This window comes from Azolla caroliniana, unplaced genomic scaffold, assembly GCF_043228905.1.
Source record: "Azolla caroliniana isolate FFs.n. ecotype wild unplaced genomic scaffold, voAzoCaro1.0.p SCAF_8, whole genome shotgun sequence".
In the NCBI taxonomy this organism is placed as follows: domain Eukaryota; kingdom Viridiplantae; phylum Streptophyta; class Polypodiopsida; order Salviniales; family Salviniaceae; genus Azolla; species Azolla caroliniana.
The window spans coordinates 3,282,420-3,354,015 of NW_028230443.1; the positions used below are offsets into that span (position 1 = coordinate 3,282,420).

General features: G+C 39.2%; 5 protein-coding genes across 6 annotated transcripts; 4 read left to right on the plus strand and 1 right to left on the minus strand.

Annotated features, from left to right (window-relative positions):
• Positions 1 to 8,169: 8,169 nt before the first annotated feature.
• On the plus strand, positions 8,170 to 17,726 carry LOC147860804 (histone-lysine N-methyltransferase TRX1-like). Its single transcript, XM_087323868.1, has 25 exons — positions 8,170 to 9,732; positions 9,842 to 10,370; positions 11,147 to 11,198; positions 11,288 to 11,362; positions 11,482 to 11,704; positions 12,464 to 12,584; positions 12,744 to 12,848; positions 12,938 to 13,236; positions 13,321 to 13,418; positions 13,516 to 13,668; positions 13,789 to 13,941; positions 14,020 to 14,067; positions 14,147 to 14,264; positions 14,497 to 14,562; positions 14,648 to 14,709; positions 14,897 to 14,953; positions 15,026 to 15,094; positions 15,451 to 15,646; positions 15,734 to 16,066; positions 16,153 to 16,214; positions 16,300 to 16,377; positions 16,460 to 16,555; positions 16,635 to 16,738; positions 17,073 to 17,386; positions 17,470 to 17,726. Exons 1-24 carry the CDS (start codon positions 8,202 to 8,204, stop codon positions 17,221 to 17,223), a joined length of 4,779 nt encoding a protein of 1,592 aa, XP_087179994.1. The 5' UTR covers positions 8,170 to 8,201; the 3' UTR covers positions 17,224 to 17,386; positions 17,470 to 17,726.
• A 1,132-nt stretch (positions 17,727 to 18,858) lies between these two features.
• Positions 18,859 to 21,539, plus strand: LOC147860805 (uncharacterized). The gene is made up of 5 exons (XM_087323869.1): positions 18,859 to 19,014; positions 19,104 to 19,176; positions 20,211 to 20,275; positions 20,608 to 20,714; positions 21,008 to 21,539. Exons 1-5 carry the CDS (start codon positions 18,931 to 18,933, stop codon positions 21,168 to 21,170), a joined length of 492 nt encoding a protein of 163 aa, XP_087179995.1. The 5' UTR covers positions 18,859 to 18,930; the 3' UTR covers positions 21,171 to 21,539.
• Positions 21,540 to 26,586: 5,047 nt separating this feature from the next.
• On the plus strand, positions 26,587 to 30,273 carry LOC147860806 (dnaJ protein homolog 2-like). Its single transcript, XM_087323393.1, has 7 exons — positions 26,587 to 26,849; positions 27,677 to 27,842; positions 28,077 to 28,218; positions 28,316 to 28,449; positions 28,529 to 28,671; positions 28,758 to 28,956; positions 29,732 to 30,273. Exons 1-7 carry the CDS (start codon positions 26,700 to 26,702, stop codon positions 30,058 to 30,060), a joined length of 1,263 nt encoding a protein of 420 aa, XP_087179519.1. The 5' UTR covers positions 26,587 to 26,699; the 3' UTR covers positions 30,061 to 30,273.
• Positions 30,274 to 36,542: 6,269 nt separating this feature from the next.
• Positions 36,543 to 44,362, plus strand: LOC147860807 (uncharacterized). Of its 2 annotated transcripts, XM_087323531.1 has the most exons (8): positions 36,543 to 36,749; positions 39,263 to 39,347; positions 39,437 to 39,478; positions 40,303 to 40,471; positions 42,574 to 42,626; positions 42,774 to 42,983; positions 43,671 to 43,717; positions 43,937 to 44,362. In XM_087323531.1, exons 1-8 carry the CDS (start codon positions 36,568 to 36,570, stop codon positions 43,998 to 44,000), a joined length of 852 nt encoding a protein of 283 aa, XP_087179657.1. In that variant the 5' UTR covers positions 36,543 to 36,567; the 3' UTR covers positions 44,001 to 44,362. The 2 variants fall into 2 exon arrangements, with proteins under 2 accessions (XP_087179657.1, XP_087179658.1); XM_087323532.1 differs by lacking the exon at positions 39,437 to 39,478.
• A 5,154-nt stretch (positions 44,363 to 49,516) lies between these two features.
• On the minus strand, positions 49,517 to 53,119 carry LOC147860808 (uncharacterized). Its single transcript, XM_087323873.1, has 2 exons — positions 53,000 to 53,119; positions 49,517 to 51,521 (listed from the first exon to the last, which is right to left on the minus strand). Exons 1-2 carry the CDS (start codon positions 53,117 to 53,119, stop codon positions 50,289 to 50,291), a joined length of 1,353 nt encoding a protein of 450 aa, XP_087179999.1. The 3' UTR covers positions 49,517 to 50,288.
• Between the last annotated feature and the right edge of the window lie 18,477 nt (positions 53,120 to 71,596).

Here is a 71,596-nt window from a genome sequence, read left to right on the forward strand (position 1 = left end):
GAGACCATGGTATCGCCCTCTTATTTCACAAAAGCAATGGATGACAAACAAGGTGTTCTTCAGATTACACTCCATGACGACACAAACAACAAATTCTTTCTTCAAAAGTGTGCATGCATATCTCCCTACCTCCATCTCTAACTAACGTGAAGAGGTCCACAACTAATAGGGTAGATGTTTTCTCATATAAGAGGGCTTGATGATGAATCCATCTTCCGATGTGTGAATAATAGTGGGCCATCGTCCTACCAAGAGATGTTATTGGGCCAATCCATGTTCTTTGAGTGTCCAATTTGATAGTATCAATTTGGATCATTCTAATTTTTCCGCTTTGATCATGTTTCGTTGGAGACAATCAAAGTTATATTGGAAAGGGGATAGTGCATTTATGCTTATGCCATGGGACTCGAACCATTGTTGCGTTTTACCATACTGACAATGATTATATCCGTGTTCAGCCGAGTTATTGCGATGACATAAGTGGCAGCCTTGAGTACCTTCATTTAGGCAGATCCCAAGTTGGGATACCAATCACTGATTGGAAAAATGCCTCAAAGAAGGTGATAGATAGGTTAGGATGATCTCTCAAATACATGGTTAAGAAGGAGGTCTGAACATTGGTACTCCATAAAGAAGAGCTGTGTTGATAATGCCAAGTATCATAGAGCATATGATGGCATGAAGATTGCTTTTACTCTTAGGCTATGTGTGAAGGGATGGATGCAACTTTGGAAACAGGGAATCTCTCTCATGGCACCACAGATTTCAGCCTCTTGCTGGCATGTGGTTAATACAGATAGAATTTTTGAGACTGCATATGCTTTGATTTGTTGAGTGGCATCCTATTAGCAAAAAAGGATGTCAATAAATCCCTATAAAGTAAGGTTTTGGTGTCTTCTCATGAGATGCCCAAGATTCCTTTCAGTCTTAGTTGAGGATGATAGCACATCTTCTCAGAAGGAAATACAGTTTACCACGTCATGACATATTTATCTGGAAGCAATTGGAGGGCATCCAACTTTTACACCCTCTGCTTCCACATATAAATTGGGGCACACCACTTAGAAGACCTATGCCCATCTCAAATGGTCCTTTGCAGTTAGCCTCATGACAAATATAGGCTTTGGTCAGAGAATGTCTCACCCTATTTTCATTATGGGGTTGTGCCTTTCATCTCACATCATGCTTAATGGAGGAGTTACTTTTTCTATCTGCTTATCTTGATCAGTGAGACAATGATGGAGCATTAACTGGCTAGTGATGGTCAGTTGGTTGGTTTCGCCTTTATGTTGAGATGATTCATTTATGTTCTTTTATTCCCGGAAGGAATATTTTCAAGAAAGCTATGATGGTTTGGCATGTATGCATCATAGCTCATTAAGTGGATATTTTGGAAAAATAACAGATAAATTCATGCATTGAAATCTTGGCATGGTCTATATAACAGTTTTACATACATATAATCTCCATGATCTCAAAAGTGGCCCAATTCAATGATCGCATTCCGTTGTATCCTTGAGTTCTTTGGAAGAAAATAGGATATACATTTCATGACTTGGGTGGCTTGGAATCATGTATTCACGCCTAAGTTGATGGGGTGGTTTTCCTGTTTTGGGAAGAGGATAAACATATTGGTACAAGACACTTTCTACTCTTGCAAGCTATGTACCACAATCTCACATGGATGAAAATCATAGATTTTTTTGTATTGGAAAAGAATGGATCTGACATCAAGGAATTACCATTTGTGAGTCTTGGTGGCATGTGCATAAACAATGAACCAGTCATGATTTCCGCATCTGTCACGGCACACCAAATGGTCACTTTGCTGTAGCATATGTTGCACTTTGTCAAATTGTCATGATATGGTAAATTGAATGAAAAATAATCTCTTACAACCAAAGGTTTTGGTAGTGTTGCGCCTGTTTCGTCAGGATGCTCTTAAGAATCAGTTTTATTATCATGCCCCATCAGGACTTTAGTTCAGTTAAGGATGCATTTCTTTCCTCTTAGAGGAAGTTGACGTCATTTTGTCCAATCTGGAACCATTATCATGTTCCCAAGATTTTGGCCCTTATTTGGAGAGAGTTGGTTTGAGGCAATTGATTCCGAGTGGCATCCTAGGGCTTATCCATGTACTCTCAACACACCTAGGTAATATATTATGAGCCATCCTCAATACAGAAAAAAATCAGGCAATATTGATGTAGTAAAGGATAATGAGAAGGGAGAAACACAAGAAAACTCTCGGTAAGAAAAAGGAGGAAGTGGGAAATGTTGAAATTGGGTTCGGTATGCAAAACAAACCTCTTGAGCTAAAAGAATTTCATAATGTGAAGGTAAACTTGAGCAAGAATAAGAGGGCCAACTGAAAACAGCTACAACTTGATATTCTCCTCTGTAGACGCTATCTCAGAACATCAATTGATTCAAGTTTTTTATATAGACTCTATAGAACTTGAATTGATTAATGTTTTTAATATTACCTCTATAGACTCTATCTCAGAGCTTGAATTGATTCAAGGTTTTATATTCTCCTCTATAGACTCTATCTCAAAACTTGAATATATTCAAGTTTTTGAATTTCATAATGTGAAGGTAAGCTTGAGCAAGAATAAGAGAGCCAACTCAGAACAGCTATAACTTGATGTTCTCCTTCATAGACTCTATCTCAGAACTTGGAGTGATTCAAGTTTTCGAAAACAACTAGCGTGAAAGGGTGCAAGAAAACACAAATACAGAATGAACAATTGATGTTGACATATAGCCAGAAAGAAAAGCTAGAAAGTTTTGATAGATGAAGCTTTATTAGCAAAGATTTTGAAGCTGATATGCAACTTTGAAGAATGGTTTTTGACATCTCCACCATCTATATATGAAGCCAATATGTAGCTTTGAAACATGGATTTTGAGCCCTGTATTTCTAGCCCAAAGCCATTGGTATATAATGCACCAACCTTACACATTCTATGGACAGATATTGAATATCTCAATATATACTAAATAATGAATTGGAAAGTGATGTAGCGTAAAGTTTATTTTGGTAATCATGATCATAAACCACCAAAAGGACCTGTATTCTCCATGTAGCCCAACCTCCATTTGGATCAAAAAATTAAATGAGAGAGGATGCACTTTGAATTGTGAAATTTCAATCTTATTCCTGAGTTTCCCAGCTGAGTTTTTTGTACTTGTTATCATTATCCAGTGAAACATTTTGATTCCATTAGATCTGAAATTTAACGTTACTGGAATCTAGACAAATTTTCACCTTGTTTTATCTCAGAGACCTCAAAGATGTTACCTAGCCAGATGCTTATTTAATATCCATATATAAGAAGATTGAGGCTTATCTATATGCGTGAATGTGTCTAATGTTGCAAAACTTGGGTTTCATTCTGTAAATTGTAACCTTTTTCCTGACTTTCCCTTTAATGTTTGAAAAACAATTCAGATTTAATGAGTAAAAAGCATGGAAGGGTGGTGGTAAACATAATAAAATTTGATTATGTGAAGCAAACATAAATAGTTAGATACATACGCATGGCATTTCAATTGTGGATAATCAGAACATTTCCATAGAAAAAAGGTGATAAATATAAATGTAAATGTATGGCTCCGTGAAATAAAAAGAGAGTTTGCTATATACTAATTGAAAAAATTCCAAAAACCATACTAAAGAGAGAATGATACATGCCCAAAGAAAATATAGTTGAAATAATTTCATCGATGTTTTGCACTTCCAAAAGGAAATTTGGGTTGTGTAGGAGTTTAGGTGCTCTGTTATCGTTAAAAAACAATCTTAAACCTATCATGGTACTTGTACTAAAGTTGAGGATTCATGATGCTATTTAGGTGAAAGGAGGACTTGGAATGACAGCATCTCATTGGGCGGGTTGCATTTTTTGAATCGATGGGCTTTGGTGAACCATGTACCAGATTGAAAAAGCATTATAAATACACCATCTTGTAAGTGTATTTTTCAGCTAAATTAAAGTCTCATCATTTAAAAACTTTAGTAACTAGTAACTAATTAGATTATCAGATCATGTGATGGTTGCATAGAAAACAATGTTGCATCCCCATTGAGAATGAAGAAATACGTCTAAAGAGCAAATAGCACGTTCCTTTTGGTATTGTAGGCAAATTTTTATTTGTGAACACGTGGTCATCAAACAGCTAGTTGCATTTAGTACACTACACGATATGGAAAGGATATACAATGCAAATTATGGGTCGGCTGTTGTCAAGATTGAGCATCTTCGATTAGATGTAGTGTCAAACGAGTGATTACAAATTCCTCTGCTTTTAATGAACCACATAAAGCCTCATTTCATCTGGGTCTAGACAAAAATGCAAAAGAAATAATGCTATATTAATGATATCCTATGTTCAGCAATTCCCCAAGGTAATCCTTGTTTTGTGAGAATTTTGGATCTTGGATAGTCAAAATTCCTAACTATTCTCTGATGTTCAAGTTGGCATTCTCATAGATTGTGGCATCAGGCTATTTACTTAGGTGCAGCAACATAGGAACCCACCTTGTATTTAACTGAGGTTAGTGTGAGAGGCATGAATTATAAGGACATCAATTATGCATACAATGCTAACCAGGGCTAGGTAGGCGATTTCTTCTTGAAGAGCTGTCTCTATATGATTTCACAATATTTACCTCTTCCATAGAAGGTGCTATGCTCATGTGAAATGTTAATGTTGAGAAGCTATCCAAAGTACTAGATGCAAATAAGCTATTACAAAGATCAGAAACTAAAGCATTTGAGAAACAAAAAAGACAAAGAATGAGAGCTGTTTTTTTTTTCTGATTCGTCAAAAAACTGACTGTGTAATCAAGGCAATCAAGGCATACCTTGTGCAGCCAATGTATTTCATGCATTCCCATCTGTATATATATGTATCTATTCAGCCACCTTCATACCATCTCTTAATTGGGCACGAGCTGAAACAATCCCACGTTAAAGGGTGTCTTTCCCCCCTTTTGTCTAGTTTCATTTTTTGGGTAGGACGAACATATGTGAATTAGGGGAAATCTTGCAGATCCATCGTATTTGCCTTTCTCAAAATCCCACATTCATGCATGTTATCCAACTTTCCTGAATCATCAGAGCATTTCCCCCATGGATCAAAAAGTTAGTTGGCAAGCCTATTGAAATAGCAGCTTAAATATATAGCCATTGATGATACATACTATATGTGACATCTTCCACAAATATATGTCAAAAACCAAGCTTCCAACGAATATTAATCTCCTTAATTGGCTAGGATTTGTAGGTGTCGGTTTTCTATACAAAGAAGTTATAGCGTGATTGCTAACATATCATTTTTGAAACGATCATTTTAGACATTTCAGTTTTTCGTTTGTTTAATCTCAGGTAGAAATAGTGTCCATCAGCTATTCAGGGAGCATCTCACTTGACCCATCATTTAAAGAGGCATGAGATTGAGAAAATTCAAAAGATGTTTTTAAGGAGGCAATTAGGAGTTAAATGCACTACCTCTTACCAGGTTATGCTCTTGGAAACAGGTGTCCGGCCCATAGAAATATTGGCACTTCAAAGAGTATATAGATACATTACAAAGGTCAAGAATACGTTGAATCATTTGATTACCACATATTGCTTGGAAGGTTGGATGTAAGCTACAAAAGAATCATAAAAGTAAAATTCTCTCATCCGGTTGGGCTGTTGACATAAGAAAATGGTTTAGAAGATGGGTGTGTGGATGATCTTTTAGAGCTTTCAAGTGATACTATGTAGTATTTAATTATTGAGGAAAGGCTGGTGGAATCATTAAGGATGAAGTGGGAAGATGCTAAGAGGACAAAGCTAGAATACTACATTGCAAATGTCAACCTTGAATGTCGGTCTCAATATAAAGCAAGAATGCCTATTGATCGTATCAAACCTTATCTCATTACCAATATGAGTTGTAATGCTCGTAGAGCCCTTACACTACTTCGCACTAGATCTCACAAGTTAGGTATTGAAGTTGCACCATGGTATCAAAATGTAACGAATTTGAAGGCTTGTAAAGTATGCAATGAAGGCACGGTAGAGGATGAATGTCACTTGCTCTTCACATGCTCGGCATATAGTACAATTCGTTCAAGATATGGTAGCATACTAAGAGGGAGTGATAACTCTAAGTGTCATACTTAAGACACCACCTAGAAGGTTGAGCTAATATGTGTATGCTTTATTCACGCATAGAGGCTTTGTTCTTCAATGTACGAATACCCCTTTTTAGGAAGGAGACACATATCAAGAAAACATGCATACTTTGGTCCCATAGGTCAAAATTGTCCTCTTTATGGATGATAAAAATTCTAATTCTAATTCTAATTCTTAGGTGGTTTTGGATGAGCATAAGATTCATCTCGTGGTGATGTATAGCTTCCTATATGTATCTCCCTTGGCATCAATATTTGAGTGTTGTTTTTTGCCCAGTTTAGTTTTTAACCCTAGTTACTTTGATTGGGCACTCCAAAGAAGACTCCATGGAAACCCCATTGAAAAAACCGCACGGATGATAATGGGTCTTTTAGAGTATTGTACATTAGTCTACCATACTCTAGAATCCCCCTTGCGATCCTCTCACTCTACTTATACTATATTCCCACTAAATTGTTGATCATATTTTAACAGTTGAATAAAAGTGCATAATGTAGTAAGTATACAGTCCTTTGGCTGATAGGAATGAAAAATATAGCAATAGAGAGTTCGTACAGTTGTAGGTCAATAAGCAATGTTGTCTCATAAAGACCAAAAGGTCATCCATTGGACCCTTACAACGTATAATGATATCTAGTAAAGAGAACACATACCGAGATTTGAATCGAGGTGTATGGGTTAGCGAAAGCATGGCTTACTAAAAAAACAGCACAATGGCAAACAAGAGTGCTGACCCTAGTTTGTACCCATGTTGGAGATCTTTCAAAAGTAGTCGTATCTCCCATTTGTTTCATTTAAAAACAACAAAATGGCAAACATAGTGTTATTTCAATTTGACTCCACACACCCTCCAATAGCACAATTGGCAGATCTGTGCTTCTGTATCTTTGTGTGCGCATCTACGTTATGTCAAATTCTAACTGATGTAATGAGGTATTGAGCTACCCTATCACACTCTGGAGTGCATGAGAGAGAAAAGGAGATAAAGGATAGAGACATAGTTCACATGGTCGAGTTTGGTAACTACATTTGGACCTTCATGTAAGCTACTTAGATTTTGTTTACAAGAGTTATCAGTCTTTGCACGATGGAACATGTTGATGCATCTTTAATGCTTCTACTTTGGCTTGTTTCATTGTCTTAGATATGGGGCCCATAACTAAGAAACAGAACGCTTTTCTTCTTTACCCTTGCGAATAATACACTCGCCAATCGCAAGGCTCTTTACTTGCAGAAGTTCTTCCTTCCTTGCAATCATTTTGGGATGTCGACGCCCAGGAGGTCACTTTCCATCATGTGATTTGGGAGCATATTCATTACACGAGTTCCCACACTCATGACATTGCTTAACTTGATTGGCATGTGTGGTGTCTTCATAATGCTATCGTGACATGTGACCTTATCCTTAGTGATATACATACATACATACACACACACATACATACATACACACACACATACATACATACATACATACATACATACATACATACATACATACATACATACATATAGATATCGATACGATACCTATGGTTGAGTCGAGCTGAATTGTGCGGCACGATAGATTAGATATCCAGACAAGTGGAGTTTGTGTGATTGTCATGATATTGCAATGGGGACGATGTTAGAGTGTCAATTGCCATCCGAAGCGCGATGCGGAGTCATCATTGGTGATGCGGGCATGTGATCCGAAGTCGAGATCGGGGTAAGAGAGAGACGTGGTCCGATAACAAACTCTCGGATCGATGAGGGGAGGAGCCATTCATTCATTTCCGGAAGGAAGATGGCCGAGAAAATCGATCAGCCGAGAGAGAGCAGGGGAGGAGGTAAGAGGGACATAGCCAAGAAAAAAGAACATAGACATATATGTATGTACATACATACTATACTGTATATGTACATACAGTGTATGGAAGAAGAGGCAGGGGAAAAACAGAGAGAAATGATAGGAAGAGATGGAGCAGAAGAAGAAATATATTACCTGAAAGAAGAAGAGAAAAGCTGCAGGAAATGAACACAAAACCCCGAACTGAAAGTGCTCTGCCTCTACCTCTGCTTTCTTCTTCTTCTTCTTCTTCTTCAAAGGAAGCTTCTGTTCTTCTCCCACCGCCATCGCTGCTCCTTCCCTCTCCTCCTCCTCCTCCTCTTCTCTCTAGCATGAAGTATGTCCCTGTTTCTCAGCTGTATACTACTAGCCCCCCCCCTCCCCCGGCTTCACCCCGCTTCTGTTCCCGCCATCGCATACCCGCTTCTCAACCCCTTCTCTCCTCAGCTCAGATAGAAGAGGAAGCGCAGGGAGAAGACGACGACGACGACGAAGGATCAAACAGAGGAGGAGGAGGAGTAGGAGGAGGAGAAGACGACTATGCTAGTTCTCTGGCGGGAGCTTCTCGGGTAGAATGTCGAAATAACGCCACCAAAAGGTGTTCGCAGAGACGGAAGAAAGATCTGACAGAGATCCGAGGTAGAGGTAGGTTTCTTCAGGCTCAGAAGAAAAACAAGTATACCAATAAGAAGGATACGATGGTGATGAAGAAGAAGATCAAGGAAATGCCCAGAAGTGCGAGAGACAAAGATATCCATGGTGGATCCGCTGAAGATCAGCAGATAGAGGTAAGCCTCGATTCTTCGTCAATCGATCTCTCTTTGCCCCAGAAAGGAATGGCCATGGATAGGCAGCTCCTATCAGACGCAGAGAATTCAGAGGTTTTGGCTCGAACTCGAACTCGAACTCGAACTCAGGAAGAAGAAGAAGAAGAGGGGGAAGAAATAAGTAATCAACGAGACTTTTCAACTCAGAAAGAGAAGGACGCGGAGGGAAATTCTGAGGTTTCAACTCGGACTAGGGACAAAGAAGGAGAAGAAACCATAAAGCATAGAGCGAAAAAGAAGAATGTTGATGGGTTCTTCTCAGGATCAGGGAGTTTTGAGGTTTTGGCTCAGTCTGTAGTTCAAGGAGGAATAAACAATCAAAGAGGCGCTTTTTCGCATGAACCTAAGAGTTTTGATAAGTTCCTATCCAAAGCAGAGAATTCTGAAGTTTCAGCACGAATTGGAGAGGAAGGAGTTGAAGCCATAAATCAAAGAGGTTTTTCAGCTGAGAAAGAGAAGAATGTTAATGGTGTTCTATCCAAAGAAGGGAATTCTGAAGTTTTGATTCGAATTCCAGATAAGAAATGCGAAGTGGTAAGCAATCAAAGAGATTCTTTAGCTCAGATATCAGGGAATTCTGAGGTTTCATCTCAAACTCTTGAAGGAGTAAGAAATCAAAAAGGCCTTTTCACTCAGAAAGAGGATAATGTCACTGGGTTCCTATTGGAAACTGAGAACTCTAAGCTTTCGGCTCGAAGTATTGAAGAAGAAGCAGAAGGCAGAACGAATCAAAGTTACCCTCTGCATCATTGTAAGAGAGCAACTCGTGCTGATGCAAAATCTGATATGAATGTAAACCAGCAAACAGTTCTTGTATATGACACACATGAGGATGCCCCTACAGAATGTTCCAGACCATTGAGCTCACCACCAAAAGACTCCAATGAAGGTAGTTTCTTTGCTCTCTTAGATAATCATCATAAGTTATTATATTATTGTGATATCTTTATGTTAAAATGAATATAATGAAGACCATAGGGTTTCCCATTACTCTCCAGGTAATAATCATTTACTATCACGTCACTGTGATATCCGTTGTGTTGGAAATGGATCTATTGAAGATCATGAAAGGTATCCTGTTGGAGAAATAGAACATTTCTACAAGAGGCGGTGCAAGCAGGCACGGATACAGGGAGTGGAGAGTCCTAGTACATTAACTACATTTGAAAGTAGAAATCAGATATTTTCTTCAACTGCATTTGAAGACACTAATACGGATGAAAACATGAAAGATGCTTGTGCAGATGAGAATAAACTGAATTTCCCATTGAAATCAGAGACCAAAAAAACTAGTGGGTCAACAAAAAACTCCTCAAGGTGGTCTAGAGAGCTTATGAATCTGATCACACATGGGTGCCTTATAAACGAGAAGAGTGGAGATGGAGTTGATCCTTCTTTTCCAAAGAGAAATAAGAGGAAGCTGCAGAAAGAGGATCATTGTATCTCTCGAAAGCGTCCTCGGCTCGACTCTGTTTCTACCCATGATGCAAAGATATCATATAAAGAAGGTCAACCTAAGTGGAGGAAGTATGTTTCCATTTTAACTGCCTACAATCTCATACATTTTTATATTCAGTTTTGAGACATACATGTGTAAAACTTTGTACATCGTAAAGTTGAAAGATAAATCAAGAGATCATTTTAAACTTCCAGACTGACAAGGCTAGTCTGACACAGGGTTCAAGTTTCGTTTGTCTACTTTTATTTTGTTAAAGTAGGTTTTACCTTAAAGTTTTTCAGCACAGATTCCTGAGAGAAGCCTCAATAGAATTTCTGTAAGCAGCCAAATGCAAGGAAAAGACAAAATGTTGCTTGGTCCTTGTCTGCCATCTCTCAGTCGTGTTACAAGCATTTTGAGCAGCCTATAGTGTATCAACAGCAGTGCAGAATATCTGGTCCAGTATGATTAGCGTAGTAAAAAAACAATGGCCATTGTTTTCCATCCCTTCTGATGCTTACTGTCTCGTCTCTTCTTTAAAATATTATTATTATAATAATTATAAATTGTATATATATTCTTTCTAGGATCTTGCACACATGGATTACTGCATGAGGAAATAGGATATAAATCCTTTCTGGCATCTGGAAGTATTCTTTCTGTAATTAAGATTCACACTTAGAGATCTTGGAAAATTTTACTGAACCTAGAATGTTGACTATCAGAACACTGCCACATGTGCTAGATATATAGTAGTGGTAATAACAAAAAAGATATTTTATGTCTCACTACTTTCAGATCTACTTTATTCTCGTCTCTCTACAGACGTGCTTATGCCATGTTTAACTCTTGTTGTTTTGTGCAGTGTAAATACTGTTTCTGCAGAGCCAACTGTGTTGATTGGTTGTAAATGCAAGGTTCAGCTCTCATTATTTTGGCTTTTGTTGTGATGTACTTTGATTGTTGGTTGCACTGTACATTCAAATTTTATTCATTATTAATGCAGGTATATTGGCCAGATGACAAGGATTGGTATACAGGTGTCATTAGTAAATATGATGCAGAGACCGGAAGGCATCGCGTACGATTCATTTTACTTGTTTACTTTAATTCTTGTATTCTCTATTTATTTTTGGAGTAAATTTTTTTCCGAAAGAAGTTATGACATAAGAAATGCTGCTAATATAAGTGCATGTGCAGGTTGATTATGAGGATGGGGAGCACGAAGAACTCATTCTCGCAAAAGAGCTGGTGAGACTTCATCTGACTGAAGAGGAAATGGCAGGGAGAAATTTGCTGTCTAGTGGTGAGACAGAGGAAAGTAAGAACCGGGAGTACCAGGAAATGACTGCATTGGCAACTGTATTTGAGGATTATCAAGAAGAATTTGGGCATGGTGAAATTGTATGGGCAAAAATTAAAGGTATTACCAATTTGATTCGTTGTCTCTTGTTTCTCATCAATTTTAAATAGGGTTGGAGAGCACGTGTCATATTTAACCTTATTGGAAATAGTGCTCATGTAAGTTACCTATTCAACATTTCTGCCATTTCTTCTTCATTCATCTTCTTTCAGAATATCTCATCTATGTATACATGTTAACCTTCTTTTTTGTGATTTTTGCACTCCCGTTTTTTCTTTACCTTGCCTTCTGAATATGTATAGGTACTAGGTGGGCGCTGTGTTAAGATGTATAGAAGTGACTATATCCACTGCTAGTTCACAAAATCGAGTAAAAGAATGGTTCATGTTCTTCTGAGCCAAATCCGATTGTTTCCTGCACATGAATAGTTCTGCTTTTATATCTAGGATGTGGATTTTGCTTCAAACTCATGATAATCAATCAATCATAGGATCCAATAGATCAATAAGACTTGAGAGAGAATCAGACCTATGTACATACGCATGCACACATACATACACACACGTACGTCCACACATATAGACATTAATTGCAAGTATAGTTTAAAAGAAAGGCTTGTATATCTAGAAAATGTAGGGGCCTCGAAGGTTTCCAGAGGTACAAGCATAAAATCAATTTAGTTCCTATGTCATGTAGAAGTGGATTCAGGCATATATGTCGAATTATGGGCTGCTTTATTGTGATGTAGATGCTTGGGAGATCCCTGAAAAGCATTTTCAAATAATTTCTGATTTGCATATGGATTTTCTGTTAAGGTAGGTCATCCTATGTGGCCTGCCTTTGTGATGGACGAGGAACATGCAAATGCATGTGGATTGGATCCGCCTATCCGAGAATGCAGTCTTCCATTACAATTCTTTGGCAGTTATGATTATGCGAGGTGAGATGCATCATCTAGGAAGAACTTCTTTTGCTAATTTCATATTAATTAAGATGCTCCGAGTGTTGTATATTGATATCCTTATGAATGTTATATTTCATTGTTGAAGCACAATTAAAATACTAATTGCATTAGTAATCACTGTTGCATGACTTGAAGAATAAGCTCCAAGAATGCTATTTCTTTTTCGGAAGGCTTATTACGCAAGCTATATTCAAAATGTAAGAAAGTGGCTTTTGACCAAGCACTCAAGGAATCAGAAAGGTAAGATTTTGAGTGAACTAAGGGAAACATAACTCACTTCTGTTTTTATGACATATGAGTCTCATTAATGATGCATTTTGTTCTACCAGGTACATGAAGGAGGGTAAACTTCCAGATATGATGTCATCGTTGCAAGAGGAAGTGAATAACTCTATTCAAAATGAGAAACAGGATGAAACAAGTGAAGAAGATGAGAACTTCATTGGTGATGAGCAGAGCTATAAAGTAAAAAAAGGTGTTCATAACCTTGTTACATTTCCGATTGACTTGGGAGATCTTAAGGTTTTGAACTTGGGGAAAATTGTGAGAGACTCGGAAAATTTCCACACCGAGAATCAGATCTGGACTGAAGGCTATACTGCTGTTCGTAGGTTTCCTTCAATTAAGGGTGAGTTTTAGATCTCATAAAATTCCATGCGAGTATATCTTATTGCCTCTTTCTTAGAATTGGATAAGGAACTATTGTATGCAGACCCGGGCAAACTAGCCAACTATGAAATGGAGGTAACCAAGGATCCTAATGACAGGACAAGGCCACTGTTCTTTATAACTTTCGATGATAATGAGCTGGTAATGACTTGTGATTATTATTATTTTAGAAATAAATCTAGCCAATGTCTTCTATTTCTGACCTCTGCTCTGATATTTTTATAAATTTGGATTGCAGGTGGAAGGATCCACTCCATCTAGTTGCTGGAGAATCATATATCAAAAACTAGACAAAATCAGGGAAAGATTGGGATTGCATCCTGACAGGAAACGACATCCAGGAGAATTTATGTTTGGGTTTACCAATCCACAGATATCAAAACTCATTCAGGCATTTATCTTGCTATTGTTCTTTTTAATGAACCAGATAGTTTGGTTGATGAAGCACATCATCAATAGCCATTTCAAGATGTCTTGAGCATGTGGTGATTATTCTCCTGTGATAATGCAGGCATTGCCTTATGCAAGAGCATGCTTCAAATTCACTGGATGGTTTGACAAAAAGCCCACAGATTACTTGGAACAACTAATGCCAGCAGGTTATAAACCTATCGAAGTAGATTGGAAGCATGCTGATAGGTGCGGGGTTTGTGGTCTTGACGAGGTAAAGCTTCTTCACATACCAAGTCAACGGTTTCCTCCAGCATAGGTTGTTTTATCATACATTTTTGGTATGTTTCAGGAATACACGAATAACCTCTTCTTGCAGTGTGATAAATGCCGGATTCTGGTGATTTATTATTCTGTTTTTAAGAATTTGTATATACTCTTATCAAGATATTGTTCAATAATAGAGTGAAAATTTACAGGTTCATATGCACTGTTATGGGGAATCTGAACCACCAAATGGGCATTTATGGTTGTGCCAACTTTGTCGTCCAGGAGCTCCAGCAAAGAGTCCTCTATGTTGTCTTTGTCCGGTCCAAGGTTTGTAAAGTAGGGAATTGTTTTGCTACATTATGGTTTAATTCCTGCCAGATTCACATGCAATTTGAACATGTGCAAATACTTCCTATCATTGGATGCATCAAACTCTAGGTTTATGCTTGCCAGCCCTTTATGCGTAGTCCTGTTTTCCACAATAATATAGCCAAATCAAGTTTTAAGACTATAGTAATCCTATGGTATGTAATTGCGCTAAGGTACTTGACTGTGACAGGAGGAGCCATGAAGAGGACAACTGATGGCCGTTGGGCACACCTTACTTGTGCCATGTGGATTCCAGGTATATCGATCTTCATCTGAGATTTTTTTTATTTTTTTTTGCTACTCAGCATCCTGCTCATTTGGGTTTTCTTCTTAAACTTCAGAGACATGTTTTGTGGATGTTAAACAAATGGAACCCATTGATGGGCTAAAATCAATCAATAAGGTAAAATGTGTATTTAGTAACGTTATGTGCTACTATTAGATATTGATTTGTGTTGCATGATCATGGGTTTGTATGCAGTAAGTTGGAGCAATAGAAGGGATTGATTATAACTTCAATCAGATTTTGGTTGCTGCATTTGCATTTATATTTTCTCATCTTCCTTTGTCTGTCTGTGTCTACTCTTCAGGAAAGGTGGAAACTGACATGCAATATTTGCAAGGTACCTTATGGAGTCTGTATACAGGTCAGTTTCGAATGCTTCTTTTTTCAATTATTAATGGTTTCCTTATTCTCATCTCTTTAATATCATTTGCAGTGTTCTGAGCCAACTTGCTATGCTGCATTTCATGTGCTTTGTGCCAGGTCATCTGGCTTTGTTCTTGAGGTATAAATAACATCTCAGTGCTAGTTCAAATATTATTATATGGCACTTAATCAATCTTTATGTTGAGTTTTGAGTCTGCAGTCGTTATAACAATTGTGCTATCCAATTTGATGGCCCCTTCTTGATATTCTTGTACAGAGTGATTGGTCTCATATGCATCTATATGTCAAATCTTTATAGTCTTGTTATGCTTAGCAGCATACCGAAGAGCATAGCTATCATCTCTACTTTTATAGGATAACGTGGCTCATGACCTCTTGATTGTATTATGTCTCTATTTTGTGGGTTTCAACCTTTATTGACATAACCTATCATAATATAATTGTATTACCAAAAAGCTGAGAATACACATACAGGTTTTGGAGGATCCATCTCATAAGCACAGGGCTAATCATGAGGAAGTCGACCATCCTGTTCAGCTCTTATCATATTGTAGGAAGCATCGGCAACCCAAAGTAGACAGGGAGCAACTGATCTCTACTATGAAACAGGATATTGATGGTGGTTATGACTATTGCCCGCCTAAAAACATTTCTGGCTGTGCTCGAACAGGTAAATACTTGAACCGCTGGCAAGAAAAATCAGGCATTAATTTCAGTGGGAAGTTTAAATTATAATGTGTTCTGCTGGATGTGATAGAACCCTACAATGGTGCCACAAGGCGGGGTCGCCAAGAACCCGAGGTGAGAGCAGCTGCATCTGCAAAGAGATTGTATGTTGAAAAAATGCCATACAAAGTAGGTGGGTTCTCTAGATGGGCTCAGAGTGATTCAGATATTTCCCGGAAGTTTTCTCAATATGCCTTTCAAGCAAGACAGTTGCAAACAAGAAGAACATTGTTAAATGAGGGGGATCCCAAAGTTGTGATACCTAGAATAAAGAAAAATGAACCTGAGGATTCCTTGAGTGTTTATTCTGTAGCTGACAAGTACCATCACATGTGTTCCTCAATGAAGCATAGGCTAACTTTTGGTGAGTTGTTTTGCCATCAAGAAAACGTTGTGCAAAGAGTTTCTGCAATCATCTAGTGATTAACTTTTTGATTTTCCATTTTCAAGGAAAATCAGCAATCCATGGATGGGGAGTTTTCACAAAGCAAAACCATCGAGCAGGAGATATGGTATGGCCTCACACAAATAAATACTTTGTACACACTGTTTTTTAACATAAACTGATCTTTCCATTTGCTTTGATCATTTTAATAGGTCATAGAATATGCTGGTGAAATGGTTCGACCCATAGTAGCTGATTTACGAGAAAGATATATTTACAACACATTGGTGGTAGGATCTAGGTTCATATTGCTTTTTCACTGTTCTAAAAGCTATTCAACTTATTACTTGAAGAAAAACTGTGTTAATTCAGGGTGCAGGCACATATATGTTTCGAATAGATGATGAACATGTTGTCGATGCTACACGTGGGGGGAGCATTGCACATTTGATCAACCATTCTTGTGAAGTATGTTGTCATCATCTGTCTTCATGGCTAAAAGTTTTCTAATATATAGAGCTTACCTGATATATATGTGTTTTGGAAGCCAAATTGTTTCTCGAGGGTTGTGACAATCGACAGTGAAGAACATATCATCATATTTGCAAAAAGAGACATAGAAGAAGGAGAGGAGCTAAGTTATGACTACAGGTCCGTATCTTATGTTCTCATCTATCTTTCCTTGTATATCCTGTGTTTTGTAATTGCATCTGGATGCAATTTCTATTCTATTGTGCAATGTTAAGCTTCGTGATATGAGGAATAGTTATCATATGAGCAGAGTTTTGTTTTTTCTTTTTCTTGTGCACTTCTATATCTGGCCCTATTGATTATGCAAAATAATGTGAGCTAATGGTGCATTTATTGTTTATGTATGTAGAGTTCATTTTGTATAAAATCTGTGTAAAATATGCATCCATCTGTGTAAATTTTGTTGCCAAGAAATTCTCTTTGTTGCTTGTCTTAACTCTTCTTCATCAAACAGATTTACATCGAAGGGTGAACAGTTGGAATGTTTTTGTGGTTTCCCATCATGTCGAGGTTTTGTGAATGTTGACACTGCTGATGAGGATCAAGGAAAGATTCGGGTACCTTGCAATGAAATCGTTGCATGGATTCCCCCAACCTGCATATAACAGCTGAATGGTTCAGCAGAAGTGGTGTAAGATCTGCTTGTATTTGGTTTTGGAATATATACATGCTAAAACTATGTGATATCTTGTGCATTCTGGTCCCTTTTTCCTAAATGGCAAAGTAGGGGAACTAAGTGCTTGTACCCACGATCATATTTCAGCTCAGGTAGTCCAGAAAAATAATTTGATTGTAGAGTTCATATAAATTTTATTATGTAATACATTCTTAACCATTTGTCTCATTTACAGGAACTAAACGGTTCGTCTAAACAGCTGTATTTTGTCTGTACTCTATCAGTTGGCTTCTACCGCTGGCTACATTGAAATATATACATATCTTTTTGGCAATCCGCTTACATAGATAAGCAAGCTGTGTAAATTTCGGTAATGCCATATGCAAGATGCAATCAAAGTTGGCAGAGAGAGATCATCATCCTGCTTTGTTGTAAAGTTTTTTATTGGAGGATTTCTTCAACACGAGCCGTACACAAGTTGTCATCTATATCCACAGTTATGCATGTCTTTGTGCAAACATGATAAGAAATGTTTGGCAATGGGTTGTTAAGATTTATCTCCCATAAATGGATTGTATCAATTTGGTGTATCAACTTGTGGTCATTCAATGGATGTAAATATGAATTTCTTTCTTTGTATTGGATTTGCACAATTGTTTCATAGGATCAAATTGAGAGGAGAATTTTCCTTTACATATATGGGCCATAATATAAATATGGCATTTCAATCAATGTGCTAGCAGGGGTAAACTTGTGGACAGTAGAAACTGTTGTGGTTGTTGAATGAAGGCAGAGATGAGGCATGGATAGCATCGTTGCAGCCCTATTTCACCTAGATTCAATATATGTGCGCTTAATTGATTCAGAAGCCTAGGCTATTTGTACCAACAATTATGGAGAAGAAAAGTCGGCTGAATCAAAGGTTATTCATACTGACATTCCTTGGTATATGGGGCATCGCAAACGATGGCATGGGAATTTTTGGGAGTAACAATTGACTGCATTCATAACTAATGAGGATCAGAGGAACTTTTAAAATAAATACTTTGGAGTGAAGTAGATACCATCCATAAACAAATAGGTGCACTCAATACAGTATGGTACACTTAACCATGAGGTCACCCACTTGATACAAAAACATGAAAGTTTAACACAGCATATTCTGCCAGCAAACTTTTCGAGAGCAGTTATGGATACAAGAAGTGGGGATTCAATGTTCATATATTGTTTAGGAATTACAACACTAGATATTCACTCATGCATTAGGTTGAACAAATGTATATCTCGTAGTGCTATGCAATTGTTGAGGGCTTTTGCTTCACATTTAAAGCAATCGAATGATGATGAGTTTGGTACGACAACCTAATGCGTACGCCGTGCAACTTATGATGTACCAAACGGACAACCTCATGATTGTCGAATCGGTGTCACCGAGTGTGTATGCCTTTCGGTGGCATAATGATGGATCAAAACGAGGAAGTCTCGATGAGTTTAATACGACGAGCAACACTGCATCGATACTACGCAGCGGATCTGATGAGAGTCTGGGTCCCGACGGATTTGATGGAAGCAATGCAATCGAGATGCCGCAGCAGGGGATCCCCTGCCATGTATTATTGATCTTCACAACTGATGACTTAAACCATGAGACCTTAGATCATGTTGAATTGACCGATCTCTCTTCCCTTCGGAGGGAATGCATCGCACCATCGCAGAGCGGGTGAAGTCTAGATTCACACAGAGCATCAGCGCTGTCTCAGACACCTACATCTCCATTAAGGTTCTTCTTCTTCTCCTCTTTGCTTATGTTTTCTGATTTGTTGATGCCGAATGAAAGTTCTTCCCTTCTTCTTCTTTTCGTCCTCACAGGACGTCTTTGAGAGACATAAAGTCGTCTTAACAATTGCTGCATCTGTAGCTTCTGCAGGCGCTGCTTGGACAGGTATTTACAATTCAGAGTAATTTCTTCTTGGATCAGTGTGTAAATTCAATGAATTCTGTGATGTTCCTGGTGCAAGGTGACTTGAGCACATCCAATAGATCTGCCATATACATAACATCGAGATCATAAGCCCATTGAAATGGCGCAGACCTCAAATATTAGTGTAGAAATAAATTGTTTGATATTTATTTATTTATCTATCTATATATATGTGAATATGCAGAATTTATTTGTTTATTTCGATTTGGAAACCAAGCAGGACCTAAGGGCCAACAAAAAGAAGCATTTCATGTCTTCTGTGAGAGATGAAAAATGATACTGATGCTCAAGAATTTCCATAATAAGCATTTGCAAATTGTAGTTTGGAGTCCACATTATGGCTGCAGGAAAACGGTGTGTAGGTATAGATCATGGTGCTTGGAGGTCACATATGATCAATGATACCAAAGGAAACATTTTCATGCAGTATTTGTCTGGAGCTGTTCTAAGGCACACCTCAATGCTCAAGAATTGCTTGTTGGTATTGTAATTGAGCGTCCACATTGTAATTTGTGATATGGAGAGAGAAAAATGTGTAAGGATGGATAGGTGATGGATTACGATTTGGAGAAAGCAAGTTTGAATGTGATGGAAAGCTGATTGTTACCTTTCTTGACTTAGATAGTGTTTCTGAAAGTCTCTCAAATTTACATCGTCCAACTTGGAGTTACAATGTAGAGAAGGTCAATAGTTTGTATTTCGAGGGAAGATCTTTCAGTTAGTTGACGAGTAAGTTGGAATTGGGTACAATTAAATTTTGTAGAAACTATAAGGCCGAAGGAAAAGATAACCATTGATGATCTCTTATTTTTCTTTCAAAGGCAGTCACTTGTTACAAACCTGGTGCCTTCTCCACTATTTATTTGGCTTAAAGAAGCTTTGACCACAAATGTTGAATGTATTTTGCGTTGTGCTTTTAAAGTAGAGGGCTAAGTCATGGAAGATGGAATGTGATCTTTAAAATTAACATTTCAATTGTGTATTGAGTTGTACAGGATATGCAGCACGACAATTGCACCAAAAGAAGGTGGAGGCACGGTTGGACACGATAGAACATGTGGTAAATATATGTGCACCCTGCCCCTCTCTCTTTCTTGTCTATCTACTTTGATGTGATTATAGATCTGGCTTTGTTTGGATGGAAACATGAATTCAAATCATCGCTCATGTGGTTATCTTGTTTTGGATAGCATAGGCCTGTTTACAGGCTCCCTTTGTAGGGATGTAACATCAACTTAAGATCATGTTGTATGTTCCTAACTTTTCTGGGTAGCATAGGCCATCTTAACCTCCTTAGTGGCTAATATAGTTTTTCATTCATCAATTCGTTCTCACCCTTCATATTCACGTATGGAGCTGAGCAAGTGTCTTTCTTATCTTCACTTTGTGCAGATGACAAATGTTCATAATCTTGAGGAAAGACAAGTTAAGGAATTGACAAATACTGGTGTGAGTATGACATCTTGTGCCGTGACTGCAGGCACAACATTTCTGATTGGGTAAAACTATGAACTTTGCATTCACAAATATGCCATAAAATAAAGAAGTGGAGTTGTGTATAACCTTTCCCATAGGGATCCTGTAAGCTGTGCATGAGTTTTGTCAGTGTTCAGGGCTTTTTTCTTCATTAATTGGCAGAATTTCTTATTCATACATGAATGTAATAGGAAACAATGAGAAAATACCACAACGATATAGGAATTTTCCACATACTTTCTATATTTCTATCATATTTGAATGGTCACACCTCTCTGTAAACTGTTGTGCATTATTTTCATGGATTGTCCTTCAGGTATGGATTAGGCTTTCGTGGAGGTCGACATCGCACACTGAAAAGAATTGAAAGACAACAGCAGAAATTATTAGCACCGAAAACATCAGCCTTATGGGGGTTACGAAATCGATTGAAGCTTATGAATCGAGAGAAAATTCCAGAAGCTTCGAAGCCCAGTTAGACTTCTTCGGCTGTTAATGTGGGGTATTTTTGGAGGTCGTATCCAACATAGCTGATCTCACAACTATTATTTGAGCAACGCCAATTCTCAATGGGAGGGGAGCTACATACAAATTACAGCTTTCCTTAGAACTGGTGATCATGCTCCATTCTATGAATGTGTGTATCATATGTGTTATAGTGGCACTAATATATATTTCACAAAGTCACGTGTAATGGATGTGTCAATTAGTAAGAAAACAGGAAAGTATGTGCTAAAGCACAAGGTGGAAGCATTGCCTTCATACATTGCATACAAGATTCATGATGTCTTCAATTATTTTTTAATAAGCGATTTCTTATGATGTTTCCATGGCCGATCTTTTCTTTCTCTCCATTGTTTTTCTTTTGCATATTTTGAATCTCAGATTGGATGTTAAGTATAAAAGTTTCATGTTGGAACATTGCAAGTAGTATAAATTAGCATCCCAATACTATTCTTGGTGCAGGTTGTGATCTCTTGCTTCTTCCTACTGCTTGTGTGTTTCACTGCTCTCTTAATGGAACTTCGAGGTGTGTATGCATGTGTTGTGGTTCCCATGCTCAAAAAACTTGTGAAAGGAGCATGCTAGGAAACGGCAACAGTTTGATTTCAGCTTAACCGGTTTGTCCTTGTCCAAACCAAACCGATTAAGCCTTAACCAGTTTGGGAGTTTTCAAACTTGAACTGATCTGATCCGAAAACCAGTTTAGCCAAACCGAATAAGCCTTAACTGGTTTGGATTAAACCGGTTCAGTTCAGCTTGAGCAATCCCAAACCGAGCTCAAATTAGATAAGAAACTCAAGCTAAACGAAGCCGAACCAAACCGTCAAACAATTAAACAACTCGGTTCAGGCTTGAGTTGAGCTGTTGTTGCCTCTTAAGAGCATGCGACACATGTTACCTATGCATTTTAATGGGAAACATGGGAGTAAACTGAAGGTGGCCAACCATTATTTTGAGCTAGATTGAATCATTGACGACCTCCTGCTTCACTCCTTCTCATACATTGTATCAAGATATGTCTTGCATGTTCATTGAGGAATTCTTGCATGCATTGTTTATATAATTATTAGTATCATATTATGTGTTCCCTTGTGGGATTAGCACCCATCAAAAAGCCTTAAGGCATATGTATCATGTGATTGATATTCAAATCATCTCTCTATTATTGGAGAAGTAGAACTTGAAATTTGTTGGGCATGTAGGCCACATCCACTTGGATTATGATGCTCAACAACCTCTCCACTAAAAACCAAATCTATCATTTGATAACACGAGAGCATATTTCCTTGCTTTTGAGAGTCTCCATCATGAATTAACCAATATTAAAGATCTTCAAAATATACTATCTCATCTCATTTAAGCACGACTAGAATATTGTTAGGACAAAGTCAAAATCATTTCTTTTGTTGATAATAATAATGAGAAATTATTCTAAGAGGTATCCCCTATGGAACACAAGACCATCTAATCTTTGGCACGAGACATCACCAACTCAGCTCCATGTCTCTCTCTCATGCTCAAGTTTCACCTCCTTCACTACTTGATGAATCCTTTGTAGCTTCTTCATATAATGACCTATGGAAATGGATATTATAAAGAATTGAGCAAGTGAAAGGTTTTAAGGTTTTAAGGTTTTAGTGTTTTAGTTAACATTGTTGCACCAAAGTACCAACCTTAGAGATTTATGATTGGAACATAACTTTTTTATTTATATATAGCTCAAATCAACCCTTGCAAGTTGGGGGACAATGATCACATTAGGCCTAAGTGCAACATATGCACGGGTTTATATCTTGCTAGTTTCACAAATTTATTATATGCTAATGCACTTGGGTCTATATCACGATTTGGTCTTAGCCACTTGGGCTCAAATCTTATTGTCTAAATTGGCTTTCTAGAGGTTATATCATCTTTTAATGTTCTTCCCAAATTTACTTCTTACTTGATTAGGTTGGTGTGAAGAAACGTATTATTGTTTGCCCTTTTGTCAGCAAGAGTAGGTGTCGATCACTCTCAAACGAAGCTTTAATCCTACTCTTTGACTTAATCACATTCATGAGATTAAATGGTTGCTTGGTTATGAGAGAGTTCAGTATAATCCAAGCACTCGTTTGAAGAGAAACAATACAAGAAATCACCAACACCACTAAGCTTCCAATAGTTTGTGATGTTATATGCAAGCCTTTAGTATAAGTCACAATTGGGAGGCTATATAGGCTACCTTATTTTGTCTATTATACTACATCTTCAAGGATCTTTGATGCATCCTTGAACCACAAAATAGGAGGTGAGATGTTTATGGGATACTTAAGATACACTTCTATGGAATTTATGGGTTAAAGACATGATGTTCGAGTTTTTGTTGAATAACCTAACTAGGTTGCCTCCCCATGTCTATTATAACAAGTTATTGGAATGGACAATGAGGGTGGTAAAGATGAGATGATTGAGGGTCAATTTGTATCTCCCTAGTGAGTCTCTTGTTATCCTCTCGTAATGTTGGTGAAATGTGTTCATGAGTATGTCACTTCTCTCACTCTCTCTTTCTCTGTTTTATATTGTTGCTTCGTAGACTTCAAGAAAGCTTTTGATATGGTATTTTGTGGGCATCTTTGGAGGCAAATGGAAGAACTCGAGGTGCTAAGTGAATATATTCTTGCAATTTCCCGAGTCTATGAGAAGGTTATATGTTGTATGCATATATGCATATATGCTTGATAGACTTTCGGATTTTTTCAATAACATGATTGGTGTTAAGCAAGTATTCCCACTCTCACCAACTCTATTTGGTCTATAAATTGATGAATTGAAAGAAATGGTTACTAAGTTTGTAATGGAAGAAGGCATTGAAGACGTTGTCATTAGGAATGTAGCCATCATGCTTTTATTATGTGTGGATTGGAATTTTTTTGCATGCAAGTGTCCATACTCTAAAACAAATTTTATGTTTGTGAAGAGCCAAAAAAAGATAAACTATGCACTATGCACAATAATTCGTCACTTAAATGTTTGGAAAGCTTCAAATATCTTAACCTTGAAGTTTCTTCAAATCATGGATGAAATGAATGTGGGATCCACCACTTAGAGGCAATAAAGTGAGAATATTATGCATTTGAGAACACATGCAATCATGGAGAAATTTAAGTGTTGGGTCCTCATGAAATACCTTTTCGACACTTTGGTGATACCGGTGCTTCTCTATAGGGTAGAAGTATGGGGTGGTCGCATCCATAAATCTATTTGGAAAGAGTTTGAAATTTTCCAAAAGTATATTCTTACAAAGTTTCTACAAGTTAAGAAACAAACGCCATATAACCTCCGCTTACTTGAAACGAGATTGCTTCCCATCGAGATAATGACCATGGAAAGGGTTATTGAATAAGTGCTTAAAGTTCTAAAAAGTCCCTCACATCAACTTCCTATAATTGCATGGGAAGCAAGCAAAAAGATTCAAAAAACACATAAAACCAAAAATTTGTGTTCCGATTGAACGTAAGATATGGAAAAATGGTTTGGTAGATGGGATGATGCAACACACTTGCTTCATGATGCACCACTAGATTCCTTTGTAAACGAGCCTTTTTGCAACGCCAATGTATCATGGCATGTGAAAAATGTGGATTGTCATGCTTCATGCATTATTATACTACACATATTGCACCCAACTACAAAACCATATTCTTCACCAAACAGGAAAACTGTGCATATCAACATGTTAGAGACCACTCTATTATTTGCCATGTGATTCATTGTTTCTGTGCGACTTAGTTCAAACATATTGCAATGTGACACTAGGCATTGAGGCACACACGATGAGAGTGGTTGACTTTGCCATGTGATTCATTGTTTCCACGCTCCTTAGCTCAAACACATTGCAATGTGAGACAGGGCATTGGGGCACACTTTGCCCGAAAGAAGTAGTGGAGTCTTAGTATCACGCTTTGATAAAATGCTCTACCTTTGATCATATTCGACTATGCTTTCCATACATCTTCGACCAAACCCATCTCTTACACGAACTTCCCTCACAATCACAATGTGTATTATCGACTGCAACATTCATTGGTAAAGTTCTGAAACATCGAGATTCATTACTCACTTTCACATGTATTACTTGAAACGTAATATCGTTGATCTCATAGGTCATATTTGGCCTCCCGAAGACGATAATTGAATCTATCTATCCATCCATCCCTATCTCTTGCACACACACATATTGATGAACAAACCAACCTTAGCGGTGAGTTATTTATTATTTAGAACGAAATCACATTGTTTATATTTCATTTGTTCTTACATCAACATACATACGTGTAGACATTCAAATCAACACACACACACACACACACGTACGTACATGAATACATACATACATACATAACAAGACATCCATACATCCATACATACATAGATACGTAGATGCATAGATAGATAGATACGTACATACATACATACATACATAGCAAGACATACATACATACATACATAGCAAGACATCCATACATCCATACATCCATACATAACAAGACGTACATACATAGATACGATGACATATGTACACTCACTCAATGAAGGAAAGTGAGCGGGTTTTCATCACCATCATCATCATTAACAATCAAAATAAAAATCATTAACAATCGACATAAACATACACACTCAAGCAAGGAAAGTGAGCGGGTTTTCATCATCATCATTAACAATCAACATAAACATCATTAACAATAAAAATAAACATACAATCACTGAAGCAAGGAAAGTGAGAGCGGGTTTTCATCATCATCATCATTATCATTAACAGTCAACATAAACATTGTCTTCATGTTATGATCGGACGGACAATGATATGAATATCATCATCTTCATTTGATGAGAAGCCCGGCGGCCCAGAGGAGGAGGAGGCACGCATGGTTAAAACTTAATGTTAGAGTTGGTTCATGGAAGCTTCTAGAAGTCCATGGGCGGCCAAATAACGACCTAGCTCACCTCAATTGGACGGTGGCGATTGCGCCGATCCTGCAGATTTAGGGCAACGATCGGACGGTCTACATCTCATCTCTCTCATCTCTGTCTGTCTGTCTGTTTCTTTCTTTCATTCCTTCCTTCCGCCATAGCTCGCTCTCGCTCTCCCTCTGCAGACACGCGAGAAGCGAGAGGCGCATCCCGCTATCTCTTACCTCCAGCTTCCCCACCCCGGTAGGCTTCTGGATCCAGAAGAAAAGCTTGCGCTTTCTCTCTCTCTCTCTCTTGCGGACATCTCAACTGTTTGATCTTTGCTTCCAACTATACGGCCTTCAGTTATACATTGAAAAGAAAGCAAGATAAGGCTTCAACTGTTTGATCTTTTCTTCAACTGTTTGATCTTTGCTTCACAACAGAGAAGCCCGCTCCGTTCCCTAGGGATCCGAAGTCTTTGATTGAGATTCTCGCTATTTCTTCTGTTTCATCCTATTCTGAGACGGATCTTCCTCTCCGAGATCTTGCGTGTCTTATTTAGAACTTACACCATGTTTGGCCGAGCTCCGAAGAAGAGTGATAACACCAGATACTACGATGTTCTGGGTGTTGCGAAGAGTGCCTCGGCTGATGAGCTCAAGAAAGCTTACCGAAAAGCAGCCATCAAGAACCATCCAGACAAAGGAGGCGATCCTGAGAAGGTTTCGTTATATATTTAGTTTTTTGTTTGATGGAAATTTATTCTGGAATTTTCCTGGTCCTTTTGAAATTTCCGATCTTCTTGTATGGAACCTTACACCTCTCGTATACAATTCTATATCATTCTGATGAGAATGTGGATCATTCAGATTAAATATATACCTTTTTAAGTTTTTGATATTTGGATGAAGTTTTTTTGTTTTTCTTTTGTGTTACTGTACTAATCTCGTAAAGTCCATCGTTTTATCCTTCCTTCCTTCCTTTCTGACGAGTATTTAGCACATTATCTGTCTGCGTTTTTTGTTAGTGTCCTGCCAATATTTTTTAGTAAAAATGATGTTTTCATTTTCTTCCATATTGAATCTTGTGTGTTTTCGATTGTTTTTCAATGATAGAGACTTATCTGTCTGTAAATGAAGCTTAAGCTTTTATGCTATTTAGATCTTTCAAATGAATGTGAAGTGAATTTCTATTAATCCATTTCATGTTTGGGTTTGTCTGCCTCTGTCGGTAAAACTCATATCGTGCATATTCTTTCAATCCGCCAGGTCAACATCTGTTCAGCATATTGTCTCAGGGTTCTGTCTATCAGTGAATGCATGCTGTGTGTATCTCTTTGAATTTTTTCATTTTAAGATATGCTTGAAGAACACGAAATCTTGAAGGTTCAAAAGTCTTTCTATTAGCATCTTTACTTAGGGTTCTGTCTGTCAGTGAATGCATGCTGTGTGTATCTCTTTGAATTTTTTAATTTTAAGATATGCTTGAAGAACACGAAATCTGGAAAATTGTATCAGCAAAGTGAGTATTTTTCGTCTTTATGTTTCAGTTTAAAGAGTTAGCACAAGCATATGAAGTCTTGAGCGATCCTGAGAAAAGGGAAATTTATGATCAATATGGCGAAGACGCTCTCAAGGAAGGAATGGGTGGTGGTGGTGGTGGTCACAACCCATTTGACATTTTTGAGTCCTTCTTTGGTGGAAGTCCCTTTGGAGGTTTGTTTCTTTTATCTCCTTGTATATTTTAAAACTACTAGTAACTTATTGGTGAATATCAGAGGATTTCTGTTTTTTCTTGTAAGAAGTTGATTAACTGGGGATTGGGAAAAGGCTGCCTGCAACGATGGTCGCTATGAAAATATATCTTGTTTCTTTTACCTATGTGATCCTTTTTTATTCTGTGGCAATCTTTCTCATCGTTTTGTGATTTCGGTTTGTTATTGCTGATAGGAGGTAGCAGCCGTGGCAGTAGAAGACAGAGGCGTGGTGAGGATGTTGTGCATCCGTTGAAGGTGTCCCTTGAAGACTTATATAATGGAACCTCGAAGAAGCTGTCGTTGGCTAGGAAAGTCCTCTGTGCAAAGTGTAAAGGGTATGCATTCATCTCTTGTTTCCTCACCCATCTTTTTTCTAGTTGTGTATCTTTATTTATCCTAAATTTGTGTTGTTTTCTCTTCATTCTGTGACAGAACTGGCTCCAAATCAGGAGCTTCAATGAAGTGTGCTGGTTGCCAAGGGTCTGGCGTGAAGGTTTCTGTCAGGCAACTTGGTCCTGGAATGATACAACAGGTGCAACATGCATGTCCTCAATGTAAAGGTTCAGGTATGTTATAAGAATATTGTTAATGGCAAAGTTGTATTAGTTGTTCCTATACTAACCTCCAATGTATGCATCAATATAGGAGAGACTATTAGCGAGAAAGATAAATGTCCCAATTGTAAAGGTGAGAAGATAGTTCAAGATAAGAAAGTATTGGAAGTACATGTAGAAAAGGGTATGCAAAATGGACAGAAGATTACATTCCCTGGTGAAGCTGATGAAGCGGTAATACATCTAGCTATAACATTAAATGTAAAGCATCTTGCGTTATCAAGGAAGGAGTAAGTTTGATGGCATTTATCTTCTTGCAGCCTGATACTGTGACTGGTGATATAGTATTCGTGCTACAGCTCAAGGAACATGCAAGGTTTAAAAGAAAGGGTGATGATCTGTTTGTAGAGCATGCCTTGAACCTTACAGAGGCTCTGTGTGGCTTCCAATTTGTTCTGCAGCATCTTGATGGACGACAGTTATTGATTAAATCAAACGCTGGAGAGATTGTGAAACCAGGTTTGTAATCTTTGCCTTTAATGAAGTTTGATCAAATATTGCTTCTAATCACTGTGTGATCTTATTTTGTTAATAGTACTAAAGAAATTAACTGTGTGTCTGATCTGTAACATTAATGCAACCATATAAATTGCTCATATCTCTTGTGCTTTGTAGAATTATTTATTAATTTTATGATGTATTTTGTTCTTATTAGAATAGAGGAGTACCCGCTCTTGTTTCTTTGGACCTGATTTGTTGTGACCTTAGCATTTACTCTGGTGTTGGTCTAGTATTACTTCTATGCTCTTCGTGAATTAATTTGTTAACATTACTATAAAACGACCATGTTCGTGAATTTATTTGTTCATGTATATTGTGGTTGATAGCATTATTTAACAATGCTACAATGTATCTGAGAAGTACTTGCACTTGTATTTCTTTGAACCATGTGAAGGTGCTTGTTTTTTGTTTAGCAGGCTGGTTGTTTTAATGCCATCTATTATCTGATCCTTTAAATTGTGATGTGTTCTTGCCCTTTATGGGCGAACTTATAGCTCATGCAACCCCACAAATAAAGAAATTTGAGCTATTCTTGCGAGTTTCCACAATTTTTAGCTTTTTTTGGTGAACGTTACTTGTTATTTTGTAATACCATATTTTGTTGTAAAATTGGTTAATCATTCATCAAAAGCATTATGCATAAAAATAGTTGAAAGCTTTGTAAACCTTACAAATTAACCATTTCTATTTGTAATTGTTCTCTACGGAAGATGATTCATTTTTTATATTGCAGATCAATTCAAGGCCATTAATGATGAAGGCATGCCTATGTATCAGAGACCATTTATGAAGGGCAAGCTTTATGTTCACTTCTCTGTAGAATTTCCAGAATCTGGCTCTCTCTCTGCAGACCAGTGTCACGCCTTAGAAGCAATTCTACCTGCTAGGCCAGTCAATGGGCTGACAGATATGGAGCTGGATGAATGTGAAGAGACGATCTTGCAAGATGTGAATATGGAAGACGAGATGAGAAGAAAGCAACAAGCTGCACAAGAAGCATATGAAGAAGATGATGAAGCAGGTGGTGGTGGTGGTCCACGTGTGCAGTGTGCTCAACAGTAGAATGAATTATTGTTCTTGTTATCATCGTTCTTCTCTAGTCATTATCGTGAGTTCATACATTACTGCAAATCTTTATAACAGGTCTGATGCCTTTGATATCTATGTAGCAATATGTCTGATTTTGGCTCCACTGCGATTTTGTTCTCGTTGTGTATTGATGCCATAAAACAATGTCGTCTAATTATACTTAATACGAACTAAATTTTATTTTGATGGCAAGTTGCCAAGTTCTTTTATTCGGGTGTATATTTGAATTTTTGTTCAGGCAACTTTCTTGAAGACCTCATTTCCTAGAGGATAACCAAAAATATTAAGAGGTGGATGTAATGTTGCATCTGATTAGCTTGGTAAACCTAAGATCTTGGTAATTAAATTTTGCAAGGGTTATGCTCTGGTCGGAAAATACAAACTGAAATAAATAGTTCATAAGGATTTGTGCGTATGCTTTTTGTAAAGTCTTCTTGTGAGATAATAAATATACTAACTTGAATTTTCTTTTATGAATCTTGTGTGGGAGACTTGAATGAATATGAGTTCTTTGATGTAGCTTCATGAGAACCGTTTTCAAACTTAGTAATGAGTTTTTTTCAATCCTCCAAAGTCACTTTTCTTCATGCAAAGAGCTGTTTTTATGGTAGTCTGTAGATCATTAAGATTTTGGTTGGAACCCCAACTATGTTGAATTCTTTGAACAATGAGCTTCTTGTCTCAACTCCACAAAAGACTATCAAAATGTGTTGCGTTGTTTCCGTAAAATGAATATTCCGTCTATGATTGATGTACATACTAGCATAAAAACAGCTCTTTCCTTCATGCAAAGAGCTGTTTTTATGCTGTTTTATAGATCTTTCAGATTTTGGGTGGAACCCCAACTCTGTTAAATTCTTTGAACGTGAGGAGCCAGTTCTTTGAACTCCACAAACAACTATCAAAATGTTTTGCTTTGTTTCCATAAAGTTAATATTTGGTTGCTAGTAATGAAATCCATCAATTTCATGTAAATTACCATTTTGAAATTCTTAGAAATATATGGTCGTGCAATATGTAATGATAAGCATGCCATTTTGTGTGATTGTTCTTAGGACTTGATGGATACTAGTTACTAGTTAAGTTTGCAACCAGGCAAACCATGAATTCAGGTTTGAAGGTAAGTGAATTTATTATTAGGGTTATTTGTATGAATCGATTTTGCATATGATGCTTCGTAGTTGTATTTCTTAATGTTATAATGGAAATTAAAAAACCAACTCTTGATTCTACCTAAGCAACTAAGTAATTATAAATGTAAAAGTTTGTGAAGTTCAACTCAATATTTGCAAAGTTTCATTTGTTAAGTTAGCATTTCTAATATGTTGTCTAGTTTATATTTGTATTCGAAGTGTAACTCTTTCATAATGTTTTTCATAGAGAACACATGCAAACTAGAACCATAGCAATACTAAAACATATTCCCATAATAGTCTTTCCATCCTGTGAAGTATTTTTGCCTCATCGAAGGATTTTGTAAGGATCTTTTCGAAGAGAGTGATAACGGACTGAAGATGCATAGATTTTATTATTGCTTTCAGAGGTCGAATACAATCGATATGATAAAAAATATAACATTTTTATGTTGCAAACTAGAAATCACATTGTGACCGTGAGATTTTTGTGCAAGGATTGGGTTTGGTTGAAGATGTGTAAACAAGAGTCATGATTGGTGGGTTCCCGTTAGGTTCAACCTTGTTGTGTTAAGTCCCACAACGGGTGCAACCATGTGTTTAACTGTCACTACAGAAAAAAAGCCAAATATCTCTTGTATATTAAAGATCAAACAAATGTTGTCTATCGAGCATCTTGGTTTTTTAAGTCTATGGTGTTCAACCACCCCCATAGAAATAGAGATTGGAGAAGGGAGCATCCCCCATAGAAATAGAAAAATTCAAAAGATCGCTTGATTGTACATCCAACCATTTTGTACCATGAATCATAGCAATTAGTAGTGAAGAAAGGCTTCATCTTCAGGATGGACCCATCTAATGTTAATAACTCGACCTCTTCCACCAATTGGAACTTTCAAGCAAGGACTAGCATCATTCTATTGGAAGACAATACACGTAGGTTCATTAAATGCCCTATAGCTGATATAATTTGGAAGTACTTGTAATAGATTCGGTAAACTGTAAGTATTATCCCTTTTATTTGAGGCCTTAATAATTGGCTTAGTCTGTTCAATATGGTCTAAATCTTGTTCCATTTTTTAAGATATTGGAGATTGCAGCACAACTTGGAATATGCATAATGTTTTCATGTTGGATGATAGATATAGGGTGAAAGCCTATGTTAAGGAAGTTGAAAAGCATCCTCATGCAGAATTTTTGGATGTTGATGCATGTGGGGATCATTTCCTCAAATGCATATTCAGGTTTTCTAATGGCCTTACAAGATATCCCTCTACCTACATACGTAGACAAAGCTAAGAAGTTGTAATAGTGGGGTTTCATACAATTAATATAAATTATGCTTCTTTTACCATATATATATATATATATGGATTTTTATCGTCCACAGAAGATCCATTGCGATCCATAATTATTCTTAGTGTAACCATATGATTGACCTTGGTATGTTTTGGTGTATAGTCTACTTGAACAAGTGCTTATTGTGATGATGTTCAACCCATGAGGTAATATTTTGCTACATGATAGTGCTATATAACTTGGCCAAGTAAAGTGTATCTTTACATAGTGTTACTTCAACCCACATATATCCTTTGCAAGTAAAGTGTATCTTTACATATTGTTACTTCAACCCACATATATCTTTTGCGCTATGTAATTTTCCGAGCCCTCACTATAAACATAGGTTATTCCTTCATGCCCGATATTTCTTTTGGTGCAAAGCCTTATAGATTTTATGATGTAGCTATCAGTATTACATTTATGCTTACCTTCATGTTCTCAAGTTCTCAACCATTATAGTATATATATATATATATATATATATATTGTGAGCTATGTCACTTAATCTGAAGCCTTTATTCCATGGATATCCTCTACAATTCTAAATCATGATTTTCAAACTTGAGGCAATCCCATAGGTTATCACTTGCTATGCATTTTGAGTTCCTTTCATAGTTTAATAGGTTTGGCTTCTTCATTCTTGCTCCGTTGTGGTTCGATCTTACATTACATGTACGTTGGAAAGTTATTCACAAGACCTTTATATGACGATGCCAAAAGGTAGAGACGTGATGTTATCAGTGAGCAAGGACATGGTGATTAGAACATCTGAAGTATCTTGAAGCTATGTAGGTACATGTTGGTGGGGTAGGTTGGATGGATTATAGTCTATGGGAACATGTAAGATGTATGGCAAATGCTATTTGAATGTGAATGCAGATGCAACAATTGAGTGTGATAAATGTGATGTATGTAATTGTAGTAAATGTTGACTCTAAGGATGTTTTGAAAATGAGAGTGAATAGATGATGTATTCTAATGGTAAGATACCATTAATTTCATGGGTTAAACAATGGGGAGAGCCTAGAGGTGTACTACAAGAGGACAGTGTAGAAGATGTCGTTGTTGGTCCTAGTGGGTACTATGAAGTGATTTTGACTATAAGGATGTTTTGGTACCCCTTTTTCAATTTTATGATATTATGGAGTGATTGTGCATTTCAATGTTAAGATGCTATTAATTTCTTGGATTAAACAATGGGTGAGAGGTATAATGTGAGAAGCTTGTTTGTTGGTCCCCATTATTAGAATGAGGTGATTTTGTGAACACTTATTTTAAAGATTTTCGGTAGTTTATAAAAGAATTCTATTTCATATTGTACATTTGAATATGGTAGTGGAATTTCAAGAAATCCTTACTTCGGAGTGTATAGTATGGGTAGAAGTACAATGCAATCAATTGTTCCCGTGACAAGTGGTGCATCATAAAGATTGGAATCCCACCTCATGTCATTCTACCCACCTTTGACTCACGAGTAAGCAAAAAAGAAGGGTGGATCTTCATTAGCGAACAAGTGAAAGCTTTGCCAATTGTCCCCATAGAAATAACATCTAATTATGATCCAATGATATGAATTATGCTCCACAGGGTTTTTCTCTCATTTGGAATTTGCAAAGAATGGAGGCTCAATATCATTATATAACATGTATACTTTGGAATATGAATAAGGGACGGTCGATCTAGTTAAAGGTATGCCCTCGTATGCTTTAGCCATGTTATAACCTTCTCTTGGGGTTCTTTTGTAGGTCATTGTTTTACTATTTCATGGCCAAAATGTCCTAAGAAGTGCAATGGAGAAGGATACACATGAGGGAACCTAGTAGCATATGAACACCGATGGCATACAATTTGAGATTACAATTAGTAATTGACCATTCATTGAATTCAAACACAAGTGCAAAATGATCTATGGTATCCCTAGTCATTCAAAGAAAGTTGTCACTATGCATAAAATATATTATGTCCCACCTACAACAAATATATCTATAATAAGAAGGGGTTTGAGCCATGAATCCATTTACTCACAATTGACCCTAAGTATGTAGCTCGAAGAGTATACATGATAGATTGCATTGATGTCGTCTAATCACCATCACAAGAAGCATGGAAATCTTCCATCAATAATCCCCATATGCCAACTCTAAGTTTGTAACAATAATATTCTTTCATTTGCCACATATACTCCTACTATCCATAATAGTTTATCATTACACAAATTCTCAATAACAATTTGTTGACCCAAAACATCCCTTGTGATTGAGATAAATTCTTTACAAACAAACCTTCTTGATTTATCCCTTCATAAAACAAAGCATAGCCCTAATCACAAATCATGGAACCAACATTTTTATGTTCCTTATATTCAATTGCACATAAAACCATTCCAATCAATTCGAATTACATTTCTCCACAACTCCCGCATTTTAAACTTAGAACAAATCCCACGCACATTCCAACTGGTCGCTTTCATTCCTTATGACTTTGTTTTGATTTGAGGTTCACACAGTTGTTAAAAAAACAAGTATTTTATACTTTGAATACACTTTAGAATGCTTTGAAGTATATTGCATTCTAGAATAGCCATTTAAAAATGTTTCAAGTATTTTACATATTAAACGTTTCCAAAAAAAATTTAAAATATTTTTAAAAATAAAAACTTTAAATTTTATGAAGTATTTAGTGTATTCTATGTAATTAACATATTTTACCTCTAGAATACGTATCACAAGTTTTTAGAAAAACAATATATCTCACAAATTAATATCTATAGTTTGAACTTTGTATTAACTTTGTAACATCTCGTTGTGTAAGGAGTTTTCGTTTTGTGAGCTTCTATCATCTCAAAAACCTCCATATTTTGAGCACTTATGACCTCACATGTATTCTTCTCGGTTCTTGTTTTTAGGACATTTGGCCATGCAATAGCAAAACAATGATCCACACAAGAACCCCAATGTAGCTTATAAAGTGTGACTTGAATGAAGCATATGAATATGACATGCGTTTAACCAGATTAGCCTTTCCCCTTATTCCATGTTATATAACAATATTAGGCAATGGCATAAGAGGTGACACTACAATCTTGGCGATGACGCTCTCTAACGAAGTTTGCATCAACTCCGCACATGATGAAATGGACGATGTGTTCACATCTATCCATACTAGACACTCGTGGGTAAGGATATCTCGGAAACATGCGGAGAAGATCCTCTAATAGAAGGGAAACGGTGCTAGAATTCTTTTTTTTTGTGTGTGTATAGAAAGAGGTGTTTTAGTTTTGGGGGGAAGGAAGGTGAAGATTTTTTCCGTTGAAAGTTCAACAGATTCGATGCCATTTGAGAGTGCAGAGAAGAGATGCCAATGTGCAGAGTAGATCGATGGCAATATTGAGGGGGGTGTGTGGTATGGACAAGGTTTTGTATGCTTCCCAGGAGGTGGCGACGGGAGTGTATAGGATAAGAGACAGACGAGGTTCGGGTACGAAGGCAAAAGCCCACGCTCAATCGGACCGCGGAGGACCATATCAAATGGAAGAGCTGACATTTGTAAACCCTAAACCCTAAACCCACCCTAGAAGAAGCGGAAGGTTCCCGTGGGCACCCCCCCCCCCCCCCCCCACCAAGCGGATCACCGCCCACTATGCTCCCGTTGAGCGGCCGGACAAATGTCGGACAAATACATAAATTATAGGAACACTACTCTGTTCCCACAGAATCAATACATAATTTAATACATACTACTACTCTGTTCCCACAGAATCAATACATAAATAATACTCTACTCTGTTCCCATAGAATCAACAAAATACTCTGTTTCTACTCCTCACCACTACCAGTAAAGACTCAGAATCAGAATCATCAGGATCAGGATCAGGATCAGAATCATAATCATAATCAGAAGAATCAGAATCAGAATCAGCATCAGAAGAAGAAGGAGGAGGAGGAGGAGGAGGAGGAGGAGGAGAGAGACAGGTCGTAGTTGGGGGGCGGGGCGGGGCGTTTTATCCATGGATGGGAGCTTTAGTAGCCCCTCTTCACCCGCAGGACCCAGGCTATGGCGACCTGCTGCGCAGAGGAGCGTGAGGAACTCGTGGTCCTCCCTCTCCAAGCAAATCGTGGCCTGGAACTCTTCTTCTTCCTGCGCTCTCTCCTCGGCCACTTCCTTGGTCAATTCTATCCTCTCTGAAAGGTTAGTTGTTCATTCATTCGTTTTCCGTTTCCTGGCTAAATATTAGCTTTTTACTAAGAACATCCTTTTAAAAAAAAAAACAAACTGCCAATCATATGTCTTTCTTTCCTTGTTTCTGTCGTCTCTGTTCCATCGAGTAAGATCATCAGATTCTTCCATAGTTTATTTTGGTATGTTTGTTCGGGTTCAGTTAATTTTCCATATTCTTTCTTTTTAATTCCTGCCCCTTTTCACTTTGCTAATATTTTCTTGATATCTCATGGTTAGATCATTTGTACATTGTCTTACTCCAAATTCCGTGTCTTGCTTATACACAACATTTAAATGTAATTCTGTTGCTAGTATAGTATTTTCAGTATGAACCTCAGTATTTATGTATTGGCGTCAATAATCTTCTTGTATGAGTCCTGTTGTTTACATTTTAGGGACAAGCTCACTTGATTTCTGTAGCTGAGATGCTTGGAGGGTAATTTCAGTACCAGTGGCTCAGTAAAAAAAGGAAATCCAATGCTTCTATTATAGTATTTTGGTATTGTTGGAGTCTAATGGTTTGTGTGATGTTATCAGATTAGCAAAGTGGTTCTTTCCTTTCGTAGTTTTCAATGCTTGGATGGTAACTCTGCTATGAATTTAATTGTTTATAGCTTAGAAACAACATTTTCTTCCTTGTATTTGAGTTTCTAAGCTTGGATAGTATTTTGGTATGAATCTCAGATCAAAGCCAATATTCTAATGAGATCTGATGCTTCTGTGATAGTATTTTGGTATGTTATTCCAAATTTAGCTGATATGCAGCATTTTTTTATGACTTCTATTAGTTCCAATGCTTGAATACTGCCCTGCCATGACTTTGAGATCAACACTAAACTTTTTATGTAATCTGTTGTTTCTTTGATTGTAGATTGCATGCTAATCTAAATATGTTGGACCATTTTGTAATTCTGGTGGTTTCTTTCGTCAAGTTAATTATATTGGTTTTATTAATATAGTTATGATGGTTTGCTAAAAAAGGAAAACAGCATTTGAGTAGGTGTAAATGAGCAATTTGTATCAAGCAAAGCTAAATATACAGATGTGCATTACTATAGGAGATGTTGATGAGACATAAACTAGTTCTAGTTAAAGCGGAGGCCACATTAACTGAAATATGATCATTCTAGTTAATGGGTTATAGTCTAATTCCTATTCTGAGTAAGGGTTTTATTAATATAGTTATGATGGTTTGCTAAAAAAGGAAAACAGCATTTGAGTAGGTGTAAATGAGCAATTTGTATCAAGCAAAGCTAAATATACAGATGTGCATTACTATAGGAGATGTTGATGAGACATAAACTAGTTCTAGTTAAAGCGGAGGCCACATTAACTGAAATATGATCATTCTAGTTAATGGGTTATAGTCTAATTCCTATTCTGAGTAAGGGTTTTATTAATATAGTTATGATGGTTTGCTAAAAAAGGAAAACAGCATTTGAGTAGGTGTAAATGAGCAATTTGTATCAAGCAAAGCTAAATATACAGATGTGCATTACTATAGGAGATGTTGATGAGACATAAACTAGTTCTAGTTAAAGCGGAGGCCACATTAACTGAAATATGATCATTCTAGTTAATGGGTTATAGTCTAATTCCTATTCTGAGTAAGGGTTTTATTAATATAGTTATGATGGTTTGCTAAAAAAGGAAAACAGCATTTGAGTAGGTGTAAATGAGCAATTTGTATCAAGCAAAGCTAAATATACAGATGTGCATTACTATAGGAGATGTTGATGAGACATAAACTAGTTCTAGTTAAAGCGGAGGCCACATTAACTGAAATATGATCATTCTAGTTAATGGGTTATAGTCTAATTCCTATTCTGAGTAAGGGTTTTATTAATATAGTTATGATGGTTTGCTAAAAAAGGAAAACAGCATTTGAGTAGGTGTAAATGAGCAATTTGTATCAAGCAAAGCTAAATATACAGATGTGCATTACTATAGGAGATGTTGATGAGACATAAACTAGTTCTAGTTAAAGCGGAGGCCACATTAACTGAAATATGATCATTCTAGTTAATGGGTTATAGTCTAATTCCTATTCTGAGTAAGGGTTTTATTAATATAGTTATGATGGTTTGCTAAAAAAGGAAAACAGCATTTGAGTAGGTGTAAATGAGCAATTTGTATCAAGCAAAGCTAAATATACAGATGTGCATTACTATAGGAGATGTTGATGAGACATAAACTAGTTCTAGTTAAAGCGGAGGCCACATTAACTGAAATATGATCATTCTAGTTAATGGGTTATAGTCTAATTCCTATTCTGAGTAAGGGAAAATCTAGGGTTTGAAGACGTGAGGTTGCACCCCGAATATCACCTTATCAAGAATAGTAATTCCTAATATACCTCTAGTCTTCAGTTGCCTACTGCGCGTAACATCCTGTTAACTGAAGTAGATCTTCACATTGGTTGAAAATTTCGAGTTCTTTCATGTCTTCTCCTTTCTGATTCTCCATTTCTGCTGACATGATAGGTATGTGAAATCACTAAATTTAGGAGTCCTACAGGAAATGAAAGGCATAAGAACAAAGGCATGTAAAAAGTATTTTCTCCAGGGGGTACGGTAGATCATACATACAAAATTTATCAACTTAAGAATGAAGTACTAGTTTTTGGTTTTAATTTTTTTTATTTGAATAATGTGTAGGAGCGCTATTGCTTGGATTTATTGAGGAGCTACGAAAACTTGGTTTGTTGAAAAAGTTAAATTAAAAATCATAGTGGCATGGAATTTCCAGGAACGTATTTATTCATTTAGACTCTTAGCATTCAGTTGGTCTGTCGTTACTGTCATTCAGTGCCTGTTACAGATGAATTAGTTTGGAACATAGTTACATTCCCAGGTCTTTATATGCATTGACAATGTGTCAGACTTCTTATAACCTCAAAGTAGATAGTGTGTTGTGAATATATTGTACTATGTTAGAGCTATTACTAAATAAGCATTCTTTTTTACTATTAGGGTCAGCCATAACAGAGCTAGCACACATATCAATGTTAATATATCTTTTTTATTTTGCATCAAGCATTGTCAAAATGAAGATCCAATGGCTGCCATGCTCTACTACTGCCAGAGAAACATCTGTTGTACATGTTTTATGATGTCTTACTAAAGGCTAAGAAGCTATGATATGCTTGTGAAAATATCCTCATTTTAGGCTTTCTAAACTTAAGGATTCCTCTCCCAAAGAGTTCGTGGGGGGAATAGACGCATGTGTGATTCGAGGAAATGAGAGAATGATAGCATTGCACCTGACAATCTTAATCAGGAGGCCACATTATACCGAAATACCATATAACCATCTCTTCTACAAACAGATAAACGAGTCACTAACCATTGCTTAACTAAAATGCTATTTCTATTATCTCCCCTTAATTCCACTCATCATCTTAAATCTCCTTGTTTTTCGTCTCCTTTATATTGTAGGTATGCATGATAAGTATGATTAAGGTGCCAATCTAGGTCTTGAACATGTAACCCAAAAAGTTGATATAGACTTTTGATTTGTTTAGGTAGACTCTCTGTCAATGATGTTGAAGGCAAAAGATTCAATGCGAACATACTTAAAAGGTCCGATTGGTAGTCCTCTTGTAGAATTTTCCAATCAGAAATTCCTTAGTGAGGACACAGGAGATGGGGATGGTTCAGCTGTTTTTTCATCATTCTCACTCACTACACATGGTATTCATCTTTTCTTTGAGGAATTTTGGCGATTGTGCAGAAGTAAAATTACAATGTAATTACAATGTTAGTATGCTAAACAAGGTCTAATCAATTCTAGGAGCTGTGTAATGGCCAACCCCACTACCAATCCAAAAACATCTATTGTGAAAGGAAAGCTGAACTGGACTTTATAGAAATTCCAATGGGTTTTGTACATCTATTATAAAACCATGTTTTCTGGGAGAATGAAGAAATTTGACCTGCTAACATATTCCTGTTAATAATTGAGATCGTACAGGAAAACAATCTATTAATAAATAGATGCAATGGCCTTTCAATGCCACATAATGTTTTTGTAATGTGATGTAACTTTACATAACCTGCATTGCTTGTGGAAGTTATGTTTCCGTCTGTTGAATGTCTTCTCAAAGAGTGTTGATCCTCGGAGAAATGGATTGTAGTTTTTTTAGTCAAGTGTTACAAGTTCCATTTAAAAAGAGTTGGGGACGCAGCTTAGGAATATAGTCAGGTTGGGTGCTTCTTGGCCTGGAAGACAAGTGAGAACACAGAAACCTTTGGCAGGACATTAGCGTTGAGACTCCTCAACTTCCTCATCTTGAGCTACTAAAGCCACTTTGAGATATATACTCATCCCCTTGCCTATCCTTTGTAGTTATATTTATAAGCACATCATGTACTCGAATCGAGGATGTGTATTGGGATTCCAGAGCCATTATTTGGTTTTCATTGGGTACAATGCAAGAGAGATCTCAATCAGGCCAAAATCCTTCAAATGGATTAAAGGTGGCACCATATTTTTTAGTGAGTCCATCCAGTTTCTTTGTAGTTCAAGCTTTCACATTTGTTGACCTCCCGCAATACAATTCAGTTTCTAAATGCAGAGACTAATGGGTAAAGAGGGCAGATAACATCCTGTTGCTCTGTCTCAATGTTTCTTTTACCCCTGTGTTTCTGGGAGTCTCCAAAATGACCATTGGTGCTGTCCTTTTCTCAATATCAGCTATAATAGATGGTTTTGTGATCCTTAATGATGTATCCTCAGTTGTCAACACGATTTTGATCAGCAATACTATGTTGCGAGAATCTGTATTGTTAGATATAATCAATGATCAGCCCCAAGTTGTAAATCTATCCCCATATGTGCTCTTAGAGTGCACATTTTGTGATAGCGCCCCAAATTAGGTCCAAGGTATGGTCCAAGGTATAGAAAACACTCTTAAAATTACGTGACGTTTATGTTTCTGCTTATTGATGCTTAGTCTATTTGTTGACCCAATGCACGAGGAGTGTCCAGTATCATATATATTGATGCAAATGTTCCTAACCACAGCAGTCCTGCTCCACAAGTCTTTGAGCCTTTAGGATAGCTAGAACTATGATGCGAAACATTTGGTTGGAAGCTCCTTACCATCTTCACAGTTGAGTATGTGCATGGAGAGTTCAAATATATCCATCATAATCTGCATTAAAGAGAGCCAATGTGCTGTAGAAATCCATCAGAATCCTGAACTCTCCTAGATTGAGCTTTTTTGTCCTATCTTGAGAAGAAACGGAAGCTTGTGAAACAAGGTCAGACTGATACAATACCAGTCATTAAATGAGTATTTTAAATGAGTATGCAATACTCATTTAATGACTGGTGAAGGTGAGAAGCATATGCATGGTGCATAGTGGGTGGGCACCAGATGGAGATACATATTCTGTGGCATCCGATGAAGCCTCTTATGAACCATGTGTGGGTATGTGAGAATAGTGTTCTGTTGCCAGCCAACAAAAAACTCTTCCAAATAGCCAGAAATCACAATCATGTGTGTGGAATTGAAGGATGGATGTCTTATAAGAAAACACGCACGCATACACATTATGCAGGTATTTGTTCATGACAAATAGATGCATGCATTGTATCTTGGTCATTTGAAAAATGGTAGTAATGTAAGAAGTGATTTCTATTGAAAGTTCACAGGATGGAGAGATATCACTCACATGCCACATTTGTGACATTTATCATTTAGCATTTGTTAGTAAGTTTTGTGGGTGTTTTGCCATCTTTATTTCATTTATTTACACTGATGGTCTCTTCTTTATTAACTCCTCAACAGAGATGCTAGCTAAGGAAATACTGGATATGTTTATGTTGGAAATCCAAATCAAGGTATTTAATTCGTATTGAATGAGTCTTTTATGCTTGTGCCTCTCCTCAACAGAGATGATAACCTACACTTGTTGCTGTATTTGCAAAACTATTTGGCTTCATAGCCCTGTGCATTCACATGATTTTTCTGGATGCTTTCGTTTGTAGTGGCTGATTGTCTCGGAGCTTCATTCATTGTTATATTTAGGAGTCGAAGATGAATATGAAGGGAAAAAAACTTCAGAAAGGATGATGCATGATATACTTGTGCAAACTAATTTAAAGATTCCAGGTGTAATTCTCGGAGGACAAACACAAGATGTTGACATGGGATTTAAAAGAATTTCTGGAGAAGAGATAAAACGGGAAGTTCTACAGGTAAAGCTACCATATGGTTCCTGAAAACAGGAAATGGATATGTAAATGTACATTAAAAAGGATTACAAAGTAATGTTGAGAATCATGATATTTATCCTGAGAACATTCAAACAAGGATATGATATATAACATTTTTGACGAAATGTAGCTAGAATGTAATTAAGAGGAAAACTTAATATAGGATTTGGATTCAAAACTTGTTGATTGTGAAGATGGTTGCAGATGTCTATATCGTCCACATGGTCAAAATATGACCCAGTTTGTAGCTTGTGCCTGAAGAACTGTAACCCTGCAATTGAATAATCCACTCCCATAGAAAATTCATAGGTCTTCTTGAAGTCGAGTTACAAAATCTTTGTTTCTATTTGTTTCAGGCCACCGACCCTGAAAGTGAAGATTTTGTCAGGGTATTGTGATCTATGTTATGTGGAAATTAATGCTTTTCAGCTCACCAACCCTGAAATTTGAAGATATTGTCAGGGTATTGGGATCTATGTTTTGTGGAAATTAATGCTTGTTCTCTCATTTATTTAAACCATGCTAATTGATTGGATTTTTACAAGAACTAGTTTTTAGAATTGAACCTGTGATAATGTACATATGTTACACTGAATGGCTTTTTGAAGTTAAACTTGTATGATTGATTTTTTGGTTTAAAGTTTCAAGCTTGAATTTTATAAGCTACAGGTATATTTGACTGCTTGGCTGGCTGAAGTAAACATAAACAAGAGAAGGTAAGCAACTCTGATGTGAGTGATCTTACCTCAAAAGTCTTTCTAAAAATGAAATAGTGCAAAACAAATATATTATTGAACTGCATTTTTGTATGCATTATTTAGGATAATATAAGGGCTGTTTGTGACCATATGATGGCCATTGCTCATCATGATGCTCTGACTATATGACTATATGAGATTTGAAGAAAACTGTATTTATCAGTGAGTCTCTTGCAGGCGGGACAGAATTTTGAAAAGCATTAGTGATGAGATCCAAGTCAATCTGTCAGCTTCAGTCTAATGCAATCTTTGACTGATTGAACCAGGGAAGCTAAGCAATGCTGTCTACTTTGAAATTATTCCCAGATGGTCCAGAGGATGATTCTGTATATATCAACTATTTGTAATCAGTGAAATGATACAATAGAACAGAAACATCTGCTAACAAACAAACAGGCTTGGGCACAGTTGTACTGCATCATGCTTGTTTTCCATGTGGGATGCATATTAGGGTGCCAGAGATACATAAACATGAAATGTTAGGGGTCACTTAGTTTCATATTTACAATTTTACATTTATCCAGTAAATGGACACATCACTTGCAAGTTTTTTATTCTTCATCCATGCAATGTAAATCTATACAGGTGGATTACTTTAAGCTTCATCCTTGTTGCAATGTGATAGAGACTGTTCTATTTATCACAATGATTATATAGGGAATGCTTGAAAGTTCAAGATGCAATAGAATAAGTATGTCAAGTAAGTCGAGTAATGTTTACATGGTTTTTTTTTGTAAAACAAGATTGGGAATTCTGAATGGTTATTACTGGGGAGACTGTGGTACCCCACCCCCCTTATATTAATATATTGGTGCATCTGACCATATTAAGTTGTGTTTCAAACAAGCAGCTCCTAACTTGAAACTTATTCAAAATACATTTAATGACAATATAGATAACCCACCCATTGGGAACATCTTTTCTAAGCAAAACATTGGAGTAACAAAATCCCATGTCTATTGGAGCTACCCAAAAACAGAATTCTCCAATGCATTAGAATCATGGTTGATTGCTATGTTTTCGACCAATTGATTACACTACTGTGAGATTTGTCAGATACTTGGAAGGGAGAGAAAATGGTTGACATGAATTCCATAGCATTACACCTTGAAAGTTATTCCCTAGAGTAACTTTTATCCATGCGCGATGGCCCTTCCACTTGGCGACATTAGTATCAGTGAGGCTAACTTTCATCCCTGAGTCTGGCAGTCAAGCTGCTGATTTATGTCCAGCCTGTGCAGGTTCAATCTCCACGGTTCACCCATTCAATAATTTAGACATTCTTATTGTTTGGAATATAGCAAAGTTACAAAAGATCTTCCAAAGTGGGAATTGAAGGTTTCAAACATTTTCATACAATTAGTTGTCCAAGACTTTGGTGGTGGGGAGTGCTGATGCACTAGGAATGTTTGTGTCATGGTACTATGTAGCACTATGTAGCATCTGTTGTAGGTTGCAGAATAAGGAAGTCTAGCTCGAGTAAAGATCTCATCTAAGGGAAAAATGAAGATAATATTAGGTTTGGTGCATGGGGTCATGGGTTTTTTTGGGGGTGCTTTCAATGAGTTTTTGAGTTAGGAGTTGCTTGTTTGAAACACTAACTTAAATATGTTTAGACACACCAATATATCAATATCAATCTCCAAGATCTTTTGAAGTGGGAATCGTAGGTTTCAAAACATTTTCATACAATTAGTTGCCCATGGATTGAGGTGAGGCCCTTCTCTATAGGTAAAGAAGGCGCCCATGACTCGAGGTGTGAGTCATGGGCTTGTGGCATTGTTTTGAAGAAATTGCTCCACGATATAAAAACAAACTCAAATATTATATCAAGTGAAATTTGAGAGCCTTAAAATAAGGTAGAAAATCGTATAATTAATCAATCAAACAAGTTAGCTCATTTACGAAGAGTATGGTCTTTCAAAATTGAAGTCAAGGGTTCAACGGGTCCAAATTCTTCACTAAGTAATCCTTGACACAGTGGAGCAATGTTGTCATGCGATCGGAGATCCATCCTAATCACCAAAACATTTTGATGATGTAGCAAGGAGAGAGGTTTGGTATGTATCCGTTGTATATAGGTCCAATTGATTGCATCACAATCATTGAATTATCAATTCACAGCAAAGCTCAATACACTTGGCTTAAGCAGGTTGGCATTTTCTACTGCCAACATGTGATTGCAAAGATAAAAAAATGTTGACGAAGAATATAAAGATATTCTTTAGAAAAAACGGTTTTCAACTACATTGTTTAGAGAGGTTCTTTTTGCAATTAATGTGTTGAAAGAATGTAATGGTAACCAGCAATCCTCATGCTCAATGGCACTTTACCCTATATTTATTATAGTGCTATAGTGGCATACTTTACTTGGTCCTTATCTTTGAAGGGACTTGGCTTTCAATTTTGATTTCCTTTTTTCGAACACAATTTTTCTTACCCTTGTTCAAAGGAGAAGTATCATGCAACTCAATTTTATTTTTCTCCAAATATTTAAGTGGTCACATTTCAGCTTAGAAGTTAGGAGAAACAACAAACTTAATTGAGAAGAATTAAACTCTTCTTTTGTTGCATGCCAAGTTGAAAGGCACATTTCTCATTTGAGCTACAATGAACCACAAGAGGGGAATTACAACGTTTAAAAAAATGAGCAACATAAATTCTACTCATTTAACAAACCAATCGTTCACTCTTTCCCTCTTAAAACACTTTACAATGAACGATGTATAGGTTGTATATAGTTAGATGTCTTTCCACAAAATATTCTATGCAATTGTCAGCGAATAAGCATGAGGCTTGATCACATGCTAGTGAGAAGATTATTGTTAATTGATTTAAAAATGATTATTATAAAAAACATGGTGAGGCTACAAACGATTCCTAGAGTGATTCAAGATAGAAGAGAGAAATGAGTACATTGTGACACTTTTCTCTTGGGGGACGAAACTTTCCATTAATATTAAAAAATTGAATGTGAATACACAACATCCAAAACAAAAGAATGGATTGGATTGTCTTATTTATAATAATTGGTTTTGATACAAATTTGCTGATGACCTTGCAAGAAAAGAGATGGTGTATTTTCTAAATTAAAATCCATCACATCGCTTCATCGGTGGCAAGCCAATAGGAGGATGCCGAGAGGCACCATACCCCAAGTTTTAGGACCACCAACTATTGTCACTTGCCACTTGTTCTGATTGGATCATGGATCCACATGGCATGTATTCACATGGGCAATCGACCATTAGTGTCCACGTGAAAAAATATCTTAACAATATTATGTGTGTATTTATATGTATATGTTTATCCACTAAGCCCTTTTCCTTTTCCAAAAAAATCTTCATATATTAAAAACAAACACTTACAGCTTTCAATTTGCTCACTACTTTTGTGTGTACCATTCCATCCTTGATTTGGATATGTGGACTTTTTTAAATGTGGCTATTTTGCAGTTGGTTCTTACTTCGATGTTAGCCTCACCCCTTGGATGAAAACCCACGTGGAACTCATCACTTTATGGGTCTTGGAAATTCGTTTCATGCCATTAGTATATGGGTTTCGAATTATATATTGCATATGCTTCTTCCGTATGTTCACAACCACATACACCTACAAAGCAAAAACAACCACCATGTGCCCCATACACCTACAAAGCAAAAACAACAACCATGTGCCCTAGAATGAGTACTCATTTGTTGGTGATGTCCATCCACAATAATGGTCCAAATCTCTTTTTCTTTCTCAAGGTGATCCAACAATTAGGCAAAAGAATATGGCCCATCCAAAAGGAGTACACAAATGATTTTCAACTTTTGTTTTTTTTAGACTTGTTTGTTGTTTGGTAATATATTTATTCTTATCCACAAGACACATAAGGAGACTATAAGTATTTGTCACAATGCGTTTGGATGTTTAGGTCATCATCTTATGTCATTTACCCACTTAATGACATGATTTTGTCCTTGGTACAAATCCTATCAATTTTATAAAGTTGTCCATATATGTCTTTTTATGTTGTAAGTTGAACCCCATGTCACTCCATTTGAGCAGGGGTATGCATGCGCTTCATGGCTAGTGGCCATTGAACACTCCTTTAAGGATTTGTACAACATTTGTATTGTACGAGCAAGATAAACTTTAGTAATGTGAACCTTTGATGATGTTGGATTGTATTTAAAAATCTTGATTATGTACTTAAACTAAAATTGTTGGGTCTCATAGTAGCTTACTATTTTGACTATTCTAAAATGCTTCTAGCTTTGGCTATCTGTATACATTTATTCCTATGGGTTTGATTTGCTCATCATTATTGAACTCTTATGGTTTTGAAATCAGTCATGTAACATCAACTTATTGCCACAACATCGTGTACAAATGGTACTAGGTCATTATGTTCCTCCTTGATTAGACATTGTACAGTGATTAACAACACACTATCTAACATACTTGATATGAAAGTCATTCAAAATAATATAGTATACTTCACATATGAAATCAATGTCGGCAGGGAGAATGCTCTAATGCTAAAGTGCACCTTGGCATTATAAAAGTAGACTATCAATAAGTTACAATCTTTAAATGCATACGAAGTTTCTAGAGTTCATACATTATACATTGGGTAATGCCTAAGGGTACTACTAAATAAAGAAAATTTCCCATGATTGAAAAGAAAAAGGGTGTGTTTGAGAGCTCATATTATATATATATATTAATCTCCTCCACCAAATAATGAACCTAAGGAATGAAGTCTTTCAATAAGTGTTGGTTTGTATTTGACCACTTGTTTTAATACAAATAAAGATAGTGCGACTCTCTAGAAGTGCTCGACACACACGTGTATGTGAGTCTCTGTCTACAATGTATTGTTGATGGTGTATTACGTGGTATGCATGCCCACAATAAGTAACATTTTTGACCCTAGTCATACTTTCTCGATTTGTTAAACCATGAAACATCATCGAATGAAGTTATTATATTAATTATTTGTTTGTCACATTCCTAAGTACACACAATATAAATGAATACTTTAACACACGAGTGTTCGTAGAAGAATGATCAAGTTTTACTCATCAAAGTGTAGATCGATAAAGAGGGAAATTGTTTATTGACATTCAAGGTATATAGGTGCTAGTATCAACATGATGCTCCACATGACTACTAAACCAAACTTTGATAGTGCACACAACACAGTTTCCGATTTAATATATGCACGAATATATGGGTGAACATATTGGATATTCGATGGCACCTAGTAAATAAATGTCGATGAACCCACATCATAATCACACCAAGTATAACATCACCATAAGTATAATTGTGATCATGCCAAGCTTGGCGATGTCTATAATTGGCTACAAAGATTTGATCGAGCCTACTATATATAGTTTGATTGCAATCTAGTTGGTATTGTAAGGAGTTTCCTAACACATATAATATAAAACAATGTTGAAACATATAAACAACACCAACAACACAACATAGGTAGCATAGCATAAGGAGATTCCTATAAACATATTATGGATAGACATTTATATTGGAAAATAGTGATTAACTAAATTTAGTAGAATATTGACACTTCCAAGTTGAGATAAACCTTGGGCATACACTTATGAGTTTGGTACTTCGTGAGGTAAACTCCCAGCATACACTCATGAGTCTCATAGTATCCTCTAATTCATAGCTCCGACCACACAATATTAGTTCTAATGTCCTATGGTTGCACCAAGATAATCTAATGTCACTTGGAGATTATGATTGAGACGTCAACAGGTGACAAACCACAAATTCGGTACCATTGGTGGCATTAGAAGCAACAAATCAAGATCTAACAAGGGAATTACACACAATGCTTTATAATTAGCACACTCCCCGCATCAAAATAAAGTGGGATGGTAGGACAATTTAGAGATTTGGGCCCAACAAGATCCCCCCCAAAGGTTGGAAACACAACATTGTGTGTTCCAACATGTAGTTGCGGAAGTTGGGAACTAATCCGGCCAACCGAATTAACATGAGTTCAGACCAGAACCAACATGAACACCCACTAGACACTCGGCTACTGACTGACGATTATTTCCCCCCGATCAATCGCCATGGTCACGTCAAAGCTACCATTGCTTGCGCCAATCAGTAAATGGTCACGATCAAAGCCGGGAATTGTTATTGAGGGGTTTCCCATTAGAAGCTAGCATTGTTCACGGACTCGAGCCAAGTATTGTTATGGACGGGTTTCCTATTAGAAGCTACCATTGGTAACAATCGAAGCCGGGAATTATTGTTATTGAGAGGGATTGCCCATTAGAAGCTAGCTACCAAGGGAATGCGCTGATTCGCCATGGTCATGGTCGCGGCATCATCATCATCATCATCATCATCATCATCATCATCGAAAGGCCGGAGGAATAGTAATTGAAGAATCTCATGAAAATGAGCTCCATTTGTATGAGAGATTGAATCTTAGTTTGGGAGAGAGTTCATCTATTTTTGCTTTTTGCTTTTTGCTTTTTTATGTTTGGTCCATACAATGTCACAAGAAGTGGGTTTGGTTCATGTGTGTTGGGAATTGGCATATGGTAGAAGAGGAGGGGGTGGGGATGGTGGTGGTGGTGGTAGGGGCAATAAGGGCATTATTGACTTGGGATTGTAGGAACTTAAGGTAATGGACGGCTTCTTCGAGCAAGGAGGCGGTGTCGAGCTTGGCGCCATTGGGCACGAGCTGCTGGAGCACACGGATGCGCCCGCTGATGCGCTCCCGCCTCCGCCTCGCGCTCGCCGTCTGTGGGTCGCTCGACAGCCTCACGTTGCGCCGCGCCCGCCTCGCCCCACCCGCCGCCGAGAGGAGCGCCCCCCAGTCCACCGGCCGCATGGCCGCGCGCGCGAACGCCACCTCCCGCACGTACCCCCCGGCCTTACTCCCCCTCGCCTCCGGTGATGATGATGATGACGTGGCATCGGCATTGCCCGGGCACGGGGCCCGAGGGCCCCGTGACGACGATGCGCGCCGCTGCAGCTGAGCTGGCGGCGACGGATTGAAGACCTCCTCTCCCTCTTCTCCTTCTCCTTCTTGTTCTTTCTCCACCACCTTTGCCACATTCTTATCATTACCATCAAATTTCCCCATTACATTTGATTTACTGCTATTATTACTTATATTATTGTTGTTATTATTATTATTATCAGCAGTAGAAGTAGAAATAGTAGTATTAGCATTAGTAGTAGTACTATTACTATTATTAGTAGTGATAGTATTGTTATTAGTAGCATCAGTATTAGTACTATTATTATAATTATTAGTAGTAGCATTGATATTACAATTACAATTATTATTATTATTACTATTAAATTTATAACAATAATAATTATTAGCATTGGTATTAGTACTATTATTAGCAGTAGGAGGAGTAGTAATAGTAGTAGTAGTGGGTGGAGGAGTATCAATTAGATCCCCATCAATCGTACCATACCTGCAGTGGGATTGTGAATATTCCTCCTGATTCTGATTCTGAAGAATATTCCTCACCTCGCGACGGTGGTGGTGGTGGTGATGATGATGATGGTCATCTTCATGCTCGTGGTCATGGCCATAGCCGTCGCCGGTGGCGCAATGATTGCTGGGGGTTGAATCTAGCACCGACAGCGGGGAGAATATTCCGTCGCACGTGCCGGGCGAGGAATATTCCCGATGGTAATACTCGTGGTCGGGATCGGGCGAAGAATATTGCGTGTAGAGAGCATGGACATCATCCTCGTAGTATGGAGCCTGCAGCAGGCTCATGTCACAGGGAATGAAGAAGCTCCCATGATTCCCTTCCTCTTGTGATAGGATCAGCCTCAGCTCATCCATCAGATCTTGGCCCCCCATTTTGATCAAAAATCAAACTTTTATATATATGCAGCTGAATTCTCTCCGAATTCCCTTCTGTTGCAGATAACTGTTGAATTAGTCAGATTCTCTCTTCTGTTGCAGGTAACTGTTGAATTGGTCAGATTCTCTTCGAATTCCCTTCTGTTGCAGATAACTGTTGAATTGGCCAGAAATATGGACTGTATGTGTTGATTATTTGCATATAAATCGATTTGATCGTAGCTGCAGATGTTTCTGCAGAGAATTTAGCTTCAAGATGTGATTAATAAGTCATTTTGGAGGAATTTTTTTAGGGTTCTTGGAATCAAAACACAAAACCTACTAATTCTGATGACTCAACACAACACAAAACCTAACCTACTAATTCTGATGACTCTTCTCTCTCTCTCTCTCTGATTAATTGCAGGGAATTTGTGTAGTAGGCTATATATATACACACAGATGATTAAATGAATGGAGACAAAGAGAGAAATCTATGGTATTTCTTTTTATCGTAAGGTCAAAAACGTAATAATTTGATTAATTGAATGGAAAAGAAATTTAACACAGACAGTGAGAGATCTTTCTCTTTTCACGTGCTAATGCTACCCTACCCCATCCGTCAGATCTGACGGACGGATGGAGCTGCTTTCCGTCAGTCAAATCCGCCGTCAAATCTAACCCTAACGTGACCTACCGATCGACAGTAAAAGCAGAAGAGAAGAGTAAGAGCAAAGAAAAAGAAAAGAAGAAGCAGATGAATGAAGAAGAAGAGCAAAAGCAAAAGGCATTATAAAAAAAGCAAAATCAAAGACAGAGAAAGATATATATATATATATAAGGCAGAAAAAGTAGCTCAAAAAAGCAAAAAAGCAAAAAGCAAAAGCAAAAGCAAAAAGCAAAAAGCAAAAAGCAAAAGCAAATTCCATTAAAAAAAACATCTATTTTCTTCATACGAAACGGAAAACAAAAAAAAAAACGAAGCAAAAGCAAATGCACAGTAAAAAAGCAAGAGGAAGAGGGCGATGAAAAATAATTAAAAAGGAGGGGAGGGTAAATGCAAAAAAGCAAAAAAACAGAGCAAAGCAAATGCATAATAAAAAGCAAAAGGAAGGTGAAAATTAAAAAGGGGGGGGGTAAAAGCAAAAAAGCAAAAACAGAGGAAAGCAAATGCGTAATAAAAGGAAAGAAAAAGATGAAAAGTAAAAAAAGGATCCCGGGGGTAGGAAGGCAAAGCCAAAAACTAAAAGCAAGAAACGCAAGGTCATTTAACAAGCTAGTTAACTCTTCGTTGGCTCTTTATTTTTCTACTAGAACTTAATACTGGGGAAGTTAGTTTTCTCCTTTTATTTTTTCCCCGGACAAAACAAAAAACACACATTTTTTTTTATCACCCACTTGGCCTCACTTTCGCCATGTCGATGTCGTCTTGTCTTTGTTGTGCTCATAACTGAATTGCCTCTCTGCTCTGCTTGATTTGTGTTCGTAACGGGATTTCCTCGCATTTCCTCCATTCGATTCGTGTTTGTGACTCATTACCCCTAATATGATCAATGTTCCCCGATTTTATTAGCAGGAACCCATCGCCGGCTCACTCGGACTTGCTTTTTCCAGGGAAAACTCGCAGATCGAATTTAATATGGTCGTTGTCTGTACCAAATTCCTTTTAACTTTTCTAAGCTGGTCCCTTGTACACGACATTTTTTTCTTGTCCATGCATAGAAAGAACATTAGCTCATTATTGAAGAAATATGGCCTCGATATAGCAAAGCCACGAGCGTGCACGTACTTTGTTTCTCTCCCTTTCGTATTTAGGGTAGTTGTCTTGCGGTAAGCAATGTTTTTACTGACCCATGGGCACATGTCCACACACACACACATGTAGTCGAACAAGTTTTGGATTTACTAGCGTTGGTACAAATCTATGCTATGTAAGTACTCGTTTTTAAAAGATTCCTCAACTTGAAGTATGGATAAAGGAAATATGTACATAAAATAGGCAATGTTAGCAAATTAACAATAAGAATCATTGATACAAAACAAAATATTCGAAGAAGGACTCTTCTAATGCTCTTTTTGGGTCCCATTGTGCATGTCTTCTAGCAGCTCGGGATGTCAAAGTATCGTCATAATCATCTCATGTTTCGACGCCTCATCAAGTAAACAAGTTGCAAGTTTGCAATGACATTCAATTCTAGAATTCTCTGTGCGTGTTTCTTTCTTGGTCTTGAATACTTTCAACTTGCCATCCTCCAATATTGCTATCCATGGATCTCCTTTTTGTGTTTTCTTCCCTTTCTCTATAGCAAGTTGCCACCACTTTCCAAATATTATTTGTCTAGGGTCCCTCATGTTGTCGTACCCCAAAGTTAGGAAGGTTGTTGCCTTCCAATGTTGTTTCTCCAAATTGCTTGGTGTACATAGGCCTTGTCATGTCATGTTTCTTTAGCGAAATGTTGTGCGTCTAGGCCCAAGACTATCACTCCCCAGATTTGTTGGGAATCTTGCCAACTACGCAACTTGAACGTTGTCTCTCCCGATTCTGGTATGTGCTTTACTGTACCACGTCTTCCTCCATCAACTTTTGACAAGTTACAATTACTTTACAACGTCAGTGTTGAAGGTCCCTACTATTTGGACTCTCATCCTCAATGTTGGGAACTTCAATGGTTATAAATCTCTTAATACATCTTTGGCAATTGGTGATTTCTTCACTTGTCTTCCTTTATCTTTTGCAAGTTGCTACCACTTTTCCAATGAAAGTTGTTTTGTCTAAGTTTTCTCTACCTTTCCTCTACAATTCTAGGCAACTTGCTACCTTCCTCTTGTACATCTTTAACTTCCTTGAAGTAATTTCTTCTCATTTCTTCCTCCAATACCAAAAAATTGTTACTACTTCCCTATGTTATATGTCTAGGGTCCCTCTTCTTAATTTTGTCTCCAGTGTTATGCAACTTGCCAACTTCCAATGTTGTCTCTAATAAAATGTCTTGGCAGTCTCGTGCCACATTACAACTATGTAGAATGTTTTGATTCATATTTATGTGGACTTTTACTAGGGTGCTTATAAAAGAGCATAGTTGCAAGCACCAAAATACCAGAATTGTCAAACTCGTGACACATTTATCAATGCAAAGTTGTTACGATATCTTGCCTTGTCTTATTAACATGTACTACAATAAATGTCTGATCTATAATGCTTATAGAAATTTTTGTATGTAGCATGAAAATTGTAAATACAATGTAGACTCACACCCTTCTTTATACAAGTGGTATTGTCACTTACCATGCAATCGTGACATGGGATATCGACATATGAAATCCTTTTCGTCCAATTTATGAAATTGAGACTATCAAAATACATTGATCCTCTGAACATTGGTCATTATAACCACCTACATCAAATCATGGAGAAGATTGGTATGAATATGTAAGGAAACATGTACTATGCCGCTGCCAAACTATGCATATTGAGTGAATATACAATGTAATGTATGTCATTGATACGTCAAATGATATGCCTTCATTCCATACACTAATATGTTCATCCTAATGAGCTTTTTTTATTAATTTTTTTTTCTAGAAAATATGTGGAATTTGATGCACAACTATGTATATATAGTTGTAATGAATGTCTTGTTAATTGTGCAGCAAGACCCTCTCTCTTTTTCATTGTAGTAGTGGTTCTAAGTTTTGAGGGGCAAGTTTGGGGATGGCTAAGAACCAAGTGTTTGTTTTGTTGGTATATGTAAAATGGTGGTAATATAGTTCTCTTCTACACAACAAACATGTTGTTCAATCTCCTCCTTTAAGAACCAGAAGATGATGCTACAACAAGTGGCTTTTGTTTGGCAAAGGGGAGAGAAACATATTTGAGAAAGAGAGTATCTAGACTTGCAAGTTAAGGAGGAAGTACGTGATTGTGACATTCAATTACAAGTATAGATACAATGTATCCCTTGTGGTTCACTGTATTTTGTACTTTGATAGAGAAAGGTAGACATTAAAGATCCAAAACTTTTTAGAATCACATTGCACAAACGGATTTCAATGGTTCTATTTAGCAAGTTGCACCCCACATCATGTCGTGTGCTTGAATTCATATTATTTTTATCCTACCTTAGGTGTGCCCAAGCTAGCCTTGTTAGGAATTGAAAACTAGAATTTATATACGGCATTAACTAGACAGAGTGTTTCCACTTTTAGTCTCTGAATAAACTGGATTAGCAAGCAGTTACAAGTTCACATTAATGATATGCATTATCATTGAATCTTTGCTCACAAAGGGGTTCTAATAAAACAACAATAATAAATATCAAATTATCCAAGTCCCTATATCACAATATCATCCATAGTTCAAAAATTTATGTTGCGATGTTATATATCCATGATTCACTTTGTAATTATGAGAAATATATCATTTTAGCTCGTCTCATTGTGCTCACACCCTTAGAATTGGCTTCTAGTGAATGTCAGTTCATCAACATATCTATGCTCTAAAGTTCATGTAAGATAGTAAACAATTGCTTACAATCACTATTCTAAAACTTGATTGCCAAATCATTGAAAGAAGATTGATTGAACCCAGCATGTGGATATCTTAGGTCATTTTTTGTTAATTACCCTAAATTTCATGTTTGTTGATGCAAATTGCTTTTCTAAATATCATGCACACTACAAAAGCAACTAATTACAAATGTGCCCGAGGATTTCCCAATTTCCGAAGTTAATTTAGTTGCTACCACATTGACTTGCTCACAATTGCTTTAAGTTAGCTTGAAAATTCAAGTTGTGCTTATCACGTAGATGAGAATGAAACAATACAAGATCACTTATGTGGCAATGTAGGAAGGGGTTTGACCTTCATTAAGTCTTAACATAAATCATTATTTTTTTCTCAATTGCAAGCAAACGTATATGAATTTCATTGTTCATCTTATTTGAAAGTGATTGTCTTTCTTGTTAAGGAAGCATGAGTCAAAAAAAGATTGTATTGTGTGTGTATGCTAGAGACATAAATTTTGAAACGTTTGACACTATAATATGTAGTGTCTTCATACAAAAGTAAAAGCTTGTAAAAACTAGAACTTACAACTATTACTTTTTATAGAAGAATCTAGAAAATTACAAAACAAACAAATATAGGTTGTAGGACAAATACATAGCATGGAAAGATTGTGGGATCATGAACTTAATATTTGTGATGTATTGACATGTCAGACTTGTTACGTTCCACCAGATGGATGCTGAAGATAACGATGATGTTCCACAAGACTGTAGATATGACCAACAATCCCCACGATAAGTTAAAATTGGCTCATTAATGCATGTGGTCCAACCCTATCAATTAACATTTCGACATCATATCATGTTTTCTAGTAATATGATCTTTTCATGATAGTAGACAAATAAGTAAGGTAAGTAGGCCTAAGACACCCCATCTAGTTGTGAATGGAGTAATCAACACCACACACGAAACCACATAAAAAAGGTTCTACATTGAATCGAATCATATTGATGAATTAAAGTTAATCCTAATATTACATGAACTTGGCAACTCTAAAGTTTCATTGTTCACATGGAAATTAACCATTGTTTATTTCAAATCATGTCTTTACAATAGCTACTTATACTCATAAGCTTAACACAAGTTTATTCACGAGAATAAAAGTGAGCTCTTGATTAAAAGATTGAGATGTTAATAAAAGTGAGATGGAATGAGTAGGGTGAAATAGAAAAATATCAATTCCATGGCAATGTAATACCACCAATGATTACAAACAAGACAAGTCATCCACATCATTCATACCTTCATCGTCAACACTTGTAATGATTAAATGAATGCCTCCACACAATGTGCTTTTTAATATGAGGAACTATTGGCATTGATTGAATAAAAAGGATAAGTAGACCAATTAACAAAATAACGTTGATTTGCTAGATCCATTGGGGTTAGTAAACTAACACATCTGAGTAATATTGAAGTTCTAACACAAGTTGTGCAATGTGTTTGATTCAGAGTGAACAATCATAGATAGATGACAACAACTATGATATAAATGTGGTTCCCAAAGACTCAACTATGGGTATCATTAATAACAGGTGAATCATGAATGAGTTCATCGACTCTCCCTTGCGTTAAGTTATTACTCATCGAGGGTAGCCCCCATAGTTAAAGAGAAAATGTTTTGACATTGAAGATTGGTGTTGAGATGAAAGATGAATGCATGAGGCTAAGGAAGCATATAAACTATGGATTGATTGCGTGGGAAAGATCATTGAATGAAAGCAAATAGATGCAAAATTAGTTGTGTGATGAGTTTAAGACCATAAAAGTGACATAAAAAAGTTACACGACTCAATAGCTAAGGTGGGGGAGGGATAGGGGATCCACATAATCTACTTATAGATTTGGCATTTCAAATAAGGTCCTTTATGAAAGTCTTAAGAGTTTTGTTTTTATTTATCGCCATCTCATGTCCTTACATGGGGAGGGTAAAAACAGAGAAAAAGAAAGAGGTCTAAATGTAACGTGTGACCCGCTTTTGTGATTGGTTTCAATATTTTGGCAACTTTTTTTTTTTCTTTGTCGATTCTGGAATTGAAAAGCAATTGGAGCATGTTATATGCATTTTAGTTGATACATCCACGTGGGTTTCTCATGGCTTGTGGACTTGTCACGTGACTTCCCATGGCCCTACTATTGTGTCTACCACAACCACCCCTAGCACCATGTCCTCGCACGCGACTAAAGTCTGGATGACTTGCATTGCAATTATCAGCTATAACCAAGTGGAAACAAGGAAAATTCACATGTACATGCTATATACAAAAACTATATGACAATGCAAAAGACCCTCTTGAATTATTTTATTAAACCATATGACAACACAAATAACCCTTGTTATTCGACAACTATGGTGAGGGCCTTAGGGCAAGGTAAACCCTCTTAGGAGACATAGACATAGACATAAGTATGGGACCGGTATGATTTCGATTCAATTTGGTTTCATGGCCTTGAAACTAAACATAATCAATTAAACCAAACAATTTAATGCTACTAAGCCATTTAAGCCAAACTGTTGAAACCCAAACCACTTTAACCAAACCGTTTAGGGAAAGGTGAAACAATGTTGTTTAAACCAAACCATTTAAGTCAAATTAAATAAATAAATAAATATTAAAGTTAAATTAATTAAATAATTAGACATAAAAAACCATTATGTTAATTAAAACAATAAACCATTAAAGAAATTTAAAAAGATTAAGTAAAAATCTAGAAACCATTAAAATGAGTCACCTAAACAAATAAATAGATAAATCAAACCATTTACTTTGAAGCGTATGTGTGTATGCAGAAACGTGTGAGGACCTGTTTTCGTACCCGGGAAACAACACAGAAAGTAGGAAGGCGGAGACTTATACAGATTCAAGCTTTAATGGAAAGCTTTATTCCGTTCTATCTCTCTCTCTGAGATTCGATACAAAATGAACAAGAGGGTCATCTTTACAACATTAGGTTATTGCTTATATACTAAGCCCTAACTTATGGACGAGTTCACTCTAGGACCGATACAAGTTGGAAGGAGTCGGCCTTTTATGCCAGCAAACTCCCCTGTAAAAGGACTACTCTTTCCTGCATGCACAAGTGTTTGGGGTTATCTCCCCCATAAGCCTAGATTACAAAATTGATCTAAGTTTATATTACAAGTCGGTTGGCATGCAACCAAGTCAGTTGAGGTACAATGTGTCGTTTATGAAAAGAATATGCGGAATAGTGCTCGGCCACAATTGAGTCTTCAGTCACTTAATGACAATCAAACACAGAAAAAATTGAGAAATGGAAGTAAGTACACAAATAGAAGAGAATGCACAGGATGTAACGTGGAAAACCGTAAATGGGAAAAACCACGGGAGTTCACAAACTCCACCTATCACTATGTCGAGAGGAATACAATAGGTAAACACGGAGGCAACGACCTCGTGCTCAAAATCTTTGCCTGGCGATGGTTACAACAGAGACTCACTCTGTCTCTGTCTCTCTTTCCCTCTACTATGCTCTGTACAATAGTTACACCAATAACTCTATACAAAATAATGACAACACAATGATTCACTCTCACACAGTTTGTTTGCCCTAGGTCATATTTATACTAATATGACATTAGGACTATTTACAGATATAACCCCAATGGGCTCTCAAAAACATATTTCCATATATGTCCCTTCATCCGGTGAGAGGTTCTCACCGGGCCTACGTCATCCGGTTCTCACCGGGTACACATCATCCGGTTGTCACCGGGTCTTCCTTGCCGGGTACTCATATCCCATCCGGAGGGACCAAAATCCTAACAAACTCCCCCTTCACTCCGGCATGGGATGCCTTGTCAATCCGATCCACTTCTTGCCTACTCCCAAAATTATTCCTTACGAGGAATATCATTCCTATGGCCTCTCGGTGTCCTCACCGTTACGGCCATGTTGTGCGTAACTGTTTTACGCACCCAACCACACACCGAATGTTGAGCTTGTCTCTCAACACGATACAAGTATGTATTTGACTCAGAAAAACCCAAGTACAAAGCTTGGCCTCTCGCAAAGGGATTCAAACAAGAATACGGGGTCAACTATGACGAGATATTTTCCCTAGTAGTCAAAATGACCACCGTCCGACTCCTACTAGGGGTTGTAGCGACAGAAGGCCTAGAGCTTGAGTAGATGGATGTCAAGACGACATTGCTATATGGAGATCTGGAAGAAGACATATATATGTCTCAACCAAAAGGCTTGACGACGACGACGGGGGAGGACAGTCACCTCATATGTCGACTAAAGAAAAGTCTTTATGGCTTGAAACAAGTGCCGAGGATGTGATACCAGAAGTTTGACTCCTACATTAGGCAACTTGGATATCGCCGAGCAGACTCAGATCCATGTATGTATATTCGGCAACTGGCTGACGAGTCCAGGATCTATCTGATCCTATATGTCGACGACATGTTGATTGCAGGAAGCAATCAAGTAGAGATTGGAAAGCTGAAGCGGAGCCTTCACGACGAGTTTGCGATGAAGGAACTCGGACAAGCCCGACACATACTGGGCATGAGGATAGTGCGAAATCGGATGACAAAGACTCTTCGTCTCTTCTAGTCCGATTACATCCAAAAAGTGTTGAAGCGCTTCAACATGGAGAATGCGAAGCCGACACTAACACTGGTTCCGACGTCGATCCGACTATCAGACAGAGATGGAGAGAGAGCTTAATGGAAAGATACCCTACGCATCAGCAATAGGAAGTATCATGTACGCAATGGTAGCGACCCGACCCGACATAGCCTATGTTGTAGGGGAGGTCAGCCGGTACATGTCAAACCCAGGATGGAAGCATTGGGAGGCCGTCAAGCACATCCTCGGATGCACAACTGACTTTTGTGTTGGGATTTCGGTCCCTCCGGATGGGATGTCCGGAGATGAATGACGGCAAGCCCGGTTGCGGTTACGGAACCGGAGGATGAAGAAGACCCCGGCTACGGAGCCGGATGAAGAAGACCCCGGCTACGGAGCCGGATGATGAAGACCCCGGCTACGGAGCCGGATGAAGAAGACCCCGGCTACGGAGCCGGATGATGAAGACCCTGGCTACGGAGCCGGATGACGAATGTACCCGGAAAGAAATCCGGATGCGGGGACATATTTATGAATATGTTTGCCAAGGGTCCTTGAGGCCATATTTGTAAATAGCCCGAAAGTCATATGTGTATAAATATGACTTAGGGCAAACAGTTTTTGTTGTTGCTCATCTTTCTGTTTTCCACTTAGAGGGAGCGAAGTGAGAGCAGCCGAGAGAGAGAGAGAGAGAGACGAAGAGGTCGTTGCCTCAGTGTATTACCGCCGCCTGTGGCGAAGACAGTGAGCTCAAGGTTGTTGCCTTGAAGCTTCACCATTGTACATCTCTGTTCATAGTGATAGTTGGAGTTTGAGGACTCCCGTGGTTTTTCCCATTTAGGGTTTTCCACGTGAAATATCCTGTGTATTCTTCTCTCTATTGTCTTCGTGTACTTTGTATTTCCTATTTTCTGTGAGTTGATCCTATTCCTCGGTTGGGGCCGAGCACTGTGCTCAACAAGTGGTATCAGAGCGACGGGAACACAGAAAATGGAAGGCGGCGGTAGTGGGCCTCCGGGCATGATGGTGTTGAACTCGCAGAACTACGCCGACTGGAAGATAAAGATGGAGGATCTGCTCATCGTTCGGGACCTGTATGAACCGATCGACAGGTCGGAAATACCCAAGGGGGTACTTGAGACGGAATGGAGGCTTCTGAACCGGAAAGCCGTTGCAACCATTCGGCAATACGTCGACGTGAGCGTTCTGCAACATGTGGCGAACGACACCAACGCATATGAGATGTGGCGGAAGCTGTCGAGCCTCTACGAGAGGAAGAATGCGTTGAACCGGACCTCCTTGATGAGGAAGATAGTGAACCTCAAGTACCGGGACGGCGAGAGTATGGTGGAACACGTAAGCACGTTCATGGGATTCGTGAACCAGCTTGCGGCGATCAAGTTCCCGCTGGAGGATGCAATGCAAGCCATCATTCTGATGTGTACATTGCCGGAAAGCTGGGAGAACTTGGTGGTGACTCTCAGCACCTCCTGCACCGAAGATAACTTGTCCCTACAAACGGTAAAGACAAGTATCTTGAACGAAGAAGCGCGTCGGAGAGATAAAGAACCGGCCTCCGACTCGAAGGCGCTGCTTACCGAATCGGAACGGGGAAGACAACGGAACCGGAGTCCGCAAAGACGGGAGAAGTCGGGGACCCGGTCGCAGTCAAGAGGAAGGCCCACATGCTTCCACTGTGGGAAGCCGGGGCACTTCCGGAAGAACTGTCGGCATTACCGAAAAGACAACGGAACCAACGGTACCGATTCGAAGAAGTCACCGGAGCGAAACGGTGCATACCGGGGAGCCACGGACCGGAGAGGTCCGGATCGGCGAGGGCAGGACCGGAAAGGAACGACGGCACTCGCGGCAAGTGAAGAGGAGATAATGCTCATTACCGAAGAGAGGGAGCTGAACCTTGCCGGTGAAGAGATGACCTGGGTGGTCGATTCCGGAGCGTCGTTCCACCTGACCCCGGAGAAGAAATACTTCTCATCCTACACAGCCGGGGAGCACGGCTGTGTCCGGATGGGAAATGAAGGTACATGCCGGATTGCCGGCATAGGAGACGTGTGGCTGATGACATCAACCGGATGCAAGATGCTGCTGAAGGATGTCCGACACGTTCCGGAGGTTCGATTGAACCTGATTTCGGCCGGGAGGCTAGATGATGAAGGCTACACAGGTAGCATCCGGAACGGCGTAATGAAGTTCAGCAAGGGGAGCCTGATAGTGGCTCGGGCCCGGAAAGTCAACACACTGTACCTTATGAATGCCCGGTTGTGTCCGGAAGAGTTGAACGTGGCAGCCGACACTGCCGGTGAGCTGTGGCACAAGAGACTGTGCCACATGAGTGAGAAGGGGATGAAGAGGCTTGCAGAAGACAACCTCATTCCAGTGAAGCACGTGCACCTGGAGAAGTGCACCGATTGCCTGGCCGGTAAGCAGAACCGAACCTCCTTCCACTCAAGGCCACCGACGAGACGTAGCGCACCATTGGAGTTGGTGCACACTGACGTGTGTCAAGTAGAAACGAAGTCACATGGCGGAGCCCAGTACTTCGTGACATTCATTGATGACCACAGCCGGAAGCTGTGGACGGCACCGTTGAAGACAAAGGACCAAGTTTTGTCCGTCTTCAAAGAACTCCACGTGAGAGTGGAAAGGGAATCCGGCAAGAAGCTGAAGGCGATACGAGCGGATAACGGAGGGGAATACCGGGGGCAGTTCGCGGAGTACTGTCGCTCGAAGGGAATCCGGCTCGAGTTTACAGTGCCGAAGACGCCGGAACTGAACAGGCTGGCCGAGAGGATGAACCGGACCATAATGGAGAGGGTCCGGAGTATGCTGGCACATGCGAAATTACCCAAGGGATTTTGGGCTGAGGCAATGTCGACGGCGACATATGTGATAAATAGATCACCCTCAGTACCCCTAGATGGAGACACGCCACAGAGAGTGTGGACCGGTAAGGAAGTGTCCAACCGACATCTGAAGGTATTCGGGTGTCTCGCATATGTGCATGTGGCAAAGGACCGGAGAGGAAAGCTAGATCCAAAGACCCGGCCATGCATATTCCTCGGTTACGACGACGACGAGTTCGGCTACCGAGTATGGGACCCGGTCGACAAGAAGATATTCAGGAGTCGAGATATCATCTTCATGGAGGACAAGACACTCGCCGACTGGGAGTCGGAGAAGAAGATGAAGAGCTCCAAGTCGACCGGTGAGAATCAACTCTACGAGGAGCAGTCCCGACCGGCAAGGGACCGGTTAACACTCGAAGATCCGGCCGAAGACGGTGAAGAAACATAACTGGCCGAAGAAGATGAAAATGATACCGGAACCGGCCCCGATCCCGAAATGGATTCGGATGAAGAGGAAACGGAGGAGCCGGTTGCCGAAGCTCCGGAACGGAGATATCCTCTAAGAGAGAGAAGGGCCCCCCGGAGATTTCCGGAACCAGAGCACGTGCTGCTAACCGACGAGGGGGAGCCGGAGAGCTTTGAAGAAGCGAAGCATGACACCCATAGCCGCAGGTGGCTAAGTGCCATGCAGGAGGAGATGGATTCCCTGCATGAGAACCACACATATGAACTTGTGGAGTTGCCGAAAGGAAAACGGGCACTCCGTAACAAGTGGGTGTTCAAGCTGAAACCGGGAGATGCCGGAAACCCCCCGAGATACAAAGCCAGGATCGTGGTGAAGGGGTTCCAGCAGAAGAAGGGCGTCGACTTCGACGAGATATTTGCCCCGGTAGTGAAGATGACCTCCATCCGGACGGTGCTGAGCATAGCGGCAAGCATGGACCTCGAGGTAGAACAGATGGACGTGAAGACGGCATTCCTTCACGGTGACCTCGAAGAAGAGATATACATGCAGCAACCGGAAGGATTCGAGAAGAAAGAGAAGGAGCACTTGGTATGCCGGTTGAAGAAGAGCCTTTATGGTTTGAAGCAGGCTCCCCGGCAGTGGTACCGAAAGTTTGACTCCTTCATGACCGATGAAGGGTACCACAAAACGCAGTCCGACCACTGCGTGTTTGTGAAGAAGTTCGACGGAGGAGACTCTCTAATACTCCTCCTGTACGTGGACGACATGTTGATCGTCGGACGGGACCAGGTCAAGATACGGATGCTGAAGAAGGCTCTTCACCGAACCTTCTCAATGAAAGACCTGGGTCCGGCGAGGCAAATACTAGGGATGCACATCATCCGGGACCGGAAGAAGAAGCAGTTGTGGCTGTCACAGGAGAAGTACGTGACAAAGGTGCTTCACCGGTTCAACATGTCGGAAGCAAGACCGGTCGGTTCAACCCTCCCGGCAAACTGCAAGTTGTCCAGCAAGCAAAGCCCCAAGACAAAGGCTGAGAAGGAGGACATGATGAAAGTACCATATGCCTCTGCCGTCGGAAGCTTGATGTACGCAATGGTGTGTACCCGACCGGACATTGGATACGCAGTCGGAGTGGTGAGTCGGTATATGAGTAATCCCGGCAAAGAGCACTGGAACGCGGTCAAGTGGATACTCCGATACCTGAAAGGCACGGCAAATGTGTGCCTCCGATTCGGCTCCGGTAAGCCCGAACTCGACGGCTTTACCGATTCGGATATGTCGGCTGATGCAGATACCAGCCGGTCTACATCCGGGTATGTGATGACGTATGCAGGGGGAGCTGTTTCATGGCAGTCGAGGCTGCAGAAGACGGTTGCGTTGTCAACCACGGAGGCGGAGTACATGGCGGCTGTTGAAGCCGGCAAGGAAATAATATGGATGAAGGACTTCATTAGAGAGCTCGGTATCCGGCAGGAGGAGTATCGACTCTACTGCGACAGTCAGAGTGCCATCCACCTTGCGAAGAACGCGGCCTATCACTCCCGGACGAAACACATCCAGCGTAGATACCACTGGATCCGGGAAAGGATAGAAGACCAGGAGTTCGCGCTGACGAAGATCCACACGGACGAGAACGGGTCAGACATGCTGACCAAAGTGCTCACACCCGACAAGCTGGAAGCGTGCCGGAAGAGGGTCGGACTGGAGAGACATCCCATGCCGAAGTGAAGGGGGAGTTTGTTGGGATTTCGGTCCCTCTGGATGGGATGTCCGGAGATGAATGACGGCAAGCCCGGTTGCGGTTACGGAACCGGAGGATGAAGAAGACCCCGGCTACGGAGCCGGATGAAGAAGACCCTGGCTACGGAGCCGGATGATGAAGACCCTGGCTACGGAGCCGGATGACGAATGTACCCGGAAAGAAATCCGGATGCGGGGACATATTTATGAATATGTTTGCCAAGGGTCCTTGAGGCCATATTTGTAAATAGCCCGAAAGTCATATGTGTATAAATATGACTTAGGGCAAACAGTTTTTGTTGTTGCTCATCTTTCTGTTTTCCACTTAGAGGGAGCGAAGTGAGAGCAGCCGAGAGAGAGAGAGAGAGAGACGAAGAGGTTGTTGCCTCAGTGTATTACCGCCGCCTGTGGCGAAGACAGTGAGCTCAAGGTTGTTGCCTTGAAGCTTCACCATTGTACATCTCTGTTCATAGTGATAGTTGGAGTTTGAGGACTCCCGTGGTTTTTCCCATTTAGGGTTTTCCACGTGAAATATCCTGTGTATTCTTCTCTCTATTGTCTTCGTGTACTTTGTATTTCCTATTTTCTGTGAGTTGATCCTATTCCTCGGTTGGGGCCGAGCACTGTGCTCAACATTTTGGTCTAACAAACTCAACTGAAGTCGAAGGCTACATCAATTCTGACTATGCTAGAAATACAGATAATCTGAAACCGACATTAGGCTACATCTTCACCTATGGTGGTGGTGCAATATCATGGATGACGAAACTTCAAGAGAGCACGACTCTGTATACCATAGAAGCCGAGTACATAGCAACATCGGAAGCAGCGAAGGAAGCCATCTAGCTGCACTGACTGACTGCCACTTCTCAGTTACAAGCCGAATCGACCGACCAACACCAACCATCTATTGAAACTCATAGAGCGAAATACACCTCATCAACAACCTTGTCTATCACCCTAAGACAAAGCACATTGAGGTGCAGTATCATCACATCCAGGAGCTCGTGAACGAGAAGAAGCTCGAAGTCTGAAAAATCGACACCGAGGTGAACATCATCGATTGCCTAGCAAAGCCACTCCCAGATCTATGCTTCAGAGCACTAAGAATGAAGATGGGACTACGACAAGCAACTGAGCAAAAGAAAGCCGAACGAGGAGCAGAAGGTAAGAACTAATTGAAACAATTGTAAACTGTTAGAATTTCGGTCCCTCCGGATGGGATATGAGTACCCAGCAAGGAAGACCTGGTGACAACCAGATGATGAGTACCTGGTGAGAGCCGGATGACGCAGGCCCGGTGAGAACCTCTCACCGGATGAAGGGACATATATGGAAATATGTTTCTGAGAGCCCATTGGGGCTATGTCTGTAAATAGTCCTAATGTCATATTAGTATAAATATGACCTAGGGCAAACAAACAGTGTGAGAGTGAATCATTGTGTTGTCATTATTTTGTATAGAGTTATTGGTGTAACTGTTGTACAAGCAACTGAGCAAAAGAAAGCCGAACGAGGAGCAGAAGGTAAGAACTAATTGAAACAATTGTAAACTGTTAGAATTTCGGTCCCTCCGGATGGGATATGAGTACCCAGCAAGGAAGACCTGGTGACAACCAGATGATGAGTACTTGGTGAGAGCCGGATGACGCAGGCCCGGTGAGAACCTCTCACCGGATGAAGGGACATATATGGAAATATGTTTCTGAGAGCCCATTGGGGCTATGTCTGTAAATAGTCCTAATGTCATATTAGTATAAATATGACCTAGGGCAAACAAACTGTGTGAGAGTGAATCATTGTGTTGTCATTATTTTGTATAGAGTTATTGGTGTAACTGTTGTACAGAGCGTAGCAGAGGAAGAGAGATAGAGAGATAGAGTGAGTCTCTATTGTAACCGCCGCTAAGCGAAGATTTTGAGCACGAGGTCGTTGCCGCCATGTTTACCTGTTGTATTCCTCTCGACATAGTAATAGTTAAAGACGTGCATCTTGAGAAGTGCACCGACTGCTTGGCCGGTAAGCAAAACTGGACCTCCTTCTGATCAAGGCCATCGATGAGACGTAATGCACCAATGGAGCTGGTGCATACCGATGTGTGTCAAGGGGACAAGAAGTCACATGTCGGATCACAGTACTTTGTGACATTCATAGATGACCACAGCTGGAAGCTGTGGGTCTCACCGTTGAAGACGAAGGATCAGTTGTGATCCGTCTTCAAGGAGCTCCACACGAGAGTGGAAAGAGAAACCTGCCTGAAGTTGAAGGTGGTTCGAGCAAATAATGGAGGCGAATACTGGGGGCAGTTTGAGGAGTACTTTCACTCGAAGGGAATCCGGCTCGAATTTACCGTGCCGAAGACGCCGGAACTAAATGGGTTGGCCAAGATGATGAACCAGACCATAATGGAGAGGGTCTGGAGTATGGTAGCACATTCAAGGTTACCCAAGACGTTTTGGCCTGAGGCACTTGCGACAACGACGTGCGTGATAAATAGAATACCCTCAATACCCTTGGATAGAGACACGCCGTAGAGAGTGTGGACCGGTAAGGAAGTGTCTTACCAGCATCTGAAGGTGTTCGGGTGTCTCATTTACGTGCATGTTGTAAAGGTCCGGAGAGCAAAGCTGGATCCAAAGTCCCGGCCTTGCATATTCCTCAGATACGACGATCATGAGTTCGGCTACCAAGTGTGGGATTCGGTCGACAAGAAGGTTTTCCGGAGTCGAGACATTATCTTCATGGAGGAAAAGACTCTTTCTGACTGGGAGTCGGAGAAGAAGATAATGAAATCCGAGTCGACCAGTAAGGACCGATTCGATGAGATGCAAACCCAACCGGCAAAGAGCCGGTTAACACTCGAATAACCAGTTGGTTATGGTGAGGATACCGAACCGGAAGAAGAAGGAGAGGAAGTTGAAATCGGAACCAAACAAGACCCCGAATCGGATTTAGATGAAGAACAGACACATGAGCTGGTTACCGAAAACCGAGGACGGGGATATCCTCTCTGGGAAAGAAGAGGCCCCCGGAGATTTCTGGATGCAGAGCGCGTGCTGCTAACCGATGAGGGGGAGCCAAAAATCTTCGAAGAAGCAAAGGACAAGATGCCATACAGGACGAGATGGATTCCCTACATGAGAACCACACATATGAACTGGTGGAGTTGCTGAAAGTTAAGCGGGCACTCCGGAATAAGTGGGTGTACAAGTTGAAACCGGGAGATGCCGGCAACCCCCCAAGATACAAAGCTAGGATCATGGTGAAGGGGTTCCAGCAGAAGAAGGGCGTGAACTTCGACGAGATATTTGCCGCAGTAGTAAAGATGACTTCCATTTGGACGGTGCTGAGCATAGCGGCAAGCATGGACCTCGAGGTAGAGTAGTTAGACGTGAAGACGACATTTCTCCACGGCGACCTCGAAGAGGAGATCTACATGCAACAACCAGAGGGATTTGTGAAGAAAGGGAAGGAGCACCTGGTTTGCCGGTTGAAGAAGAGCCTCTACGGTTTGACGCAGGCTCCTTGGCAATGGTACCAGAAGTTCGACTCCTTCATGACGGATCAAGGATACCAAAAGACACAGGACGATCACTGCGTGTTTGTGAAGAAGTTTGAAGGTGGAGACTTCCTAATACTCCTCCTGTACGTGGACGACATGTTGATCGTCGGACGAGACCTAGTCAAAATACAGATGTTGAAGAAGGCTTTGAACCAGACCTTCTCAATGAAAGACTTGGGTCCGACAAGACAGATATTGGGGATGCATATCATCCGGGACCAATCAAAGAAGCAATTTTGGCTATCACAGGAGAAATACGTGACAAAGGTGCTTCAGCGGTTCAACATGTCAGACGCGAAACCGATCGGATCGACGCTTCCGGCAAACTGCAAGCTATCCGGTAAGCAAAGCCCGAAGACGAAGGCAGAGAAGGCGGACATGATGAAGATACCATATGCCTCTGCCGTTGGGAGCTTAATGTATGCAATGGTGTGTACCTGACCGGATATCGGATATGCAGTCAGAGTGGTGAGCCGGTTTATGAGCAATTCCCGCAAAGAGCACTAGATTGCGGTAAAATGGATACTCTGGTACTTGAAAGGCCCCTCAAGTATGTGTCTCCGATTCGGCTCCGACAAACCCCAACTTGACAGTTTCACCGATTTAGATATGTCAGTTGATGCAGATACCAGCCGATCAACATCGGGATATGTCATGCCATATGCAGGGGGAGCTGTTTCGTGGCAGTCGAGGCTGCAGAAGACGGTTGCGTTGTCAACCACGGAGGCGGAGTACATGGCGGTTGTGGAAGCCGGCAAGGAAATACTATGGATGAAGGACTTCATCGAAGAGCTAGGGATCTACCAAGAGGAATACCAGCTCTACTGCGATAGTCAGAGTGTCATCCACCTTGCAAAGAATGCTAGCTATCATTCCAGGACTAAGCACATCCAGCGCAGGTACCATTGGATCCGGTAGCGAGTAGAAGATCGGGAGTTCGCACTGACGAAAATCCACACGGAGGAGAATAGGTCAGATATGCTGACCAAAGTGCTGACACCTGACCCATGTAAAAGAGGGCGCCTCGTTCCGCACCCTCTCCCGTATTGGCACCTTCATGCCGATTCAGGCCCCGGTCGAACAATCCACGACCGGATCGCGGTCCACCTGAATCGGAGTGCCGCGCGGTTTGGTCCCCGGTCGAGTCGTTTCTTGGTCCCTTCGTCGACCTTCTCACGGGTCATTTCCAATCCATCTTCGCTGACATCCTGCCAGGACTCCTCGATACCGTCATCCATCTCCTCGGTCTCACGTGAGCGTAAGGGCCCGAATGCCGAGCTCTTCGGAATCGGTTCCGAGGGCTCTTGTTTGTTCCTTCCTCGTATCGTCTTGCCGGCAATTCTCGATCTCACCCCGCCGCCTTCCTCCTCTTGGGACTCAAATGGGCACTCGGGCCCGACTACCATCGTTTCGGGAGCAAGCGTGAGAAGACGCGTAAAATCGCCCGTCCTATTTACGCCCTTGTCCGTAGCCACCGGCCCCTCGTGGTCGGTGGCCGTTTTCTTCCTGATCGCGCAAGCCCTACTTGGGCTTGCTTCTCCAATGTCTGGAGTTTCGGGCTAACGTGCCCGAAACCGCCGGCCCCAACGTTCCGATTCTTCGATCGGTATCTTGGCCTTGTCCTCGGCCGTTCTATCTCCGCAAGTCGAGAGGGCGTTTTGTTTCGCACCCTCTCCCGTGGTACCGTCGTACCAAATATAGATTATAATTCACTTTCTTACATAGTGGTTGATTGATCATCAGTCCCACTAATTTTGTAGTGAGCTGGTCCATATCCCATCTAAGCTCTAACGTGTGAGTGCATTGGTGAATAATCATTGTGAGCTACTCTCATATGTAATAGAAGTTTGTTTTTCATATATCCATCTCATGCCTATCTAATCGATCATTAATATTTCTAACAATTTTGGGCAAAGAATGCATAGTCAAACCACTCTCATCACTTATGCCCCAAGGCCTCGTCTCACATTGCAATGCATGTGAGTTATAAGCCACAATGGTTTGGATGGCTGACAACAAGATGGGCTCTAACATGTACCGATGTGTATGGTTTCCTCATTCGACAAAGAGGGATAGATAGATAAACAAATAGATAGATTCTATTATTATCATCAGAGGTCAAATATGACCTATTAGAATTAGAATTAGAATTTTTATCATCCATAAAGAGGCCAATTTTGACCTATGG

What these genes read in the sequence shown, in the direction of transcription:
- LOC147860804 (XM_087323868.1), top strand. Translation starts at nt 8,202, where the DNA reads ATGAACACAAAACCCCGAACTGAAAGTGCTCTGCCTCTACCTCTGCTT. An exon ending in GGTCAACCTAAGTGGAGGAA is followed by an intron (nt 10,371 to 11,146) that starts GTATGTTTCCAT and finishes TGTTTTGTGCAG; the next exon opens with TGTAAATACTGTTTCTGCAG. An exon ending in ATATTTACAACACATTGGTG is followed by an intron (nt 16,378 to 16,459) that starts GTAGGATCTAGG and finishes GTGTTAATTCAG; the next exon opens with GGTGCAGGCACATATATGTT.
- LOC147860805 (XM_087323869.1), top strand. Translation starts at nt 18,931, where the DNA reads ATGCATCGCACCATCGCAGAGCGGGTGAAGTCTAGATTCACACAGAGC. An exon ending in TGCAGGCGCTGCTTGGACAG is followed by an intron (nt 19,177 to 20,210) that starts GTATTTACAATT and finishes TGAGTTGTACAG; the next exon opens with GATATGCAGCACGACAATTG. An exon ending in GGCACAACATTTCTGATTGG is followed by an intron (nt 20,715 to 21,007) that starts GTAAAACTATGA and finishes ATTGTCCTTCAG; the next exon opens with GTATGGATTAGGCTTTCGTG.
- LOC147860806 (XM_087323393.1), top strand. Translation starts at nt 26,700, where the DNA reads ATGTTTGGCCGAGCTCCGAAGAAGAGTGATAACACCAGATACTACGAT. An exon ending in TCCTCAATGTAAAGGTTCAG is followed by an intron (nt 28,450 to 28,528) that starts GTATGTTATAAG and finishes GCATCAATATAG; the next exon opens with GAGAGACTATTAGCGAGAAA. An exon ending in CTGGTGAAGCTGATGAAGCG is followed by an intron (nt 28,672 to 28,757) that starts GTAATACATCTA and finishes ATCTTCTTGCAG; the next exon opens with CCTGATACTGTGACTGGTGA.
- LOC147860807 (XM_087323531.1), top strand. Translation starts at nt 36,568, where the DNA reads ATGGATGGGAGCTTTAGTAGCCCCTCTTCACCCGCAGGACCCAGGCTA. An exon ending in TAAAACGGGAAGTTCTACAG is followed by an intron (nt 42,984 to 43,670) that starts GTAAAGCTACCA and finishes TATAAGCTACAG; the next exon opens with GTATATTTGACTGCTTGGCT. An exon ending in GTAAACATAAACAAGAGAAG is followed by an intron (nt 43,718 to 43,936) that starts GTAAGCAACTCT and finishes AGTCTCTTGCAG; the next exon opens with GCGGGACAGAATTTTGAAAA.
- LOC147860808 (XM_087323873.1), bottom strand. Translation starts at nt 53,119, where the DNA reads ATGGAGGAAATGCGAGGAAATCCCGTTACGAACACAAATCAAGCAGAG. An exon ending in GCGAAAGTGAGGCCAAGTGG is followed by an intron (nt 51,522 to 52,999) that starts GTGATAAAAAAA and finishes AGCCTGCTGCAG; the next exon opens with GCTCCATACTACGAGGATGA.